At 38.9% G+C, this 72,089-nt stretch overlaps 1 protein-coding gene across 1 annotated transcript; it reads right to left on the minus strand.

The window, feature by feature from the left end:
* Nucleotides 1-5,141: 5,141 nt before the first annotated feature.
* Nucleotides 5,142-16,277, minus strand: LOC107817574 (V-type proton ATPase subunit a2). The gene is made up of 18 exons (XM_075221709.1): nucleotides 15,934-16,277; nucleotides 14,935-14,979; nucleotides 12,455-12,577; nucleotides 12,216-12,323; nucleotides 11,982-12,092; nucleotides 11,725-11,898; nucleotides 11,287-11,424; nucleotides 10,435-10,542; nucleotides 10,185-10,292; nucleotides 9,931-10,079; nucleotides 8,590-8,743; nucleotides 7,949-8,109; nucleotides 7,663-7,869; nucleotides 7,213-7,396; nucleotides 7,044-7,127; nucleotides 6,739-6,932; nucleotides 5,664-5,723; nucleotides 5,142-5,528 (listed from the first exon to the last, which is right to left on the minus strand). The coding sequence occupies exons 1-18, from the start codon at nucleotides 16,078-16,080 to the stop codon at nucleotides 5,324-5,326; spliced, it is 2,460 nt and encodes an 819-aa protein (XP_075077810.1). The 5' UTR covers nucleotides 16,081-16,277; the 3' UTR covers nucleotides 5,142-5,323.
* Nucleotides 16,278-72,089: the final 55,812 nt, after the last annotated feature.

Consider the following 72,089-nt stretch of genomic DNA (forward strand, 5'->3'; position numbering starts at 1 on the left):
CAAATAGCATACAAAGATATACACTTTTAGTCAAACATCACACATCTGAATATCAAGATATGTACCAAGATCTGAATAGTAGATTATAACTATCCGACTGGTCGTTTTGAGCTTATGCATTTCCGTTCGGTAGTTGAGGTCGTAAATGGCTTCATATGATGTGTTATGGCTTGCGTGTATGGTCGGTTTTGATTTTCGAGTGGTTCGGGATTGATTTGGAAGAATGGTTCTCAACTAGGAAGCTTTAAGTTGAAAGAGTTGATCGAGTTTGAATTTTGTGTATTTGACCCCGGATCGGAGTTTTGATGGTTCCATTAGTTTCGAATGGTGATTTTGGACTTGGGCGTATACCCGGATTTCCATTTGGATGTTTCTAGATGGTTTTGGCTCTAACTGGCGAAAGTTGGAAATTTAAAGGTTTGGATAATTTATAGGTTTGACCGGGGGTTGACTTTGATGTACTGGGTTCGTATTGTTGTTTCGGCAGTTGGAATACGTTCTTTATATCATTTGGAACTTGTGTGCAAAATTTGAAGCGATTCCAAGTTGTTTAGACGTGTTCGGCGTAAGTTTGGAATTTGAAAATTTGAAATATTTTATTAAGCTTGAATTGAGGTATGATTCTTGATTTTGATGTTATTTTTTGAGGCCTCGAGTAGCTCCGTATTATGTTTTGGAATTAGTTGGTATGTTTGGATGGGGTCCCAAGGGGCTTGGATGGGTTTCGGACCACCCGGAAGATGTTTGAGTTTGGCTGAAGGTTGGCAGGCCTGGTGCAATCGCACCTACGAAGGGTGGTGCGTAGATGCGATGGTGCATCTGCAGTAATTGGTGCACATAAGTACTAGAGGTGGCCTGGGAGCAGAGTCCACAAATGCGGAGTATGCTCTAGGTGTCCGCATATGCGATGTTAGCTGAGGCTCGGTGTATGCGCAAATTTGAAGGTTTCTCCGCATCTGCGGTCGTGTGTCTGTAGATGCGGTTGGTCGCGGCTTCATGGGAACTCGCAAAAATGAGGCTTTATCGCAGAAGCGACTGAGTGATCGCATATGCGAAAGTGCTGGGCAGAACATGTTATATTCGAGGTTGAGTGGTTTTTATCACATTTTGAATTTGGGAGCTCGGATTCAGGCAATTTTGGAGGGGATTTTCACGACTTGGATTGGATAAATAATTTTGACTCGGATTTGATTATTTTACATGATTCCATCATTGATTTTGGCATTTGATTGATGAATCTAAAAGAAAGAATTGGGGATTTTTGTCTATAATTGGGTTTTGAACATCGATTCAGAGTTGGATTTGAGTGAAATTAGTATGGTTGGACTCGTATTCGAATGGGTTATCAGATTTTATGAGTTTTGTTGGGTTCCAAGGTACGGGCCCATGTTGACATTTTGGTTGACTTTGAGTATTTGATTAAATATTCGACCTTTATCATTTGGGTTTGTTTCCTATGGCATTATCTGATGTTTTGTGTTGCTTTTGGCTAGTTCAAGCCATTCGAAAGTCGATTCACGCAGGATGACATTCCATAGTATTGTTTTTCCTTGCTTGAGGTAAGTATCTTACCTAAATTTGGTTGAGGCACTAGTTTCCTGAATTATTTGTGATAGCTATGAGCTATGGGTGGCGCATATGTGTGAGATTAAGCCCATGTGCGGGCACCAGGTTGTTATTCATGCTCAGGGTAGTGCCTAGGCTATGATGTGCCTTGAGTTGATTGCTAAACTTCATGTTGTTATGTTTCTCCTATTTATATCTATTTTGTGAGCTATTTGTACTATGTTTGAGGTTACGTAGAGGTTAACTCCTGATTGAACCTGATATTACTGTTTTCTTGATGCAATTACCTGGATTGAATTGTGATAGAACACTTTGTACATGCATACACTTTAGCATGTTACTTATACCAGTCCAGGAGTGTAAAATTTGATGTTCATTGATTATGTACATGTATTTTTGTATATCTGCTATCTGTGTGATATGGTTTGCACATGTAGCCTGTGATCACGCTGGGCAGATTGTGATATTGAGCCTGTGATCACGCCAGAAGGATTGTGATATTGAGCTCGTGACCACGCCCAACGGATTGCGATATTGAGCCTGTTACCACACCAGGCGGATTATGATATTGAGCATGTGACCACGCCAGGCGGATTGTAATATTGAGCCTGTGGCCATACCGGGCGGATTGTGATATTGAGCCTTTGACCACGCCGATCAGATTATGATAGCACATGAGTTGTCCGTGCAGCGTGTGGATATGGATCTATCCCCCTAGGGTCACCCTCTCATGTGTCTTCTTGATGGTGTACATGCGGATTGTGAGAAACCGATGAGTTTTTGGTTGATGCGGGACTTGGGAAGGCTAATCAGTGGCTTGGTTCGGTTATTGAGATTCGGATGTGGGCCTTAAGGTCGTATTATGATTTTTAGTTAGATGGGGTTGTGCGCCGCAACGGATCGATATTTGGTTATTACATTTCATCTTTACTTGTAATTTCTTTGGTTGTTTACGTGATTTATTTGCATATCTTCCTTATATGCTGGATTGTTGACTGAGCAGAGTACGTTAAGAAAATTGTGTGCACCAGGGTGGTTTTATCTGTGATTTCATGATTTGATCATATTAGACTTCTATTCTTGATGGAATTTATGAACTGTATAGGTGATTAGCGAGTATCATTTATAATTCTTGTTTCTATTACCTCGTAGAGGTTAGTTAGGATACTTGCTGAGTACATGGGGTCGGTTGTACTCATACTACACTTTTGCACCTTGTGTGCAGATCTTGGAGCTGAGATGCTATGGATGACGGGAGCTGGCACTGAAGATATACATGCTTTCCGGTTATAGCTACCACTTGTCCTTGGTAGTTTTAGATTCGAATTCTGTTTATATACATTTCAAACAGATATTGTATTTATTTCCTACCAGCTTTGTAAATCTATGTCTTAGTGGCTCATGACTTGTACTACCAATCCTTGGGATATTATATGTGAATTTCAGTTATATCATTTATTGATTTCTTATTATTTCATTAGAGTTGTGTTAACTGTTAGTTGGCTTACCTAGTGGAGTGGGTTAGGTGCCATCATGACTAGATGAATTTTGGGTCATGAAATACATAATTAAGGTTGTTTATTTTTTCAACATCTTAATATATAAACTTGTCATATTTAAATATTTATAAATATAAAATTTAAATAAAATACTAATTAATCTAATATTATATCAACAATATATATTTTTTAAAATAATATAATATTTGGTGTGGTGGTAATAGTTGACGGTAATAGTTTTGAGTGCCGACTAGGGGTGGTAGTTGGTGGTAATTTTGATTGATAGTGGCAGTTGATGATGGTGGTTGTGGGTAGTAGCTAGTGATGATGGTGGTTGGCAATAGTGGTTAATGATGGTGGTTGATGGTGGTAGTTGGTGGTGGAGGCTACTATTTGTGGTGGATGACAATGATTGCTAATGGTGATGGTGCCTAGTAGTAGTGATTGGTAATATATAGTGGTGGCTTATAGTGGTGATTGTGTGGCAATAGTGGTTGATTATGATGATTGCAATGATAGCTAGTGATGGTGGTGGTTAGGGATGGGGATAGTGGAGGATGGTGGTGGGTGGTGGGTCGTGGGTAGGGGTGGTGGATGGTGGGCGGTGGCGGTGATCAATAATTAAAAGTAGATGATAGCATCTTAATAATATTAGGACTTTGTCATAGATATCAATCATTCAGATATATTCAGACCCATTAAGCGGTTGTGAAATAAGAAAAACAACGCACTTAATGATTAAAATATAAATGATTAAGATACAAACCTAAAAAATAAATGCACTTAATGATTGAAATCTGAATAACTAAGATTCAATCTTTTATTAAGTACAAACAAATGAGGCCCACTTAAACTACACTAATTGGATAAATATCAATATTAGCTGGTATAACTTGAATTCTTTCAGATTCTGTTGTTCTCAATGACTCAAACTATAGTTTAAGTGGCATTTTTGGTCCAAAGATTTTCTAATCATTCTCACTTCATCACCTGGCGATACGACTAAGACCAATTAACAGAGTGAATACCACAATTTACAAACAAAAAATGTTAGCTAAAAGCCTAAAACCTCGTGGCACTTACAAATTAGACGAGAAAAATTGCCTCCTCTGTCTAACTTTAGTGTTGTTTCTCTTGATGATCCAATTGCCTCAAATATGGTAAAACATGATTCTCTTGCAGGCAGGTAGCCGCCTTAAGCTAAAACCTCATGAGGAATCATATTACTACAAGCCAAGGTGCGAGTTTCCAATGCTTGCCATTTCCCGTTATCTGCTTCTGCCCCTCTATTGCCAAGAGTTCTTTCTTAAAAAATATTCTTTACACTTATAGGTCCATATAGGAATAGGTTGAAATTTATAGAACATCTGATTTTAGAGGGTTCTTGACTTACCCTTACAAATAAATTATTCAATATCGAGATGAAATTAACCTAATAGACCGCAATGGATAACAAATGATCCATATATCCAACCTCAACTAGTTTGGGATTTAGGCACAGTTGATTGATACAACTGTGAATGAATTGTCCACCAAACTATCTTTTGTGTAATGCAGTGGATATCAAAGCAGGTTTCATGCAAATACATAGAAGCAGTTTCATGACCATATATTTGCTTTAAGCATCAGGTTCATGCAGTGTTGGCTACGCCACTATTCTGTTAAAGGAAAAGCCTTAGTGGATGGATCATATTACTACATTTGCAGAGTCCCAATATCTGTCGGTTGATGCCATGATCTCTACATTGTCTCCAGTCCATACCACTAGTCAATGATGGCAAAGACTGCATATTATCCCAGTGGTGTATAGGCTAAAGATTTTACTACCATATAATTCTCCCTGGAAATAGGTCATTCAGTCATGGTGGACACAAATCTCCAAAGTATTCTGATTACTGTCCCTGCATCAACTTTTTTGTGAATCCTAAATTCCTAAGAACGTGACAGTAGAAAAAATTGAAACAATTTTGAAGTGTATTAATCAGTAGAAGAGATATTCTGTCAGAATAGTCATCAATCTTGTCACCACAACAAGAAACAGAAACAACTGACTCATTATATAAGCAATTAGAGGCCTTCTAATAACGGACTGCTCTTTTATTTGAGAACGAACAAATTGCACAACTGCATGAGATACAAAAGGCATTTCCTAACACTCACCTTTTACTGGTAAGTAACCAAGAATGTTCTACAAAGCATGAAAAATATTGAAGCATGTTCTGCCAATGAATCAGTGTTTACACAACCTCCTATGTCATTTAGTCCTCATCCTCACTAATCAAACCAAACGAGAATGGGCTAAACTTGTACCCATCTCCCTCATAGAACTTGTTCTGGAATTCCACCCAATGAAGACGCAAGGCATGTAGGAATGCACTTAGAGTTTCCATCACCAGTAGCACACCAACAGTAGCAAATATAAATACAACTATGCCAATGACAAGGATGATGATATTATTAAACCTGTAACAAAACACAAGATATACTAAATGTGAATCTCACAGGTCAATGAGATGGTGTCTTATTTTCACCCACACAAAAAAGAAAAGGATAATCTCTTCAGTTCAAACTTTATGGGAAAATACTAGAAAAATTTACCCCATTGCAAGAAGCAGAACTTTGTCATAGAACACGCTAGACAATTCTGAATGTGCCAAACTGCACAGAAATAGAAACAGACAAAATTATAAACATTGATAATATGGACAAAATCTCCAATTATGAGCAAGGGACTAAATACAGGTAATATCAGAATCCTCAGATGATCGCCATTTGGGTTAAATATATTCTGCTTCGAATAGGATGATCTCCTATTGACTCATACGCTTTACAGCTAAGCTAAAAATTGAAAGCAAACTGAGAAAAATGTCAAATTCAGTCAAAACATCCAAACTGCTATAAGATCAATCATGACGTACAAGGCACATCGAACTATCATCAATCAATCAACTACTCCTCAATCCCAAACTAATTGGATCAACTATATGAATCCGCCATACTCATTCTGCTCTATTCGTGTCTATTTAATTTGTCTTTACAGGCAAATTAAATGTTCCCTAAAACTCACGCTTACCCTACATTAAGATTGGTGACTAAACATACTCCTGTCAAGCACCTAACCAATGCAACTGTAACAACAAAGAGCCTTAAACCCAACTAGTTTGTACGGCTTAATCCTTGTTTTCCTTGCAATGTGTATCCTGAGCAGCTTGTCATATAGAATCATCTATTACAAACTTATTTGCTTTACTTTAAAAAAATGATAGCAGACCGAGCTTCTGTCATATAAAATGATTTCTTAAAGGCTGATTTGTTTACAACTAAAACCTGATAGCTAACTGAGATAAATGTCAAACTCATCGAGATCAAGCCTGCTAGATCAATCCAACCTTCATAAATCAGAGTTTTTACAAAGCTGATTTCATAGCTCTTTAAGACATATTGAAACATAAGCATGGTTCAAAATGGAGAGTAAAGCACTTCGCCAAACACGTCCAGAGGATTAAAGATGCCAAGTGTTTTCAGCTTCTCAATGCATCATAACAAAAGTTGAAGATATTTCATGTAACCATTCTGGTTTAGCACCTTTAAAGCATGAACAAATGTTCCTAACACAAATAGGAGCAGACCACTCGGATATCTGTGTTCGTGGTTCAAGCAGATAGATACGCACCTGAGGGCCCACAGACGCAGGTATGAAGCTGTATTAGAGACAGCTCCAAGTACAAATTCTATGGTATGTATGAGTTGATGTACAAAAACTTCACTGAACTCAAATTCTTCATGTCCATGTGAATGATCGTGTGTCTCCAACTCAAAAGAGTCATCAGTGTTGTCAAGCATTGCATATAATTGACCTCGATGCCTCTGGAAATTCATGATGTGACAATGAATAAAAGTTAATGCAAGAAGAAGAATAACACTAGAGCAAACAAGTACCACTAAAAAATTGGCTGCATTTATTGAGTTTAGACATACTTCCTCATGTTGCTTCTTTAGAAAAAATGGCTTAGGAAATAGCATCCATGGAACGGCAACAAGTGCAAGTGATACTAGCAAAAGCTGGATCAGAAGAGAGGATAACAGATGTTAGAGATGGCCTCTTCTGTAGCATGTTAGATGTTAATCTAAAGAAGAAAAATGAAACCTGGAGGTATTTTTGCCCAATAAAAAGCTGGTTCTCGCCCAAATCATCAGTAGGGCTTAGAAACATGTATATCATTACATGGTACAGATCAGCTTGAGAACCAGTGCACCATTTGACAATAATAAGAAGTGAAAGATAGCCAAAGAGGCTGTTCAGGAATATCATCTGGGGGACAAACTGATGCCTGAAAAGAACATGTTAATAAATATGGTAGCAGAGTGGCATGCTAAATTCTAATAGCACATGAATACTCTACACAAATTCAAGGTTAGATATTAACAAGAAATGAAAATGTTGATGCAAGAGAAGGAAAATGCTGTTTATAAGTGTTAAATGAATTAAGTCCGGACAAACAACAAAGGAAAGAGGCTAGTAATCTTGGTGGGTTATACTTTACCTTATCTCAAAAAAAGAAAAATAAAAAAAAAAGAGGCAAGTAATCTGGCTTACCAGACATTCACGTCATTTTTAAAGAACTTCCCATTGAAATAGCTTAGAATGATTCCTAGATTCATCTGAGCAACACCTAGTAGAATTGACATCTTCATCTTCAAAGAATTCAGAAATGGTAATTCGCTGCGGGTACCATGCCACTTAGGATCCACACCAAATGGATAGGCATCGCGGACCTTAATCAAACCTATTGTAGTGGCATCCCTTCAACAAAATTAACTAGTTCAAGGACTGGAGCAACTAAGAAAACAGAGAGAACCTGAACTACTACTTCAGCACCTACCTGCAGGAAGGGTCGCGACAACCGTAAGCTGAACGTCCAAATATTTCAAAGGGAACAGAGAAAAATTCATTATATATGAATCCTGTATATATTGAAAACAGAGCCATCATTATAATAACGTAGCGACCGCCAAAAGTCATCTCCATGATGTCCCCAAGCTTCTGTTATGACAAATCAAATTGAATGAGCATATAATTCTCATAAAATTTATGAACTGATTAAAAAATTTATAGAACATGATTATTCCCTTACTTAGTTTCACTTACATAGTTGCTCTGGTGGTGAGCACCCTCCACTTCCAACCAAGAGGTTGTGAGTTCGAGTCACCCCAAGAGCAAGGTGGGGAGTTCTTGGAGGGAGGGAGCCGAGGGTCTATCGGAAACAGCCTCTCTACCCCAGGTAGGGGTAAGGTCTGCGTACACACTACCCTCCCCAGACCCCACTAGTGGGATTATACTGGGTGGTTGTTGTTGTTGTTGTTGCCAAATTAACCATGCACAACTAGCTCTTAATTTTCTCTGCGAAACATGATTTAGCAATATTTTCTATAAATCAAACAGGGTACACATAAGGACTGAGAACAGTAAAGAAATATGCAGAGAACAGTTGGATACTTTTCAGAAAAGAGGTTCAGCACTGACCTGACTAGACAGCTTCTTCTCCCAAAAGATGAAGTATAATGTTGCAAGAAGCAAGCATATACCATGGCCCCAGTCTCCAAACATGACAGCAAAGAGGAACGGGAAAGTTACTATTGTGAAAACACCAGGGTTTACTTCCTGATATTTTGCGACCCTATAATGAACAACAGATCAGAGGATCTCTACGGAAGTGAAGATATCACAAGTACTCCAGTCAAATAAATAGTAAGAAGGCAAATTATTGATCTACAGGAGATCAAGAACGACCTTCTCTCATGGTCATGGTCATAAAGATTAAAAATCAAGTTGCTAGAGCAATTAATGTTGAAAATTGGAAGTCATAACCTATGATGGTCTGTCATATGGATAAGCAATTAGAGGAAACCAGCTAACTATTCATTTTTTAGAAACATAAATCTGAGTGTTTATATCTCAATATTGTTAAATCAGAAAAGACCAGGAGAAAAAGAAGTTTGATCTATAGACAGAAGGAAAGAAGTTAGTGGGATGAGGGGGAATGTCAAACTAAGCAGTAAGTTCTTTTCGTCAACAGATGGGGAGAGGAGAAAGCTGGAAATGAAATGGAGAAGCAAAATTCTTTTGAAGGTGAATGGTTACTATCAGAGCTCACATATTGTTTTTTGACCCATTATTCCTTCATATTTACCCTTACATGGGCACATTGAATATTAGGCTTCGTTGTTCTGTAATGAGCAGATTATATATGAGCAGATTTAAATGTCGGAAAATCAACCTATATTGAATTATATCTGCTTCAAGATTCATTTACAATCATTGTATTCAGACCTTGATTAGCTTGTTGTGTTGAATTCTTGAGGGACTCCAGTGCTTTGAGGTTGATTCAGATTTTGTATAATACAAGAGTCAATTCATTTACAATCATTGTATTCAGACCTTGATTAGCTTGTTGTGTTGAATTCTTGAGGGACTCCAGTGCTTTGAGGTTGATTCAGATTTGTATAATACAAGAGTCATCCCAATGATATAAAGTAGGCAGTTTAGGTTTCTCAAAATTATCTTCTCAAACTAATAACTCCCTATGCACTTTCTGACCTCATACTGAGAACATCAAGCACCATTTGGAGGAAATGAAGTTTGCAGAATCTCAGTCAGCACAAGCAACAAGAAAGATCAACTGTTTTGAGACGGAACATCACAACTCAAAGTTCGAGTAAGAAAATGTACTTTGATGACTGGATGTTCCTACTTTATTTCTTCATTTTGGTTGTTTTTCCCCTAAGGATGAGTATTCATTTTGATGTTAATCATGTATGTGGTCTGTCAATCAGGATAAATATCAAACAAATTACTATTACTCACCCATACGCATCAACAATTTCCTGGAAGGCAGATGTAAATTTGTTTGTACGGAAATATGTAGGTGGCAATTCTGTGGTATGCAACACCTGGAATATGGCCCCAACTTGTGAGTTGCTATCCAAAGTTGCTCGATGCAATTGATTCTGTATCTGCAGACGTCCAAAGAAAGTATGTTAACATTAATAATTACATAATGGAGGACCAAACACGAAAGTAAACCATATCGGGGGGGGGGGGGGGATTTGCATCTATACCTGGCTGGTTGCATAAACTGGACACCAACCCTCACCCACAAGGCACTTCTTTGTCACATCAATACTGAGCATATTTAGTGTATGGTAAATAAACTTCTCCTTTTTCACCTTCACAAGTAGAAAGGGATGCAATTCAGAGACAATGTAACTCTTGTACAGGTGTCCAACCAACAAATTTTGACCACTTGAATAATAAAAATTGTGGTTCCATTAAACTACCAGATGGCTAAGATGAAACATAAAAACTAACCAGAAGGTTCCATTGGTCAAACTCATAGCCAATGGTCTGTAAGAGATTTGCCCAGTGTAGCTGTCCGACGTCTACAGTGGTCTTCAGCTCTGAAAGTTTTCCAGATACCTATGAGTCAAAATAGGGAAACAACTTGGTAAATTTCTACAGAAATACCAAGATAAATACCTTTGACAAAGAGTCGCTGCACACCTGGAGTAATATGTTATGGTAGTACCCCAAAGAAGTTTTTCAAATGAATATTATTAAGAAAAAAAGTTAACTGGGTAGAAATAGAGAATACATGGGTCATTGCCTCAACTTGCATCGACAGTAGCTGAAATGATTTTCTGTTAGGTTACAGGCCTTAAAGCAGACTGACAGGTTGGCAAGGGAGAGGAATAGTCTTTTTCTAGATTAAGGATAACTGGATACGTAAAGGAATAACTTTTTGAATTGTGAAACAAAAGATCAAATATTGATAGGGTGGGAATACTTTTTTAACAGATATCAGAAATCCAAATGGATTTTAATCCAGTTGAGTTTAAAGTCATGATATCTTCCATCAAAGGCATATAAAAATCCAATGAGCTAAATCTGATGGAAATAACCTCCTAATATTCAGGGAGATTAAGGCATAAAAACTGAAATTAAAATGATATTGGTACTTTTAGATATTGTAGAAAGGAGATAATCATAGAAGCGGAGTGACACTTATATAAGGAGGAACCCCTTTTTGGGGGGGATAAATATAACCAAGAACTGTTTTAAAAGTTTGATAATTGGCAAACTGCAACAATCATATGGTTATATTGAAGTCCATTCACTGCAAGCATACATAACTAAACCCAAAAAGTGATATTTGTGGCATACCTCTGTTATCATCTCATACTGTTTGCCAATGTCATCAGTGAATGGATACCGATTTGCTCCAAATGCATCGCAAATTTTTAATATCTTGTTCTTCGCCCTTTCTCCAGAGTAAAAGATAACAAACACGTTTTTTTCGACCTAAAAATAAAAAATTAATAAGCTCAGAGCACTTCAGGCATATGATTATCATGGATTTCAATGAAGTACATCCAACAAGGAAGATGGGCATCAGATAAACAATAAGGGTGTCTTTATATCCTTTCTCCTCCAAGGAGGATTTGGGAGTTCACTTTATACTTCAAACTTTATAACACTTTTATCTTCTAAAACAAAATAGTTGTAAATGAAAACTATGAAACGCCAAATCTAAGCATCCAATTCCGAAAGCACAATAACTTTAAGCATCGTATGAACAATAAGTGAAGTACTGGAGTCAACCTCCGTGCCTGAAACCGGATCTGTTACAGTATTTTCCACAACCACTTGCTTTAAAAATACATTTCCTCTGGTTGCACGAAATAGAAACCTTTCAAAAGCCATAGATTTTTCTCTAGCAACAAGCCCACTGACAAATCCCAGCTTAACTTGTTTTGAAGGATCTGCAAAGGGTTCCTGTACAAAAGCAAACAAAGCATATCAATTTACAACTACTATAGCTCTACCAGAAAAATACAACCGGGCCAATAAAACAGTACCTGCTCTAACAATAGAGGACTATCAATCGATCTCTCGCCATGTGCATGCTCCTCCACTTCTTTCTGTTGATCAGTAGCACTGTTTTGAGCTGAATGGAAAAACTCGCCAGCCTGAAGTAACAATAACAGCTTGTATTTAAACATCGTCATTATCAAAGAGCATAACGCTAGCCAAGCAGATAATATGTGCCTGATAGTTCCACACCGGAGGTACTTAGCATCAACATGCCTCACCTTCTGCAGAACAAGCTTATACTCAAGAAGCTCATTATAAGAATGTTGAAGCTTTTCAGTGTTAGTATTCATCTCTGCTAGTTCAGCTTCGAGTTCTCCAAGTTTGACCTTCCAATCCCCAAAATTTGTTAAACATGCCAACAATCAGAATTATGTTGACAGAGTAGTAAAAATGAAATAATGAAGAATAGCCTTCCATGGTAAGACTAAGGCTTAAATCCAAGAAGAAATAAGCAGACCTCCAATTCATCCAGATTAATATTTGAGCCCATTGTTGTCCTTGTTGAAGGAGTAAACCCTGCCTTTGTCATTTGTTCCTTCAAAAAGCGAAGTTTACGTGCCATTTCTCCACATCTTTTAGTCTATAAAAGTAAATACATAAGTTAAATGTGAATATGTAAATAGAAAGTGACTAAGTGAGTAGTATTGGTGCAAAGTTTATCTGAACCGTGATGCTAGTGGTACTCAGACTTATAAGAACTGAGTAGAGCATGTTTAGGAAATTGAATGTTTCATATTGATAAAGTAGAAAGGCAGTGCTGATGAAAAGTCTGGTCAGTTTCTACTTCATTTAGACATTCAGATATTACACAGTGAATATCAGAAAGAGGAAGAACACATTTGAACAATTTATCTTAAACTCCTATATGATACAGAAGAGAAAGGCCATCTTTGTCACGCTGTTGCTTCAATGTATTCTGCTAACAGACCAACCAAAAGAACTTGTTCTGTTTTTACCATGTTAATGTACTTAGGGTTCATTTGGTTTGTGGACACAATTATACTCGGAGTATAACGCATGCATTTTATTACTGGGATAAATAATCTCTGGATAATTTAGTACTAGTGTTTTGTTGTTTCTTTTTTACAAGGTAGTGTTTTTTTTTTTTTAGTATTAGTGTTTTGTTTGATTCATTGAATTAAAAACAAAATATATGGTGTATAATCTGAAACATGTGTTTGATTTGAAATTGGATAAATTGGATAAACTTTCACACTAATTTTACCCTTGGCCTTCTTAAAGGACTTTGGAAGAACAACCTTGGGGAAAGTCGGAAAGAGCATCTTTTTCGTTTGCTTGTTTTATCCGGGGATTAGCTAATCCTGGTATTATTGCTAATAGGCCTCAGTAGAAGATGTTTCTTTATATAAGGAAAACGTTATTATGCAAATTCGAGCCAAAATATCCTCACTTCAGATCATTTGGAGATTTGGTTCAACACCAACGTGCCATAGTGATATTATGTATGCATATACATATGTATATATATGCATATGTATATGCATATATATATATATATATATATATATATATATATATATATATATATATATATATAGTGTGTGCATGCATCAATTCAGTAGAGATGAATAAATGTAAGATAAGAAACCAAATGGCTCAACTAGTCTTGTTTGCCTATGTAAACTCAAGTGCCAACATAGCAAGTGTTGCCATAGGAGAAGTGGCCTTAAGCGTGAAGCAAAGTTAAAGAACGGTTAAGTGAAAAAGGCACAAAATGAAGAAAGAAAATTATATTTTACAAGAAAAAATAACAGCATAATTTAAAAGAATTGGGCTTGAGTAGATATATGAAGTAAAAGCTATGTCTATCTAGTTCAAAATCCATCCATCTCTTATTCTAGTATAAAGATGTAGTTAAGCTTGGACAGCCTGGTGCACAAAGAATCCCGCATTCATGCAAGGTGTGGGGATGGGCAGCACCCCAAGGGGTGTCACGCACACAGCCTACCTTAGTGCAAGCATTAGTGGCTGCTTCCACGGCTCAACCCTGTGACCTATAGGTCACACAGAGACAAACAAGCTGGTGAATCTTCACTGAGCACGTTACGTCATTTCAACTCATCTCATGCCAATATTATGCAAATACAAATAAAAAGTTTAATGTATAATTTTCTAAGCTAAAAAATCTCTAAAAGGCTAAACCACTTATAGGGAGATGTAAGGACCTACAGTAAAAGTGCTAACATCTAAAGCATATTCTCAACTAATATGTATTGTCTATATACATCTTCCATTGTGCCATATCTTTTGCTAAATCTGCATGGATCCCTAGAAATTATAGGTCCTTCGAGACAACTTCTTTCCATGTGATGTATTTAGATTTATTATAGCAGTAAACTTTTAAGTTCTTATTCGTATCTCTTACAATTAATATAAAGTTTTGACAATTTTTTCTGTACACATCGCCCTCTGCAAGTTTACTTTAGTCCATTGTTTTCTAAGATTTTTTCAATCATGCCAAAGATTTATATGCTAGTAAAAAATGTAGAAAATTTCTAACAGCGTTTACTTTTTTTTTCTTTTTTTTTTTGTATACTATTGGACTTAGATAAGCTTTAATTGAGCAACATGACCAGTGATGATTCGTATAACCAGCCCCAAATTGCTTGGGATTGAGGAGTAATTACTTTCATTATTCTGTCGCTTTCTACAAGATAAAACTCAGCCACATAAGTTCTTTACAATACGGTTGGTCTGGCTAGTTTTTTTAAAATATTATGCCTTAGCACCTTCACTGAAGTGCAGCCGAAGCGAAGCGAATTGCTTAACATACATCAACAGTAGTACAAGTTGGTAAAGACACACTGAAATGGAAGTATCAGAACACGTCTATAGACAACCAAAATCTAATTAAACTTATTCAATTTCAAGACATAACAGAATTTAAAAGAAGATAACAAGAATGATAAAACAAACCTGGGTTGCGTATGTCCTCTGGAATGGGCTCTTTTCCACATTAAGCTGTAAAAAAGCATTACAAGGGGGAACAAATCATTCTTTAGTTCTAAGATTTTTAAGCAACAGACAGACCCAGAGAGAGAGACTAGTGCATAATTAAGAAACATAAAATTCCATGAGAATCGATCATCATAAATCCAAGATCGTCTTATAAAGAAAGAAGAAAGAAAGTAAAACCCATTGCAAAACGGAACTTATGCAGTCATAAATTGTTCCTCCAGGATAAGCAGATAGGAAAAGACAGGCTTAGAATATAAAGAGCATAGTCACACTGTATTGCAGTAAGGAATTGAAGCAGACAATAGGCTGATACCTTTAAGAAAACTTGAAGGTATGCAAAGATGGAAATGTTTTCTCAGGTGAAAGTATATGCTAGTTTTTTCCCACCAAAATTTCGAAATTACACTAAGGAAGAAAAAAGGAATCTTTCCGCAACCAACACTACAGAAATTGCATTCAGAAAGAAACCAATTCGCCTACTAAGAATCCTTAAAGAGTAACTCCTATTTCAAAAGTCACTTTTTGGGGAATCACACATTCTTTCCTAGACTATAAATTATCATACATCTTTTTCAATACTTTCAATAACAAAAGAAAATGAACTTGAACTACTGATATGTAATTTTTGAAAACCTAAATTTTGTTCTAATAATTAAGCAACTGATGTCTAAATTAAGACTGAAAATGAGATGATTTGACGTATCAGTATGAAAAATCCCGTATCGAGCTCAGCCTTTCAGCTATGAAAAATGTTGTAATATCTAAGAAAAAAGGAATGATCAAAATCAAAGTTACTGTATAATGCATGAAATACGTAAAATCAAACGCGTATCCAGCTCATCATTCAGCTACAAAACATACAGAAAATCGAATAACCCAAACAAATAATCAAATATGTAGGGATATAGGTACATTACATATTCATATATGAATCAAATGTGTTTGCTTAATGCTTACGTCTTTGAATTGGAAGAGACCGAGATCTCCGAGGTAAGAAATTGTACGATGAGCGGATTCCATCGGGATGATCAATTGCACCAATTGCATTGGTTCCGATCGTAGCAGATCCATAGTCGGACAACATCCTTCTCCTCCGACTACCATTGTTTGATTTTCTTATAATTGTTAAGTATTATATGCAAATGTAAATTTATCAAACATACAATGTCGTTTGTCTTCTCAATCCCTCCGACGAAATTACTGTCGGCGGGAATACCGCCGGACGATCTATTTCCGATTTTAGCTTTCACCGGTAGTCTTTGGTATGTTATAAAGTCGTACTCGTCAACGAAAATTGTCTGAGATCTTGCATCTTCCAAAACCGTATAAATAAGAACTTCTAAACGACGCCGTCTTAATACCGCGTTCAAATTTCCGTTGTTTTTTCCTTTACTTCATATTTATTTCAGGCATAGGTGTGCCAGTTTTACGTCATTCTTTAAACTCTGTCTTCTTTTTTTAAAATTTTGCAAATATAATCGTATCATATCATACTATATTACAAATATAAAAATTTTTAGGTAAAATTATCTTACTAAAATATTCATAAAAAAGTGAATGACCATTTTACCCCTTATTTAAATACAATTTCTTTAATGTTTTTGTACCAAAAACCTACCTTCCAATAAATGATAAATTAAGTTATAAAATAATGAATCGGGTAAATGAGTATAGAAACGGGTGGAATAATTTTCTTACAACAGCCACTTAGCAGCATATTCAATGCCTTAGAATTGCTTTTCATCTTCCTATACATATTCAATGTTTGGAAGTTCTTTTCAACTTCCACGAGTATATTTTTAATAACTTACAAATTGTCAAAATATTGAACTATTGGCGTTCTCTTCGGGAAGTTTTAATATCCAGTTTTTCTTCTTCTTCTTCTTCTTCTTCTTTTATTCAATGTGATGCTCAGTTATGCGTCTATGTCATGAATTTTATTGATATTACACATGCATCAACTCTCTTAACCATCTAAGTAAGCAATTATTTTTGCCATAGTTTAAGTTTCGCAATTCTTGCAACGCATAGGCCTGCTCCAAAATGATGTGCTAACAAATATTTTTTCTTGACAGTAAAGATCTGGGAAATAAAAATTGAAAGGATGTATATTTATTGTTTTTTAAGGTTTTGTTGGAAAAAGTACTACACTACTACCTCTTTTTCTATGTGTATACATTTATTTTTATTTCTCTAGTGATTTTATTTCTAGCTTGAAGATTTTTTAAAAATTAAATTTGAAGAGGTGGCTATTTCTGCTTCGTATTTATTAAATTATCTTTAGATATTCTAAAATAACAGAAGCATCAATATATAATTATTTATAAATTTTGTGAAAATTGTGTTCGAATCTATGTTGGAATTATACTCTTTTATATATGTTAAAGAAAAATATAAATTATTGTTGTGATTTGGTAATGATAACATGTGCAAATGCTTAATGTGTTTAATATTTGAATAATTTTAATTTGTATTTAATTTTATCTTTCTATATTATATAAATTTAGGTGGGTTAGTCAATACCATCTGACAACCGTAATATAGTAGTACTACTAGGTGGCTGAAGAACTAAGAGCTAGAGCTCTTCAATTAGGGTTGTCATACTTGGTCGTTTTAATTGAAAAAAATAAGGTTGAAAGAATTCTAAGAACTGACCTCAATAGTTAGCTTTTTAATGACCTTGAGGTAAATGCAAGTGATTCTTGAAAGAATAATATTAGATTTTATTTGATTCTATTATAATTTTGTTGTCTTGATTTGCATAAGCTTTTTAATAATTCTCAGAGGATAATAAGACGCGTATGTACAAACTGTGGATTAGAAATTATATAAATATCAAGAGTTTTGGTCAGTTGAAACGTGAGAATGAAACATATATCAAGAACATCGTTTCGAAATAAAATATTAGGTGTGAGATACGATTGTATCATATGTTTGGACCTAATAACATCAAAATTAATTTCATTACACATTGTCACACTATACTTACCAGCCTCAACTTCACATGTTTAGAAGATGTCAAATAATGTTGCATTAAAATTTCGTATTCACACTCATGTACAGTTTAATACAATAAAATTATTTTTAAAAAGTTTGTATTGATTGACATGGAATACACGTGCAACAAACGTGTCCAGAACTAGTTTACTCAATAAGTGACTACCGCTTAAACCTGTTAAACGGGCCGGGCCAGTCCACTGACAACCCAGTTCGATCCGGTTCAGCTTGAGTCAGTCCGGTCCGCTAAGGGGGTGGGACAGATTGATGAGGGTTAGGGGTTTAGCCGGACGGGGGGCGGGCCTTTTTTGGTAATCGATACCCCGGAACCCGGTAAGCCCGGTAACATACTAATGGGTTTTTACTGGACTACGGTCCGGTCCAGCCCGATTACCGTTATGCAATTTATTTTTGACCATTGCCAACGGTCAAATTCAAAAATGACCATTGGGCAACGACCTACCCCTTAAGAAAATAGCTCCCCCACCCCTAATAATTGATAAATTATATTTTTAACCTTTTAAAAACTATAAATAGCCCCCAATCTTTTTCATTTTTCCTCACAATTTTCTCTCTTACTACTCTATGCTCTCTTACTACTCTAATTCTCTCTCAATTCTTTATTGATAATATTGCTTATTGCTCTCAAGCTCTCAATTACTTATTATTTCAAGTTTAATCAAATATTTACTTTAGCCACTACAAAATTATAATTATCAAGTGAAGTGTGGTATTAATATCATCAAATATCAATTGAAGTGTGATATCAAATTTAGTGCGGCATCCGGACTCCTGGTACACTCATTCCATCTCTTTCTCTTCTTTGGTATTTATTTTTATTTTATTATTTAGAATTATTAAGTTAGTTTTTAAATTTAATTTACATAATAGATATATTTAGAGCAGCCAAAAAAGCGTGTACTAGTAGGGGTGGTACTAGTAAGAGTAAAAATCCTAAAAGATCAAGAGGTGGTATTGGTTTTTCTAGTAGCTTTACACATATTTCTGAAAGTTCACCTGAAAATTTAAATGTAGATTATGAGCAACTTCAAGAAGATTATGGTATATATGATAATTTATATGATATTCAATCACCTAATAATCTTGAAACACCACCACTTACACCTCGTACTGCTAGTCAAAATACTAGAGGTGGTGGTCGTGGTAATACTGTTACGACCCGATCGGTCATTTTGATCTCTACCGCATCGTTCAACGGTTTGATATCTTGAGTAGCTTCACTTCAGGTATTATGACTTGTACGTGTGGTCGGAATTGAATTTCGGGAAGTTCGGAGTTGTTTCGGAAAGAAACTTTTAGTGTCGGAAGCTTTAAGTTGGGAGAATTTACTAAGGTTTGACTTTTGAGCAAACGACCTCGGAATTAGAATTTGAAGGTTCCAGTAGGTTCGTATGATGATTGTGGTCTTAGGAGTGTGTCCGGATGTTGAATTGGAGGTCCGTAGGTCATTTTAGCGTCAATTGGCGAAAGTTGAAAAATTGGATGATTTTTGGAATGTTTGACTGGGAGTGGACTTTTTGATATCGGGGTTAGATTTTGATTCCGGGAGTTCGAGTAGGTCCGTAATATCAATTATGACTTGTATGCAAAATTTGAGGTCAATCATACTTGATTTGATAGGTTTTGGCGTCGGATGTAGAAGTCAAAGTTTTAAAGTTCATTAGGCTTAAATCGATACGTGATTCGTGTGTTAGAATTGTTTGATGTGATTTAAAGGCTCGACTAAGTTCATATGATGTTTTAGGACTGGTTGGTATATTTAGTTGAGGTCCCGGGAGCCTCGAGTGGATTATGGGTGGTTAATGGACTAAATTTGGACTCGTGAGAATGGGTGAAGTGCACCAGTTCTAGTGCAATCACACCTACGCAAGAATGACCGTAGGTGCGAGCTCGCAGAAGAGAGCAGGAGATCGCAGATGTGGGGATGATTAGGACGGCTAGTGGTAAGGTCGCCACATAAGCGGAGCCGCTTCTGCGGAAGGGTGATCGCATAAGCGGAGTGAGTGAGGGAGCTGAGGTGGCCAAGGCTTCCGCAGAAGCAGATGAGGGGCCGCAGAAGCGCTTCCGCAGATGCGGATGATTACACATACGTGCGGAGTCTGAGAGTTTAAGTGAACTCCGCAGATGTAGAGATTTCATCGCAAAAGCGGTACCGCAGAAGCGGATTTTTGACCACAAAAGCGGAAATGCTGGGTAGTGTTTAAAATCCGAAGGGTTTCGTGATTTCTCTCATTTTAGGCTTAGCAAACTCGGTCTAAGGCGATTTTTGAGAGGCTTTTCAAGGGATTAGCCTTCGCGATCGCGAAGGCGCTCCCGCAATCGCGAAGAAGGGCGAACCTGGGCTGGGCAGAATGTTTTAAAAGCGGGATTTGAGTTCATTTCACCCATTTTCACACGGCTTGGGTGATATTTTGGAGCTTTTGAAGAGGGAATTTCATCATCAAGCATGAGGTAAGTGATTTCTACTAGTTGTGAGTTACATACAAGGTTTATACATGGATTTAGGCATAGAAATTTATAGAAATTGTGGGGTTTTGGTAGGAAACCTAGTAATTGGTATTCTTGGATTTGGATCATGAATTTGGGCATGAAATGGAGAATAAATTATATATTTGAGTTCGTGGGGTTATGGGTAAAGTTTATCTTCGAAAACTTTCGGAATCCGGGCATGTGGGCCCGGGGTGATTTTATCAACTTTTTGAACGGAGTTGAAAATTATTATAAAATAATTAATTATGAGTATTAGAGTATATTTTGATTCGGTTGGGTCATATTTGACTAGTTTTGGAGCGACAGGCATCAGTTTGAATTGTCGGAGCGGCCTTGGAGCCGGTTATGGAATTTCGGAGCAAGGTAAGTTTCCTTTCTAACCTTGTAAGAGGGAATTTACACCATAGGTGAAATAAATCAATGTGTGCTCCTATATGTGGGGGCTACGTACACACGAGGTGACGAGAGTCCGTGCGTAGCTACTATTATGCTTAAGTGCGGGTAGTCTAGGACCCAAAAGCATACTCTACTTGTAATATTCGCAACCTTGTTGTCAATTTAATTTCCTAAATCATATCTAACTTGGTAAATAAACTTTCTAAAAAGCTAAACATCATTTCTTGACTGTTAAAAGAGCAATTGCCATTTCCTTGGATAATTCCCCCTTGATGAAGTCTTGATTGACTGTTTGAATGTGTTTATCTTTATGGAACGGGCCGAACGCCTCAGCAGATTAAATAGATGCATCTATGATTCGCGTCATTCGACCCTCTGGTGATCATTTTTATTCAATAATATTATTTCCCCATTGAATTTCCCACCTAGTTTGGGTGTATTTAAGGTGAAATTTGTGAGTTTGAGGCTAGGGATTTAGAGAGTTTAATTTGGGGATTTGAGTGGTGATTTGGTGTCGGATTTTGGTAAATTTGATATGGTTGGACACGTGGTCGAATAGGTGTTTGTATTTTGCGACTTTTACCCGATTTCGAGACATGAGCCTGTGTCGATATTTTGGGGCGATCTTTCAATTCTTTGCTAAAGTCGTAGTTTCATTATTTAAATTAGTTTCTTATAGTTGTATTTATAGTATGTAATTGCTTTTGGCTAGATTTGGGCCGTTCGGATTCGAAAAATTGAGGGAAAGGCATTCTTATTGACTGATTGAGCTTGGTTTGAGGTAAGTGACTTGTCTAACCTTGTGTGGGGGAACCTCTCCTTAGGTTTTGGTACTCTTATGATATTTGTAATGCATGAAGGAAGAGTACACGAGGTGACGAGTGCATACTCGGGTTAAATGTTGAAAAATCTGGTTTTTGCTGAGTAGTTTTTTTTAATTCCTTAACTGAGTTGCTCTAGCCTGTGTAGTCATCATGTTTAGCCTAATATCGCATGCCTACGTGTCTTACTCTTACTTGCAACTTGTGCAACATGCTTAGTTGAATTACATGCTTCCTTGATCTTGTATTCAGTCTTTAACTGTATGATTTCTTGCTGTAAATTCATTGTTTCATAGGTTATGAGTTCTGTATTTACTTTTGGGACTACGAGGTGATACCTCGGGAGCTCCCACTATTTTGTGTTTACTTTTGGGACTACGAGGCGGTACCTCGGGAGCGCCCCTATTGCATATTTACTTTTGGGACTACGAGGAGGTACCTCGGGAGCTCCCCCTGTCGTGTATTTATATTTGGGATTACGAGGCGGTACCTCGGGAGTGCCCTCGGTTGTTTACCTTCATTCGTTATCTGTTACCTTTCTATAACTTCTCATTATTTAAATTCTCCGTCATTTCATTATATTATTATATCTTCTGCCTTGCTTCCTTCTTATTCCAGTAGGGCCCTGACCTGACCTCGTCACTACTCTACCGAGGTTAGGCTTGGAACTTACTGGGTACCGTTGTGGTGTACTCATACTACACTTCTGCACATCATTTTGTGCAAATTCATGTACTGCTTACCAGACCAGGTACCAGTGAGTTAGACCATACGTGGAAACTTCAAGGTATATCTGCCAGCGTCTGCAGACCTCGAAGTCCCCCTCTATCTCTATGATGTTGCTTTCTTTATTTTACTAGACTCTGATGTATAGAGATACTTAATATTTTCTCTTTAGAGTTTGTGACTTATTTCTACCGGGTTTTGGGAGTTGTAATTATTTGAATCGCAGTTCTTATTTATATTCATGTGTTGAGGTTTGAGTTTAGTTTATATTCAATTATTCCGCAACTATTAGTCTTACCTAGTCTTAGAGACTAGGTGCCATCACGACATCCTACGGAGAGAAATTGGGGCCGTGACAAATTGGTATCAGAGCACTGGGTTCATAGGTGTTATGAGTCACAAGCAGGTTTAGTAAAGTCTCGCGGATCGGTACGGAGACATCTGTATTTATCTTCGGGAGCATATGGAACTGTTAGGAAAAGCTTCACTTCCTTGATTTCCTCATCGTACGATTTGATTCCTTTGGGGCTTATGTCTTTTTTACCTTCCTACTCAATCTCATGCGACGTGAAGAGCTTGTTATCAATTAGGCATTGAAGAGTGTAGCAGTGTTGTAAATATGGTGCAAGATATTTTCCTTACGTGTTCGAGTGGCTATTATTGTCGCCTTGCGGAAGGATGTTCTATCGTTTCAGTTCATTATTCATACTTCCTATGGTTTTAAGGCTATGCACGGATTGCTATGATGTTCATATGTTATTATCGCACAGTGTTGGTGAAATGGTAGGGTGCTTGTCTATGTGTCGAGGCAGTGAATGACTTGAAAGGAGGATTTCTCGGTGCATGATTTAGAAGTTCGGCATTTAATTCCAGCAGAGGAAAGGCAATCGGACTATGGATGTTCAGGCCTTAGTTGATGAAGTGACGAGACTTGATATTTTTAGGCGTGGTGCAATTCTAATTTGTGATGTGGTGGCATCGCCCTTGTTGGAACGCATTAAGGTTCGCCGGTGTTATGGTCTTCTTAGATTTGCTTTCGGGGCAGGACATTGGGAAGTGGCGTGTAAGAAGAGGTTGTCAGAGATAGTGGAGTGTAGCGGTTTCAGAATCGAATTAGTGTTTCCAGTGTTGATGGCTCGAGAACGAAGATCTTCTAGGAGGTTGGGAGTTGGTAGCGATTTATCAGTTCAGGTGCTACAGGTATGGATTTGATTTGAGGCAACGTTTGGGTAGCAAAATATGAGGGAGGACATGGCGGGAGGTGTCTCGCGGTGGTTGAATTACTAGCAGGCCAAGTATGAAAAGCAGAGGTTGAGCAGTTACTTAAAGAAGATGGTTTAACCGAATTGAGTGTGGTGGAGTGGCATGTAGATTATGTGGTGGGGTAGCCACATGCCTTGAGAAAGTTTAGAGCGATTTGGGAGTCACGGTGGAGAGTGTCTAGGTCTACAGACCTTATTTGAAATAGTGGCTACTGTACTGAGGAACATTGAATAGGGCAGAAAGGAGTTTGCTTGAAATGAATAGGGGTGTGAAAACTTGATTGTCGTGGGATGCAACATGACTTCGAGTTTTGAATGTATTGTCGGACTTTAGTTGATGTCAATGGGGAAGGAACGGACTTGTACAGCTGGTGGATGAGCACGGGCTCAGGAAGATTTACTGATTTTGTGGTAGTTGTACTAGTGTAGCGTCATTGGGAGATATCAGTATGGAATTCCACGAGTGGGCTATCTCCTATGGACAAGTCAGCGGTTGTGTGATTTTGATGAAGTTTCTACAGAGAGTTCTACTTACTACAAAGTAGAAGGTCAAATATGCGATTATGATTGATAATTCAGAATGTTCATGAAAAGTTTAATAAGAAACTACAAGAAATTTGGCGGGTTGACGGTGCGAGATCATGGTAATTGAGAAGGGGAAATCCTTATGGGTTCTAGGTTTATAAATTGTAGCTTAAAGCTAAGTGGGGGAGCCCCACCGTCTGCGATGGGGTCGCATGGTTGTCTACTGGTGCGGGTTCTGGTTATCGGTGCATTGGTGGGTTATTATGACTAAGAAAATAAATAAAAAAAAAACATTAGGAGTAATCCGAGCAAAAACCTTGATGTATGTGTGCTCCATTTTGCCTTATTGATTCATGTTTAGGTTTTTGGGAAGACTCATAGTTTATGTTTCTTGTGGATGTGATGTACAAGGAAAAGAATTCAGCCGATTGCTTCTCTGAGAGGGTGTTCATGTGCTAGCAGCGCATTGGAGTTTGATTATATTCGGGACCAGGTCAGAGTGGGTGACTCCCAATAACGGTCCTAGTGGTTTCAAGAATCTAAGTGCAGTGCCTAAGGATTCGGGGTCCGTTGTGTGGTTAAGGATCGAGTTTGCGCAGTGGATTATGAATGGGACTCGAAATGTTCTATGTTATCATCGGGTATGCGGTGCAGTATTGGAGGAAAGGAAGAAATAGCTTCGGATTCGCGGAAGGTCTTGCAGAATGGGTGTACCAGTTGGAGATGCTATTGTGCACATAAGTAGAGTATGAGATGGTTCATGAGTATTGAAACGAATGTGGTCTCGTGATGCGGGTCACTCGGGATGAGTGCGGATTCGGTTTGTTACGTTTGGGAATGGAGCTACTATTATTTCTAAGGCAAGTCGAGAGTAAATTGGAAGAAGTTGGGTTGGATTATAATGATTGAATCGGCATGATTGTGGCAATGATCAGTTCCTTCGGCGTGTGAAGTTATACATGTGGTTTGTAATTGTACGCATGGGCTTGACAACCACCGTAACTTGATTTATTTGGGGAGGTATTTGATTCTAATGGCCTTGTTATGTGTAAATAGATCCCGGAGGAATCATGACGGTTTAGACCACGACTTGGGATTTGTATTTTTTGGGGTTGGGGAATTCAGTTGCGTATTGCAATGGTCCTTCCGAAGTAAGTTAAGTGAAAGGAATCTAACCAATGAAGTGTTTATTCTACTAGTAGTTCAGGGGTTATGATGAATTCTTGCCCCCTCGCATAGCGGCATGATAGGTGTAGTGAGCAGCATGAAAATTTGAAGTTGAGGATCAAGATTGCGGTTCGGTGTTGACAAGAATGTCACGAGCTCGAATGAGCAGGAAAGAGTTCAGACGTTCAGAGCAAGCTGGTATTTTCTTTAGTGTCACCTGTGAACGGTGTCATGTGTAAGAGGATTTGGGTATTGAATTGCGGACTCTTGGTTGGCTTTGCAGAATTCGTGCGGTTGGTGGCGTGGAGGTGCAAACTTTGCTACCTGGTGCGAAAGGTCATGGGAAAGTATCCCCCAGGGAAATCTGTATAAGTGTGACATGTTAGTCACTTGATTGTTAAAGATTGAAACCAAGCATGGAGATTATGGTACCATTTTTAATGTGAGAGTTTATACCTGGAAGGCGCTCTGTTCCTTTGGTTGTGAACTATGGGAGTTATTCCGGATTGAGACGGCTTGATTATTTGCTTATGTGTTGAGGTCCCGTGTAGCTTGTGGTGTTATATGAGCATGATGGCTCTCGAGAGGCAGGTCATTTATCTCATCTTAGTTGTGCTTGGGTTTTGCGGCGAGTTGCACTATCCGTCTCCCAGAGTTGTATTTTTTCACTTGGCGTGCTTGTGGCCGATATTCGGTATTCCGTAGGTAGAAGCATTATGGCTTGATGGGTATGTCCTTACTTATTGTTATGAGTGGATCGGGTGGCACGCCGCCACGGGTACGTTGTTTGGATCGGGTTGCATGTCGCAACGGTATCATGTGTGGATCGGGTTGCACGCCGCAACATTGAGATGTTGAGCACAGTTTCCTATAGCTATTCCTATGTATTTGATTTCTCATTCTCTGAGAAGGGTTCATAGCATCTGTTCGGACATTTTATTCGTTATGCGGGCCGGGTAGTTCTTTTCCAGAGTTCGTTTTTCCTTATGTATCACATTCGAGTTTGTAACGTGTTGGCACATTATTGGCGTCATATGAGATTTTGGTAGTGTTTGAGATGGCTTATTGCCTGAGCAGCCTGTACTGGGTGAGACGAGGTTATTGGACATGGGATTAGTGTGATCGAAGTTATGTAGGGTACATTAAAAATCATATATCGTTATTCAATTCAGAATAAGGTAATGGTCCTTGTCGAGAGGGGAGACTCCATGATTTGTTATTTCGGCATGTGGTTGTTAGTTCTACACATCTTTTCCGTCGTGGCAGTATTGTGAGAGTTGGAGTAGGACTTATATGCGCCAGGAGATGTATTGCAGGCACCAGATTCGTGAAATTTCAGCGATTGTAGCCGAAGGATGTTATTATGGTCAAACGGCTTATGTGGTGAAGGGTGTGAGTTCAGCGGAGGAGCATGGTCATTTTGCGTGCAGTGTCTAGTGATTGATGCGGTGTTCGTAGGTTAGAATCAGATCTCGTGAAAAAAATTCGGATGTTGGAATCTGGTTCTAAAGCTTGTTAGCTAAGGTTATAGGGAGTATCCTCAGTCTGGCTCGAGCTAATGTGCTCAACTGGTTTGTGGTGGCACGGGTAGGTGCACGAGGTGTTAAACAGTGATTTTGGACAACCCAGAGCACTCCTCAGCACTTTCGAGGACGAACGTATGTTTAAGTGGGGGAGAATGTAACGACCCGATCGGTTGTTTTGAGATCTAACGCGTCGTTCAGCGGTTTGAGAACTTGAGTAGCTCCACTTCAGGTATTATGACTTGTACGTATGGTCGGAATTGACTTTCGGGAAGTTCGGAGTTGATTCGGAAAGAAAATTTTAATGTCAGAAGCTTTAAGTTGGGAGAATTTACTAAGGTTTGACTTTTGAGCAAACGACCTCAGAATCAGGATTTGAAGGTTCCAGTAGGTTTGTATGATGATTTTGGTCTTAGGAGCATGTCCAGATGTTCAATTGGAGGTCCGTAGGTCATTTTAGCGTCAATTGGCGAAAGTTGAAAAATTGGATGATTTTTGGATAGTTTGACTGAGAGTGGACTTTTTGATATCGGGGTCGGATTTCGATTCTAGAAGTTGGAGTAGGTCCGTAATGTCAATTATGACTTGTGTGCAAAATTTAAGGTCAATCGGACTTGATTTGATAGGTTTCAGCATCGGATATAGAAGTTGAAGTTTTAAAGTTCATTAGGCTTGAACCGATGCGCGATTCATGTGTTAGCATTGTTTGATGTGATTTAAACGCTCGATTAAGTTCGTATGATGTTTTAGGACTGATTGGTATATTTGTTTGAGGTCCCGGGAGCCTCGAGTGGATTACGGGTGGTTAACAAACTAAATTTGGACTTGTGAGAATGGGTGAAGTGCACCAGTTATAGTTCAATCGCACTTGCGCAAGATTGACCGCAGGTGCGAGCTCGCAGAAGCGAGCGGGCAATCGTAGATGCTGGGATGAAAAGGATGGCCAGTGGTCACAGGTGTGACGTGAAGGCCGCAGAAGCGGAGTGAGTGAGGGAGCTGAGGTGGCCAAGGATTCCGCAGAAGCGAACAAGGGGCCGCAGAAGCGCTTCCGCAGATACGGATGATTGCGCGCAGGTGCGGAGTCTGGTGGTTTAAGTGAACTCCACAGATACGGATATTTCATCGCAAAAGCGAATTTTTGACTGCAAAAGCAGAAATGCTGGGCAGTGTTTAAAATCCGAAGGGTTTTGTGATTTCTCTCATTTTGGGCTTTGCAAACTCAGTCTAAGGCGATTTTTGAGAGGATTTTCGAGGGATTTCTTGAGATAATTGTGATCATTTTTATTCAATAATATTGTTTCCCCATTGAATTTTCCACCTAGTTTGGGTGTATTTAAGGTAGAATTTGAGAGTTTGAGGCTAGGGATTTGGAGAGTTTAATTTGGGGATTTGAGTGGCGATTTGGTGTCGGATTTTGGTAAATTTGATATAGTTGGACTCGCGGTCAAATGAGTGTTTGTATTTTTTTTGGCTTTTATCCGATTTCGAAATGTGGGCTCGGTCGATATTTTTGGACGATCTTTTAATTCTTTGCTAAAGTCGTAGTTTCATTATTTAAATTAGTTTGTTATAGTTGTATTTATAGTATGTAATTTTGTTTGGCAAGATTTGGGCCGTTCGGAGTCAGAAAATCGAGGGAAAGACATTCTTATTGACTGATTGAGCTTGCTTTGAAGTAAGTGACTTGTCTAACCTTGTGTGGAGGAACTTCCCCTTAGGTTTTGGTACAATTATGATATTTGCAATAATTGAAGGCCGAGTACGCGAGGTGATGAGTGCGTACTCGGGGTTAAATGTTGAAAAATCTTGTTCTTGCTGAGTAGTTTTCTTTTAATTCCTTAACCGAGTTTCTCTAGCATGTGTAATCATCATGTTTAGGCTAATGTTGCATGCCTATGTGTTTTACTTTTACGTGCAATTTGTGCAACATGCTTAGTTAAATTACCTGCTTCCTTGATCTTGTATTCAGTCTTTAACTGTATGATTCCTTGCTGTAAATTCGTTGTTCCATAGGTTATGAGTTGTGTATTTACTTTTGGGACTATGAGGCAGTACCTCGGGAACTCCCCCTATTGTGTATTTACTTTTTGGACTAAGATGCGGTACCTCGGGAGCTCCCCCTGTTGTGTATTTAGTTTTGGGACTACGAGGCGGTTCCTCGGGAGCGCCCCTATTACATATTTACTTTTGGGACTACGAGGCGGTACCTCGGGAGCTCCCCCTGTTGTGTATTTACATTTGGGACTACGAGGCGGTACCTTGTGAGCGCCCCCTGTTGTGTACATTTTTGTTGTGTTTCACTTTTCTGTAACTTCTCGTTGTTTAAATTCTCCGTCATTTTATTATATTGTTATATCTTCTGCCTTGCTTCCTTCTTATTCTAGTAGGGCCCTGACCTGACCTCGTCACTACTCTACCGAGGTTAGGCTTGGCACTTACTGGGTACCATTGTGGTATACTCATACTATACTTCTGCACATCTTTTTGTGTAAATTCAAGTACTGCTTACCAGACCAGGTACCAGTGAGTTAGACTGTACATGGAGACTTCAAGGTATATCTGCCGGCGTCCGCAGACCTCGGAGTCCCCCTCTATCTCTATGATGTTGCTTTCTTTATTTTACTAGACTTTGATGTATAGAGACACTTAACATTTTCTCTTTAGAGCTTGTGACTTATTTCTATCGGGTTTTGGGAGTTATAATTATTTAAATCGCAGTTTTTATTTATATTCATGTGTTGGGGTTTGAGTTCAGTTTATATTCAGTTATTCTGCAAATTATTAGGCTTACCTAGTCTTAGAGATTAGGTGCCATCATGATATCCCACTGAGGGAAATTGGGGTCGTGACAAATACAAGTAGGCCTCCCCTTCCTATTAAGAAGAATCGAAGATTAAGAAGTAAGTGTTGGCAATTTTTTGAAAGACTAGAAGAAGAAAAAAATTATGTAAGATGTACTATTTGTAAGGAAGTTTATAAATATGAGACCGAAGGTAAGCAAGGGGGAACGAGTCAACTTCGTAAGCACATGGTAGATAATCACCCTATTGCATAGGGTGTTGATGAAGAATCTGGCCAACAAAAACTTAACCCGGCTACTGGTGGTTTAATGGGTAAATATGATATAGTGAAAGATCGGGAAGAATTAACTAAAATGATTGTTTTAGGTTGTTTACCTTTTAGTTTTGCTGCTTCACCATATCTTGTTACTTATATTCAAAGAATTTATAACCCTTTGTTTAAAGGTATTTACTAGAATTACATATAGAGCTGATATCTATAGGCTTTTTGGACAATAGCAGACATATATCCGTTATTTATTCACTAGTCTTTCTTGTAGAGTTTCTCTTACTTCTGATATTGGTCGTGCTGTTAATGGAAATGATTATTTGACTGTTACATGCCATTGGATAGATGATAATTTTTATATGCAAAAACGTATTATTGCTTTTAAATATGATGAAGATCAAAGTCATACTGGTGCATTTATAAGTAATACTATCCATGAAGTTGCTATATTTTACAATCTTTCAGAAAAAGTTTTGTGTATGTCATTTGATAATGCTTCTAACAACAATTCTGCTATTACACTATTAAAATTGCATTTACACCCACCACTTCCTGAAATATTTCATGTGAGGTGTGCATGTCATTTTTATAATTTAATTTTTAAGATTGACCTTGAATTATTTAGAAATATGATCACTTTAGTTAGAAGAGCTGTTGGTGTAATTCAAGAAAATAATAAAAGTGCTAGATTAAATGCATTTAAGGATAAATGTATACAATATGGACTAAAACCAAGACTCATGCCTGAAGAAATAGTTACTAGGTGGAATTATGCTTATTTATTCTTAAGATGTTGTTATAAATATAAAATGTCTATAACTGAAGTTGCTAATTCTCATTGTACCGATTCTAACTGTTTGTTAACATCTAGAACTTTGGATGTCATTGAAGATGTTGTAAAAATTTTACAAAATATTTATGTAGCTAAACTTGAGTTTTCTGGAGATTATTATCCTACTATTGCTTATTATCCTGGTACATATAGCTGAAATTTCTCTTTTACTCCATAATTTCAAGAAGAAAGAAGGATATAGTTCTGTTGTTGAATCTATGCTAGATAAATTTAAGAAATATTTCTATCATATTCCCCCTATTTACCTAATTGGTACTATTTTAAACCTTTCTATCAAATGGCCACTTGTCGCCAATTAATCACCGCTTTATATGTTTATATGGATATTGGACCAACTGAAACCCCTGATGTTGAAACTTGTATTTCTAATCTACACAAACATTTACAAACTTCATATAATTATTATGCTAACATTGTTGATGCTTCTGCTGCTGTAGATGCAAATATTCCTTCAAGTTCAGTTTCAACATCTGCATCTGGTGCTTTGGAGGATAATAATGGTATTGAAGATTATTTAATTTGGTCTACACTAGGAGAGCATCAACAAACTAGTAGCAGGAATATTGATGAACTCCAATTCTACTTGCAAAAATCACCAGAGCCGCGCACAAAGGAATTTCTATCGCTGGGTTAGTGGAGGAGCAACTCAAATCAATTTCCTATTCTTTCGGCCATGGCTCAAGATGTGCTAAATGTGCCGATTTTAACAGTTGTATCAGAGAACACATTTAGCCAAGCAAGGCAGCAACTAGGAGATACCCGTCATTCATTGGATAGCAACTCTTTGGAAGTTCTAGTGTGCTTCAAAAATTAGATAAGATCAGAACGGCGAAATCAAGGGCGTGAAGAGGTAGATGAAATGGAGGACCAAGAAATTAGAGATATAATGGTTTATGGTTCCGATTCAAGCAATGCCGGAAATCAAGAACCTCATGTTGACATGGATGAATTTACAAAAATGATGCAAAGCATGTGATGTACTCTTTCTTATTTTTTATAATTTTTGTAAACTTTTAATTTGCAAGTTCAAAAATAAAAAAATCAAAATAGAACTTGCAAATTAATTTAAAGTATTTTATTATTCAATGAAAATATGAAACGAAAGTCTTCGGAGTTTGATCCTTACATATTGGTCTTATTAAATAATTCTTTGTAGCTATTTACTTTCAATTTTAAAATTTTAAATTTTAAATTTTAAATTTAAAACTTTAAACTTTAAAGTTTAAAAGTTTAATTTAATGCCTTAAAATTCTATTTTTCTTAATTAAAAGTTTGCAAACACTTAAGTATAAATTACATTGAATAAGAAAAACATAATACAATAAAGAAAATAACTCGGCCCGGTCCGGACCCGATAAGACCGAACCCGGACTGGCCCAAATTTAACTCGTAAATTCCCAGCCCCACAATCAGCCCGGTGAGCCAGCCCACTACCCAGCCCGCCCCACTAACCGGACGAGATATTTTTTTATGTATAGCCCGGACCAGCCCATCTGGTTAACACCTTTACTACTGCTCCATCTCTACTCTTCTTCTTCTCCTCCTTCCTTGCTACTCCTCACCCCCTACTCTTTTTTCTTTTTTGTATTCTCGTCTGAAGTTTTCTCCTCCTTATGTTCTTCCTCCTAATATTTATGTGTGTTCATGGCCTTGAGAGAATGAAAAAAGTGAGTTTTATGGCTGATAGAGAAAACAAAATAAATGGAAAGAAAAGAGATGGCAACGAGAGATGGTGAAAAAATGAATAGTCTGATGAAACTTGCACTATATGGAAGGAATGTGTAAATCTTAGTTTAGTTAGACCTTCTGACTAAACTTGTAGAAAAAATTACAAAAATAGCAAGATTAGTTTATCGGGCTAAATTTCTGAATAATTTAACAAGATAGGTAGAATGAAGATAACATCAAGTTTATCCTGTTACGACTAAACTTGTTAATAATTAAACAACATAGACAAGATTAGCGTATTAAATTAAACTCGTGAACAATTTAATAAGATAGGTGGAATTAAGATGGTACCAAGTTTAGATCATTGCAGCTAAACTTATGAACAATTGAACATTACAAACAACAACAACAACAACAACAACCCCCTAGTAGAATCCCACTAGTGTGACCTGGGGAGGGTAGAGTGTACGCTGACCTTACCCCTATCCCGAAGGGGTAGTGAGGCTGTTTCCAGGACACTCTTGGCTCAGAGACAATAGATCCGTAATAATAATAGAAACCAAAAAAATAATATCAGCACCATAAGAGATAACAAATAAATGGAGGGGCAATAATAATGATTAAAAAAAGTGTGAAACACAACAAAAACTATTACGACCCAAAACCCACTATAGGTCATGATGGCGCCCAACGTCGCCGTTAGGCAAGCCAACGGTGAACTAACAACTCTGTTATTTATTTTATTATTTTTAAAATCATAATTGTAATTAAGTAAGGAGGTTTACACCTCTAAAATCACGAGTTACGTACATAACTAGTAGTCTGAAAGAGGGAATGAAAGGTGATAATAATATACAAATCCATAGTCATCAACTAGAATGTCCCAAAATCTGGTGTCACAAGTGTATGAGCATTTACTAAGGAGTACAATAATAATACAATATCTTCCTGGAATGTAAATAAGACAGGATAAAGTAAGTAATACGATGGAGACTTTGTAGGCTACAATACGTAGTCTGGAATTTGCAGCTCACCATAAAGTCCTCTCAGCAGCTGCGCCTATGCGCCAAGGTGACCACCAAATAAACCTGTCAGATCCTGCGCATTTAGTGCAGAAGTATAACATGAGTACGTAAATCAATGCATACCCACTAAGTATCTAGCCTAACCCCGAAGAACTAGTAATGAGGGGTCGACATAGACACTTACTAGAGCTCCAATAAAGAAATATAATAAATCATAAGTAGATATGAAGCACACATTAATAATGGGGTAAATCTGTAAGTTACATAATCTTCCAAAAATTTCTTTTAAAGGTATGAATTTCTCAGTCTTGTATTCTATCTCAACAGTTGTGATGATTTGATAGGTTATCTAGAGTTTTAAACCTTAATTCTGTATTTCGAAACCTCAAATAGCTCCTTTTTACCTTTCTCGATTTGCGTGCATGGTCCGTATTTTTTTTCGGAAAGCTCTTGTGCAAAAAATTGATTAAAATGTGAATTCGTACCTTAAAAATTTATTTGAATTGACCTCGGTCAACATTTTAAGCAAACAGACCCGGATTCATGTTTTGACAGTCCCGGTGTGTCCGTATCGTGATTTGGGACTTAGGCGTATGCTTGAAATCGAACTCGGAGGTCCCTAGCTCGAGTTATCGTATTTTGTCAGAAACTTGAAGTTTAAAGGTTTAAAGAATTTAAAGACTTGACCAAAGTTTGACTTTATTGCTACCGGATCTGTATTTTGGTTCCGGAGCTTGGCATAGGTTCATTACTATATTTATGACTTGTCTTCAAGACTTAGTGTAAAACGGAGTTGGTTTGACGTGGTAAGGATGTCCGGTTGTTAAAATGGAAATTCTTAAGTTTCATTAAAAAATTCATTTGATTTGGTATTTGATTCGTAGTTCTAGGTGTTATTTTGGTATTTTGATTGCGTAAGCAAGTTCGTATGAGGTTTTTGGGCTTGTGTGCATGTTTGGTTTGGATCCCCAAGGGCTCGGGTGAGTTCCGGATAAGCTACGGAGTAAATTTGGACTTAGAAAATAGCTGGTGCAAAACCTGTCTCTGGTGTAGGCCTCGCGAGGTCTGGCTTCGCATTTGCGATATGGCAGTGTCCCTGTCAAGTTCGTATTTGCGAGCTACTTCCTCGCATTTGCGAAGAATAGCTGGGTACCAATGGTTCGCAATTGCGAACAATTACTTCGCAATTGCGAAGTGGGGCTGGGGGAGCAGAGTTCGCATTTGCGATCAAAATGATCGCAATTGCGAGGAGTCCAAGTTCGCATTTGCATACAAACCATCGCAATTGCGATGGAAGCAGAAGTGTGAGACCTTCCCATTTGCAAAGTGTTTTTCACATTTGCGGGGATCGCATTTGTAGGGTTCACATTTGCGAACCCCAGGTTGCAATTGCGACATCTGCTGCTGGACTTAAGTTGAGTTAGACGAGATTTTTCTCATTCTTCCCAATTCTCAACCCTAAAAACCTTAGAGGCAATTTTTCCAAGAGCTTTTCCTCCCCAATTCATTGGCAAGTGATTCTAACCTACTTTCTTTCAATTACCCAATTACCCTTAAATCTAGGATTTTCATGGTAGAAATTAAAAAAAATTTGGAAAGACTTCTTAAGCTAAAATTCGGGGATTTGAAAGGCGATTTAAGGTCAGATTTGGGTAAGTATTGTATTGTTGAACTCGATATTGAATGGGTGTTCGAATTTTATAATTTTGGTCGAGTTACGAGACGTGGGCCTGGGTCGACCTTTTAGAGCGCTTTTTTAATTCTTTGTTAAAGTCGTAGTTTCATTCTTTAAATTAGTTTTTTATAATTATATTTATAGTATGTAATTATTTTGGCTAGATTCGAGCCGATCGGAGTTGGAAAATCGAGGGAAAGGCCTTCTTATTGATTGATTGAGTAAGGTTGGAGGTAAGTGACTTGTCTAACCTTGTGTGGGGGAAATTAGTCTTAGGACTTGGTACTGTTATGGTATTTGAAATACGTGAAGGGCATGTACGCGAGGTGACGAGTGTGTACCCGGACTAAATATTGAAAAAATTCGATTTTTGCTAAATAGTTCCCTTTTATTCCCTTAATTGAGTTACTCTAGCACATGTAGTTATCATGTTTAGCTTAATATTATATGTCTACGTGTCTTATCTCTTACTTGCAATTTGTGCAACATACTTAGTTGAATTACCTGCTTCCTTGATTTTGTACTCAATCTTTAACTGTAGGATTCCTTGCTGTAATTTCATTGTCCCATTGGTTATGTGTTGTTTTCGTGAGTTTGTTGAGATATCTGATTGGTTGTGGCATGAGGTTTCTACCGTGCGGAGTGTTATTGTGGCACAAGATTTCTGCCATGCAGTTATCATTGTTTGCACGAGGTTTCTATCGTGCCTCTGTTGCATATTTACTTTTGGGACTACGAGGCAGTACCTCGGGAGCACCCCTGTTGTATATTTACTTTTGGGACTACGAGGTGGTACCTCGAGAGAGCCTCTGTTGTATATTTACTTTTGGGACTATGAGACGGTACCTCGGGAGCGCCCCTGTTGTTGTTGTTGTTGTTGTTGTTGTTGTTGTTGTTGTTGTTGTTGTTGTTGTTGTTGTTGTTGTTGTTGTTGTTGTTGTTGTTGTCTTCTGTGAATTTATATTGTTACACTTCTCTGTCATCTAATTACATTATTATATCTCCTGCCTTATTTTTCCTATTATTCCCAATAGGGCCCTGACCTGACCTCGTCACTACTCTACCGAGGTTAGGCTTGGCACTTACTGAGTACCGTTGTGGTGTACTTATACTATTGTTCTGCACATCTTTTTGTACAGATCCAAATTTTTCCTACCAGACTAGATATCCGTGAGCTATCCCGTGTGTGGAGACTTCAAGGTATATCTACCAGCGTCCGCAGACCTCGGAGTCCCCCTCTACCCTTATTATGTTGTCTTCCTTATTCTCTTTAGACTCTGATATATAGAGATATTTAGCATTTCTCTTTAGAGCTTGTGACTTATTTTTACTAGGTTTTGGGAGTTGTAACTATTTTGAATCGCAGTTTTTATTTATTTCAGATGATGAGATTTGAGTTTCAGCTTTATATTCAGTTATTCCGCATAGTTGTTAGGCTTACCTAGTCTTAGAGACTAGGTGCTGTCACAACATCCTACGGAGGAAAATTGGGGTTGTGACAATAACTCATATGTATCAAGTAACAGTATCAAACGGATAAGAAATACCATATAAATGCCAGGCATTACTGGAAGGAAAATCTTGTGAATATTCGGACTGCGAGCGAAATAACGCACGATTATGCCGAGGTCATTTGGCCCGATCTAGAATAATGTGTACACTGCCGAGGGTCGAGAGGCACAAACCATAGATGCATCTATTATACTGCCGAGGCATTCGACCTGCTCCACAATAAATGAAGAAAATTACCGAATTACGTGACACGTGCTTACAATACAATACATGAGCACAAAGTGAATATAACCTTTACCGTTTCTCAAATAACTTGCCAAAAACTCAAGGTGACAAGACTCGGTCTAATATATACATATATTTCTAAATCAATTAATTAAGCCAGCATAATGAGTTCAAATAATTCAATTATTACATGATAAAGTCCTAAGTCTCCCCGGACATAAACATGCTTTAGCTACGTACGGACTCTCGTCACCTCGTGCGTACGTAACACCCATAACTAGTGGCACATAACAATTACATCGCCTAGGGGGGAGGGTAGTTTCCCCCTCACAAGGTTATAAAGGAGACTTACCTCGCTCCGAAGTTCCATAACTGGCTCCAATGCCTCTCTAACTCTTCAATTCAAGGCCAAACGATCTGAAACTAGTCAAACAATGTGCAAATCAATCAAAATATACTCCAATGCTTATAATTAATCAATTTATAACAATTTTCAACTCTGCTCGAAAAGTCAATAAAGTCAACCCTCGGGCCCACGCTTCCGGATTCTAAAAATTCTTGAAGATAAACTTTACCCATAACGCTACGAACTCAAATATATAATTTATCCTAAATTTCATGTCCAAATTTCGTGGTAAAACTCCAAAAATACCAAATTCTAGGTTTTCTTCAAAGTCTCACAATTTCCACCAATTTTCATGTTAAAATTCCATATGTGATCATGAAATATAATCAAAAGTTGTTTAGAAACACTTACCCCTAAGAAATGGATGAAATAGCTCTCCAAAATCGCCCCAAAGTCGGCTCCAAGAGAGAAAGATGAGATGATATGAGAAAATCCTATTTTTGCTAACTTATATTCTGCCCAGGCCTCCCTTCTACGTGATCGCGGAAAAGACCTCGCGATCGCGGAGGCCAAACAAACCTTGCCCAGAAATTCCCTTATGCGAACGCGATAAAGCTTTCGCGATCGAGAAGCTTAACCAGACAAGCCTACGTGAACGCGAAGGCAAAAATCCTCAGCCTCAGAAAATACCCTACGCAATCACGTGAGTCCTTCCGCGATTGCGTAACACAACTCCCCCAAATAGGCCTGCCTCCTCAACTCTCTGCGTTCGCGACTCTTATCAAGCGAACGCAAAGAAACACCTACTCCAGCTACGTGATCGCTTTTCCTCTTACGCTATCGCATTGAAAAAAATCTCCACCAGCCCAACTAACCTTTCGTGATCGCATCCTTACTTTCGTGATCACGATTCATACTAATCATACCATAAACCAATAGTGGCAAAACAAGAAAAATTGATCTGAAACCATCCCGAAACTCACCCGAGGCCTCCGGGACCCCATCCGATCACACAAACAAGTCCCAATACCTTACCCAAACTTATCCAAAGGATCGAAATACCACGAATAACATCAAAATCATGAATCGATGATCAAAATTCTTCTTTTAGCTTTCAAACTTCGATGGACACGTCCGAATCATTTCAAAACATTCCGGAATGACGCCAAACTTTGCGTACAAGTCATAAAGCACGATAAGGACCTACTCCAAGGCTCAGAATACCAAAGGAACATCGATAATATCAAAGTCCACTTCAAACCAAACATAAGAAATTCTTAAACTTTCAAAATGTCAACTTTCTACAATAAGCGCCGAAATGCTTCTGGACCACCCAATACTCAATCTGAACATACGCCCAAGTCCAAAATCATCATACGAACCTATTGGAATCTTCAAATCCTGATTCCGAGGTCGTTTACTCAAAAGTCAAACATTGGTCAACTCTTCCAACTTAAAGCTTCCGAATTGAGAATTTTCCATCCGAAACAACTCTGAACTTCCTGAAATTCAATTCCGGCCACACGCACAAGTCATGATACATGAAGTGAAGATACTCAAGGCCTCAAACCTCCGAACGATGCACTAGAACTCAAAATGACCGGTCAGATCATTACAAAAATCATTGGCAGTCCTAGACAAAACACTATCAGACTAGCTTATACAGCGAGAAAAAATGCCCGACTACCCCTTAACCTACAACCCTAATGTTCGACCTCCACACCTTCCTATCAAGGGTCATGTCCTCAGAAATCTGAAGTTGCGCCATGTTCTGCCTGATCACCTCGCCCCAATGCTTCTTAGGCCTCTCTCTACCTCTTCTTATACCTGCCAAAGCCAACCGCTCACACCTCCTAACTGGGGCATTTAGGCTCCTCCTCCGCACGTGCCCGAACCATCTAAGCCTCGCCTCCCACATCTTATCGTCCATGGGAGCCACACCTACCTCTCCCGAATATATTCATTCCTAATCTTATCCAGCCTAGTGTGCCCGCACATCTATCTCAACATCCTCATTTCTACTACTTTAATCTTCTGCATATGTGAATTCTTGACTGGCAACACTCAGTCCCATACAACATGGCCGGTCTAACCACCGGTCTATAGAACTTACCTTTAAGTTTCGGTGGTATATTCTTGTCATACAGGACTCCAGATGCTAACCTATATTTCATCCATCCTCACCTCGATATGGTGCATGACATCTCTGTCGTTCTCCCCATCTTCCTGGATAATTGACCACAGGTACTTGAAACTCTCTCTCTTAGGGATGACTTATGAGTCACGCCTCACTTCTACGTCCGCTTTCCTCGACACGTCGCTGAACCTGCACTCCAAATATTCCATCTTGGTCCTACTCAACTTGAAACCTTTAGACTCCAGGGCTGCCTCCATACCTCTCGTCTCTCATTAACGCCGCCTGGCGTCTCATCAATCAGAACTATATCATCAGCGAATAACATACACCATGGCACCTTCCCTTGAACAATATAAACAAGAGTGTCATATCAAGCTAGACTTGTGAACAACTTAACAAGATATGTAGAATAAAAATAATACCAAGTTTAGCACTTCTCTAACGTTCATCAACAGTTGGTAGCATAGTTTTTCAATGTTATTTTTGTAAAACTTTCTTAAACGCGGACAAAATATAAAACTTACCTCAAATGAGCTATTTGCGTGAATCTCCCTTTTATTTGGTTATTGGTTTGTTATCTAGTGTGTGATGCCATCTATGTAAAGGCTTCTTAAGAGTAGTCTTTTTTGGCTAAATTATTCATGTTATATTCCTTTCATGTTATAAAAAATGAATAACCACTCAAAATTGAATATTATGCTCGACTGCCCTACTGACAAACTTACAAGCAAAAATCAAAATATAATTTCAATTGGTTGCCAAAAATAATTAAACATAGTAAAATCCCCTCCCCATCCCATAAGGGAAAAAATCCAATGAAACCCCCATCAAATTCAGTAGAACTTTCTCTACCCCTTAAACCAGTCGCCAAAAAGTCATATTTTTAAATTTTACTCAGCCATAAATGCTCCACAACTCTAGGACCACCAACCCCACCCTCACCTCAAAACTCAAGCCACCTACCTAACAAGTTCAAATCTAAAATAAAAAAAAGAAAAAGAGATAAATAGAAATAGAGATTATGCGAAATAGAATGTGAGATAGAGAGATACAAAGTGAGAATATATTATGTATATTATTGTATGCACTTCATAATATATAATATACACTGTATATATGCCACATATGCATAATATACCGTGTATATACACTACCTCATGGCCAAACTCCATAAATATGGTGAAACCATCCTTTTTCACCATCAAATCACCAATGAACACCGCTCTAATGGTGAAATCATCCTTTTTCACCATCTCAGACCACTTGTGACTACCTCATTGTGCACACATAAAATTCCATCTCCCAAGATCTGAAAAATAGATTTAGAAAGAAAAAATCCATCAGCGGTTGTCCATTACCGACAAACACTCATCATTCTTATCAATTCCAAAAATTCCTGTTTCCTTAAATAAGACTTTCCATATATGCTTTTACTATTTTATGGCTTGCGGGGATGATTAGTTTGGGTTTGGAAGGGTTCGGGTTGAAATTGGAATATTTATTTCCTTAATAGTGGCAAAGGTCGCCAAGTTTGACTTGAGTCAACATTTTAAGTAAACAACCTCGGAACCGGGATTTGAAGGTTCCAATAGTTTTGTATACCTGGGTGTGTGTTCGGCTCGGGTTTCGAGTAACCCGAAAGCGTTTCGGCGCTCAATGTGGGAAGTTGGTTCATTGAATATTTTTCTAGTTCTTTAAATTTGGTTTAGAGTAGACTTTGGTGTTATCGAGGTCCGTTTGGGATTTCAAGCCTAGGAATAGTTCTGTGTGGTGATTTATAACTTGCACGTAAAATTTGACATCATTTCGAGTTGATTTGATAAGAATCAGACGCGCGAAAGTGTTTTTGAATGTTTTTGAGTTTCACGTTGAATTAATGCGTTTTGGCATCTGATTCGTAATTCTAGATGTCATTTTGGTGTTTCGATCTCGCGATCAATTTCGTATTATGTTGTTTATCTGTGTTAGTGTAATTAGATGGGGTCTCGGGGAGGAGGGGAGGGGGGGGAGGGTGCGAATCGGATCATTTCAGACTTTGGTTGAGCTTCTGAACCTGCTGTTGTGTTAGTGTCATCGCACCTACGGAGGGTTTGGCTGTAGGTGCAGACACGCAGGTGCAAGAGGAGTGACCGTAGAAGCGGCCTGGAGTGGGCTGAGCAGTGATCGCAGATGCGAGGTTTTTCTGCATCTGCGAGCTCGCAGATGCGAGAAAAGTGGTCGCAGATGCGGACAAGGCCAGAAAGGCCTGGGGTCGCAGGAGCGGAGCTCCATCCGCTGGTGCGAGTGTGCAGATGCGGGCAAATTATGCAGAAGCGGATGCGTAGGTGCGCATGATTCTCGGCAGATGCGGACTTGCCCAACCTTAACGAGAACCATACATGCGAAGGATTTTTCACTGGTGCAGCATCGTAGGTGCGACCCTAGGTCCGCAAAAGCGGAAATTGCTGGTTAGTGAGGGCTTTTAATCCGAGACTTAGGCCTTTTTCCTCACACTTTCATTTGGTCTTGGGCAATTTTTGAGAGAACTTTTGAGGGGGAATCTCATTTACAATACAAGGTAAGTAAACTCCACCTATTTTAAAGTTAAATACGCGGATTTTAGGTAGATTAAGCATGGAAAGTTTGTAAAACTAGTGGAATTTTGTGAAGAACCTAGGGTTTTGGAAAATTTGGAATTTGATCACGAAATTGGTGGTGAAAATTGGAACAAATTATATATTTGAGTTTGGGAGGTCATGGGTAACTTTTATATTGTAAAATTTTCAGAATCCGGGCACGTGGGCCCGGGGGTGAATTTCATGAATCTTCAAAATTGGGTTGGGTAACTAATATAAAAGCTAAATTATGAACTTTCGAGTATATATATACTAGTTTATATGACTTTTGATTAGTTTCGGAGCCTCGACATCATTTGAGGAGTTCTAGTGAGGTTGGAGAGCCGGATTGAGGGTTTGGAATCGAGGTAAGTCTCTTGCCTAACCTTATAAGAGAGAACTCATACCCTTAAGTGTATCTTGTTGTGTACTACTTGTGTGGGGAGTGACATACGCACTAGGTGACGAGAGTTCGTGCATAGCTATATTCCATGATATGTCCGGGTAGTCTTAGATCCACATCATGCCATAATTGTACCATTGTGTTTATTATGCATATTAATAGTTTTGAGTAAAGTTGAGGCTAGGAATTTTAATGTTGCAAATTTTATATTTAGATTTCTTATTTTTGGGAAGAATTGAGGAAATACATAATAACTCTGAGAAATCTATGTCCTCTCGCGTCACAAGTACTTCCGCGAGCAAGGTATACTTCTCTACTCTCATGGGAGCGGGCCATTCGGCTCGGCAGTATAATAGATACATCTATGATTCTTGCCGTTCGACCCTCGGCAGTGCACAAAGTATTTTGGATCGGGCCATACGACCTCGGCATAAATCGTGCGTGATAATACTCGGAGCCCGATTACATTTGATATTATTTTATGGCTTGAGAAGTTATAATCTATTTAATGACCGAAATTGCTTTGGAACTAGTAAGTATTAGTTGGAGACTCTGAAATTTACTATCAGTTAAAGAATCATTTATTCACTGCTTGCTATTGTATTATTATTATTATTATTGCCATATTCCATGCCTATTTTGAATTTCTGTATTTTATTTGCTGGCCTATAGTAAGTGTCGATGTCGACCCCTCGTCACTACTTCTTCGAGTTAAAGACTAGATACTTGCTGGGTACATGTTGTTTATGTACTCAGGCTACACTTCTGTACTAATCATGCAGGATCTGAGGTAGGTATGTCTGGTATCCATTTAGGTGTGCACCCCCGTTATCCGGAGGTTTAGTGGTGAGCTGCTCTCTGAGTCCGTTCTGCATCACTCGCAGTCTCTCTCTTTTGTATTTATTTTTAGTCTATCTTACTTTCAGACAGTAGCTTAGGTGTTTTATATATTCTACTAGTTGCTCATACACTTATGACACCGGGTCTTGGAAAAATGCTAGTAGACACTTTATAACTTTTGAGTATTTATTTCATCATACTTGCTCTTTTATTATTTTACACTTTACTTTATTAAATTTTCCATTTTTTTTATTTACTTAATAAATCAAAATCAACTACATTAAACTTATTAAAAGGAATAAATATATGGCTAGTTCACCGTTGGCTTTCCTAGCGATGACGTTGGGCGCCATCATGGCCTATATGAGGAATTGGGTCGTGACAACATGGTATCAGAGCACTAGGTTCATGTAGGTCTCACAAGTCATGAGCAGGCCTCATTGAGTCTTGCGGATCGGTGCGGAGACGTCCGTACTTATCTTCGAGAGGCTATAGGGTGTTAGTAAACTACTATTCTTTCATCTCCTATCGTGCAGTTGATGTTGTGCTAAGTATCTTTCTCTTATTCTCTCATAGATAGTGAGAATGCGCCCGACAGATGTACCCGACCGTGGAGGAGCTGCTCCCCTTGTTGCTATAGGCCGAGGGAGGGCTCCAGCTCATGATAGAGGATGAGGGCGTCCTAGAGTTGCTCTAGTTGTTCCACCAGTGGATCCATTGGAGGATCCTATTATTGAGGAACAGGGCGAGCTGCCTCCAGCGGAGCCGGCCCTAGTAGATTTCATGTCTGCGCCAGGATTCTAGGAGGTCATGGGCCATATGCTGTGGTTCATGGATTCTATGACTCAGGCTGGTTTATTTCCAGCAGACCCAACCACATCTCAGGCGGGAGGGGGAGTACAGACCCCTACCGCTCAGGCTCCAGGCCATACAACTGCCGTGTATCAGACCCCGGCTGCACTACCCGTGGGTGGAGCTCAGCTAGTTGCATCAGCTATACCTGAGCCCAGAAAAGCTGTGGCCGGCGAGCAGCATAAGCTATTAGATAGATGGACTAGGCTACATCCTCCTATCTTTTGAGGTGAGCAACATGAGGACCCCCAGGACTTCATTAATCGTTGCAGAAACAGACTGCACAACATGAGGATATTTGAGTCCCACAGGGTAGACTTTTACCACCTTTCAGCTGGAGGACAGGTCCCGTAGATGGTGGCAGTCCTATCTTCTCGGCAGGCTAGCAGGTTATCCTCCCTTGACTTGGGACCAGTTCACACGCCTCTTTCTGGATAGATATATTCCACCCTCTCATAGGGAAGAGCTGCGATTTTTGTTCGAGCAGCCTCAGCAAGGTGAGATGTCGGTGACCTACTATGAGGCGAGATTCTCTGAGTTGTCTCGCCATGTACTTATGATACTTCCCACCGATACAGAGAGAGTTCGGAGGTTTGTTGCGGGTTTGCACTCTGGTATCCAAGCTACTATGGCTCGAAAAGTTGAGATAAGGACTTCTTACGAGCTGGTTGTGGAGATAGCTCGGAGGATCGAGGGTGTTTGTCAGCGGAGCTGAGAGCAGACGACGAGGGACAAGCGGTTTCGATATTCTGGAGGGTTCAGTAGTCTCTGTCTGGGGGTAGAGGTCAGTTTGTGAGGAGTCAGTCTAGCAGGCCCACATATCCAGCACTGCCGCCTCCTCAGGGAGCTCCAGTGCATCCCTATTTCAGCGCTATTCTTGAGAGCTCTTACCACCCGCCAGCTATTCATGGTTCCTCCAGTGGGTATTCAGGCCATCAATGTTAGAGTTCAGGTCAACAGTCTACCGTTCCGAGGGGTTGTTTCGAGTGCGGGGATCCTGGCCATATGAAGAGATTCTGCCCCAGACTTCGGGGCAAGGTAGTACAACAGGGTCATCAGCCTATGATTATAGCACCAGATGGCGCACTATCCGTCCCGCCGCCCAGAGGCGGAGGGCAGGTGGGTAGGGGCCGTCCTAGAGGTGGAGGCCAATCAGGTGGCGCTTCAGCTAGGTTCTATGCCTTTCCAGCAAGAGTAGATGTAGTAGCCTCAGATGTCGTGATCATGAGTATTATTTTTGTTTGCGGTAGGGATGCTTCTGTACTATTTGATCCAGGGTCAACATATTCATATGTTTTATCTCTATTTGCTCATTTTCTGGGTGTTCCTCGCGAGTCCTTGTGCTACTGTATATGTGTCCACGCCAGTGGACGATTCTGTTATTGTGGATCAGATCTATCGGTCTTGTATCGTGACTTTCTATGGTTATGAGACTAGAGCGGATCTTCTGTTGCTTCATATGATCGACTTTGAGGTCATCCTGGGCATGGACTGGTTGTCTCCATATTATGCCGTCCTTGATTGCCATGCCGAGACTGTTACCTTGGCGATGCCAAAGTTGCCTAGATTGGAGTGGAAAGGTTCATCTGTCAGTGCATCTAGTCAGGTTATCTCTTTTCTGAAGGCACGAAACATGGTCAAGAAGGGTTATTTGGCTTATCTAGCTTATATTTGGGATACTGCTACAGAGACTCCGGCGAGTGATTCAATGCCCGTGGTCCGGGAGTTCTCCGATGTGTTCCCTTCTGATCGTCTAGGCCTGCCACTAGATCGTGATATCGATTTATGTATTGATTTGGTTCCAGGTACCCAACCTATCTCTATTCCAACTTACCGCATGGCTCCGAAAGGGTTGAAGGAGTTGAAAGAAAAACTTGAGGAGTTGCTAGCAAAGGGGTTCGTCAGACCGAGTGTGTCACCTTGGGGTGCACCAGTGTTATTCGTGAAGAAGAAAGATGGGACTATGCGGATGTGCATCGATTACCACCAGTTGAAGGAAGTTACAATTAAGAACAAGTACTCGTTGCTACGTATTGATGATTTGTTTGACCAGTTGCAGGGTGCCAGGGTGTTCTCTAAGATTGACTTGAGATCGGGGTATCATCATCTGAAGATTTGTGATTCAGATGTTCTGAAGACGGCTTTCCGGACTAGATATGGCCATTATGAGTTTCTAGTGTTGTCCTTAGGCTTGACTAACTCCCCAGCGGCGTTTATGGATTTGATGAACCGGGTGTTCAGGCCATTTAGTGACTCGTTTGTCATTGTCTTCATTGAGGACATATTGATCTACTCGCGTAGCATGGAGGAACACGAGCAACATTTGAGAGTGGTGCTTCAGACCTTACGGGAACAGAAGCTATATGCTAAGTTCTCCAAGTGTGAGTTATGGTTGGATTCTGTGGCATTCTTAGGGCATGTTGTATCAGGTGAGGGTATTAAGGTAGATCCCAAGAAGATCGAGGCAGTTCAAAGTTGGCCTCGTCCTAGCACAACGACCGAGATCAGGAGCTTTTTGGGGTTAGCAGATTATTATTGCTGGTTTGTAGAGGGCTTCTCATCTATTGCAGCACCTTTGACTATATTGACCCAAAAGGGTGCTCCGTTCCGATGGTCCGATGATTGCGAGGCGAGCTTTTAGAAGCTCAAGACTGCATTGACTACAACACCGGTGTTAGTGTTGGCTTCCGGATCAGGGATGTATACTATGTATTACGATGCTTAACACGTTGTCCTAGGTTGTGTATTAATGCTGGAGGGGCGAGTTATTGCATCTGTTTCACGTCAGTTGAAGCCCCACGAGAAGAATTACCCTGTGCATGATTTGGAGTTAGCCACGATAGTTCATGCTCTCAAGATCTGGAGGCATTATCTTTATGGGGTGTCCTATGAGGTTTACACCGATCATCGCAGCTTGCAGTATTTGTTCAAGCAGAGGGATCTCAATTTGAGGCAGCACAGGTGGCTTGAGTTACTAAAAGATTATGATATTACCATCTTTTATCATTCGGGCAAGGCGAATGTGGTTGCGGATGCATTGAGTAGAAAGACGGAGAGTATGGGTAGTTTGGAATTCGTTTCAGCAGAGGGGAGGCCATTAGATTTGGACATTCAGTCCTTAGCTAACAAACTTGTGAGGTTGGATATTTCAGAGCCCAGCCGAGTTCTTGCATGCGTCGTCGCTCAACCTTCATTATTCGAGCAGATCAAGGCTCGTCAGTTCGAGGATCCACACTCGTTGGTTCTTAGAGAGACGGTACTACAGAGTGGTGCCAAGGAGGTTGCTATTGGCGAGGATGGCGTTCTGTGACTCTAGGGTCATTTATGTGTCCCTAATGTTGATGGATCGAGGGAGAAGATTCTAGAGGAGGCCCATAGTTCTCGATATTCTATTCATCCAGGTGCTATGAAGATGTATCGCGACATGAGGAAATATTATTGGTGGCGGCGGATAAAGAAGGACATAGTTGAGTATGTAGCGAGGTTCCTAAATGACCATCAGGTTAAGTATGAGCATTAGATGCTAGGTGGCCTACTCCAGTAGATGGTTATACCTGAGTAGAAATGGGAGCGCATCACTATGGACATCGTAGTTGGGTTTCCACAGACCTTGAGGAAGTTTGATGCAGTTTGGGTCATTGTCGACAGATTGTCCAAGTCGGCATACTTCATTCCGGTTGTGACCATATATTCTTCAGAGAGATTGGCCCAGATTTACATTCAGGAGATTGTTCGGTTACATGGTGTGCCTGTTTCGATCATATCAGATAGATGCCCTCAGTTTACTTCGCATTTCTGGAGGGCAGTACATAGTGAGTTGGGGACCCAGGTAGAGCTCAGCACAACCTTTCCTTCACAGACCGACAGGCAGTCAGAACAGATGGTTCAAATCTTGAAGAATATGCTCAGAGCATGTGTGATTGACTTCGAAGGGCAGTGGGATCGATTCTTGTCTTTGGTCGAGTTTTCTTATAACAACAATTATCAGCCCACCATTGAGATGGCTCCATTTAAGGCTTTGTATAGTCGGCGATGTCGTTCACCCATCGAATGATTCGAGCCCGGTGAGGCTAGGTTATATGGTACTGATTTGTTGAAGGATGCCTTGGAGAATCGAGGGAAAAGACTTCTTATTGATTGATAGAGCGTGGTTTGAGGTAAGTGACTTGTCTAGCCTTATGTGGGGGAAATTCCCCTTAGGATTTGGTACTGTTATGATAATTTGCAATAGTGAAGGCCGTGTACGTGAGGTGACGAGTGCGTACTCGGGCTAAATGTTGAAAATCCGATTTTTGCTAAGTAGTTTCCTTTTATTTCCTTAATTGAGTTACTCTAGCATGTGTAGTTATCATATTTAGCCTAATTTCATATGTCTACTTGTCTTATCTATTATTTGCAATTTATACAACATGCTTAGTCGAATTACCTGCTTCCTTGATTCCGTATTCATTATTTAACTATGGGATTCTGTGCTTGGACTATCATTGTTTCATTTGTTATGTTTTGGTTTTTCGTGATTATTGTTGAGGTGATTGTTTGGTTATGGCACGAAGTTTCTGCCATGCGGGTTGTTATTGTGGCACGGGGTTTCTACCGTGCGGGTTGTTATTGAGGCACAAGGTTTCTACCGTACGGGTTGTTATTGTGGCATGAGGTTTCTCCTGTGCGGATTGTTATTGCGGCACGAGGTTTCTGCCGTGCGGTTATTATTATAAGGAAAGATTGTGAGATATTTACTTTTGGGACTACGAGGCGGTACCTCGGGAGTGCTCCTGTTGATTTCCTCTATTTGCTGTATTGTTGTTGTTGTTCCTTAACTTGTAATATTTTTGCTTCCTTACGTGTTGTATTTGTCTTCTTGATTCAGTGTTGTTACCTTCCGTAAATTTCTATTGTTACACTTCCCAGTCACTTTATTATATCATTATATCTTCTGCCTTGTTTCTTTTCACTCCTAGTAGGACCCTGACCTGACCTCGTTCCTACTCTACGGAAGTTAGGCTTGGAACTTACTAGGTACCGTTGTGGTATACTCATACTACGCTTCTGCACATATTTTTGTATAGATCCAGGTACATCCTATCAGCCTCGATATTAGAGTGTTGTGCTGCTGCCTGGAGACTTCAAGGGACACCTGCCCGCATCCGCAGGCCTCGGAGTCCTCTTCTATTCTGTATTTTCCTTGTTTCTTTATGTTTTGATAGAGAGTGATGTTTACGATATTTGCAATATTGTATCTAGAGCTTGTGACTTATATCTACCGGGTTTTGGGAGATGTATATACACTTGAGTTGCAGTTTTTACTTTATGCAGTTGCTGACATTTTGAACTTTTAGATTATTATTTCAATTATTCCGCATGCTTGTTAGGCTTACCTAGTTTTAGAGAGTAGGTCCCGTCACGACATCCTACGGAGGGGAATTGGGGTCGTGACAAGTTGGTATCAGAGCTCTTGGTTCATAGGTGTTATGAGTCACAAGCAGGTTTAGAAGAGTCTCATAGATCTGTACTGAGACGTCTGTACTTATCTTTGGGAGGCTATGGAACTGTTAGGAAAAACTTCACTTCTTTGAATCCTTATCGTGCAAAATTTTTGATTTCGGATTCTAAATTTTTGTCTTTCTATTCTCTCACAGATGGTGAGGACACGTACAGCTGGATCAGATGACCAGACACCCGCGCCCCTGCTAGAGCCATGAGAGGCCGAGACCAGGGTAGAGGCCGAGGACGTCCACGTGGTGCAACCAGAGCACCCGCACGAGCTGCTACAGAGAAGCCACCAGTAGCTCCAGTTGGAGGGCAAGCACCTGAGGTGCCTGTTACTGCACTAGCCCTCCAGGAGACTCTTGCCCAGTTTCTAATCCTGTTCAGCACTTTGGCTCAAGCAGGGTTGATACCACTTTCTCCTGCCACATCTCAGACCGGGGGAGGAGCATATACTCCCACCACCCGTACCCTAGAGCAGCGGGTCCAGGTCGACCAGGATCAAGAGGTTATACCAGTTCAGGCGGTAGCCCCAGTTCAGCCCGAGGCTAGGGCAGTAGTCTCTCAGGAGGAACAACTCAGGCTCGAGAGGTATAAGAAGTACCACCCTCCTACTTTTAGTGGCTTGGCATCAGAGGATGCCTAGGGTTTTCTTGAGGAGTGCCACTGTATCCTCCGTACAATGGGTGTTACGGAGTCTAGTGGGGTTGCTTTCACTACGTTCCAACTTAGAGGAGCGGCCTATCAGTGGTGGCGCACATATGAGTTGGTAAGTCTGGTCGAGGCAGCTTCACTCACTTGGACTTAGTTCTCAGATATGTTTTTGAGGGAGTATGTTCCTTAGAGTCTCAGAGATGCATGGCGCGCAGAGTTTGAGTAGTTATGCCAGGGTTCTATGACCGTGTCGAAGTATGCGGTCCGGTTCAGTAATTTGGCTAGACATGCACCAGCCTTGGTTACCACTATTAGAGAGCGGGTCCGTCGATTTATCGAGGGGCTCAACCCCAGTATCATATTTAGCATTGCTCAAGAGTTGGAGATGGACATTATGTCACGCCCCAAAACCGAGGAGCGCGACCGGCGCTCAACCGAGTGAACCTGACCGAGCAAGCCTGTTAGATTTTATTCTACCCAAACTCAACCACGTATAGAGATAATACATATTTTCATTAATTAGACAAAAATGTGTTCATGTCTACAATACCAATTCATTTCCAATAGTTTCATCATTTTTAAAGTCTCAAATGGACAAGTAATACAACCACAACACAACATAGTTTGTCTTTCCCTAGCACCAATACACAACCCACACTATGTCTACGAGCCTCTATAGATAAAGAAGAGTGCAATGATAATGCCGGCAACAAGGCCCCGACTATACCTCAAACATAATACACAAGTACAAAAGATTCATGACCCCGGAATGAAGTGGGGCTCACCAAGTCAGTTGGGAAGAAGGTGCACTGCTATCACTGATCAATATCTCATGCTGTGGAACCACCTGCATCCATTGAAAGATGCAGCGCCCCCGGCAAAAGGGATGTTAGTACCATCGAATAGTACTAGTATGTATAACTAAACACTCTCTCAATAGAATGAAAATTAATACAAACAAGATTATCATAATATCAATGAAAGCCATAATCAACATCAAACCTCAATTTAGGATCAAGACAGTGTTCAAATTAATTTCCATATCTCACATTGGGAGATTTTTAGTATCGATATACCATTTTTCACAATACCAATGTTCATAATACCAATGCCATCGTACTTTTAGCACAGAGTCTGATCACGACCCGATCGGCTAGGCTATCTCATTAGAGAATCAACCACAATTACTATCAATGCCAATAGCACCGTAAATTTAGTACGGATTCCGATCATGACCCGATCGGCTAGGCTATATCATTAGAGAATCAACCACAATTACTGTCAATATCAATACCACCGTAAATTTAGTACGGAGTCCGATCACGACCCGATCGGCTAGGCCATCTCATTAGAGATATCAACCACAATTACTATCATTACCATTTCCAGCACAATCACCACCATATGTGCGGACTAGGCTGTCTTATTTGAGACATCAATCTTTTTATATCAATCATTGCATTTCATAATACTTTTACATCTTTTCATTTCATTGGCACTAGTGGCCATAATTGTAAATCATTCTTGGCACGTTGGCCATGTTCAGTATTTCATGCTCACCTTATCAATTTTAAACATCATTATCATCATCAACAACAAATACAATTCAAATCAAGGTGTGTAGTACACATGTGAGCAATTTAGAGTCTAAGGCACATAGAGATATTTCACAAAATTTGGCATAATAGCCTTCATTTAAACTTGACTTAAAGTCGAAACATTATTAATGCACAACCCATATTTTAACACATCCTCAATTGGTAACATAACATGAATAAAGCATTTGGGATGCTTGTTGAACATATTTCTTTCAACCCAATCTTACTCGGAATAGCCAGTTTCATAATGAATCACTCGGGACTTACATAATTTACATGAATATCGTGGGATTCAATTCTAAGAGAGAAGAGTTTAGCCAATATACCTCAATTGAGCTTCCTTAAACTCTAAAATATTTCGGAATTCTTAGCAACCTCAATCTATTTTAGAAATATAACAAATCGAATCAAAATTAGGGAGATGATCATGGTTCGAGCTCATTTGAGCATTTTATCAAACACTAAGTGTGCATTAAGGTTCCAAGGTCCTTTTATGGAGAATTCCATCATCCCACAACCTAATCTTTACCATTGTTAGCTCAACAATCTTCCTACATCCTTTGATAACACATGTATGTAAAATAAACAACTCTCATGCCCAAAAATTATCTTGCTTGTTACCCATTTTTAGAAAATTTCGAAATTAGGGTTTAGGGTGTAGAATCTTACCTCTAGGATGAAGAACTAGTGAGCTTCCCTTCTTAATATTCCAAAACTTGAGCATGAATTGAAGAAAAATTATTGAAGAACACCTTCTCACTCTAGGGCACTCTCTCTCACTCTAAAATATCAGATTATGACTCAAAAATGGCCCAAAGAGTGTATTTAACGAAATAGGGGTTGGGTTTTCAAAAACCCAAAAATGGACTTCCGGAACAAGGTATGCGATCGCATAACCGATATGCGGATCGCATATCGGTCGCATAATTGGTTACAAAATAGCCAAAAGCATTGTCTGTGTATGCGGTCACTATGCGGTCCGCATAACTGTTATGCGGTCGCATAATGCACAGCATAACAGTTATGCGGTCGCATAATGCACCGCATAACAGTTATACGGTCGCATAATCGACCGCATAGTTGCTTCCAACTGACCCAATTAACTGCCTCACTCTGCGGCCATTATGCGGTCTGCAGAGTGGTTCTGCGATCGCATAATGGACCGCAGAAATGCACTTTTCCGCTAAATATTTTCCTTTACTTTCCGATGCATTGTTCAACCTAAAAGTTCCGAGCCTACAATCCTTAAACACGTAAGCCTAGTCCGACACCATGAAATATTATTCTCTTTACAAACTTTACCGGGCTTTACACTTAAGTACTACAAAATTTTCTGGTGTGTTACATATTACAAGCCAGCAGTTAGTGGGGATTGCTAGGAGATTAGAGGGAATGCTGACTCGACAGAGAGGAGAGAGAGGCCAAGAGGTCTCGAGTGTCCGACACTTATAGTGGTACTTGTCCCCCAGCTGCAGCTCGTCAGGGTAGGGGCTATGTGAGTTGCCCTGTTCATTCAGCACTTCCAGCTGCCAGCAGGATTTCGGCCACTCCTAGGCCCCAGGCTCCCTATTATGCACCCTCATTGTCTAGGGCACCTCCTACACGGGGTGCTTTCAGCAGTCAGTCCATCTGATCTGGCTCGAACCAGCCATAACAGCCACATCCTATGAGAGCTTGTTTTGAGTATGGTGACACTCGTCATATAGTGAGGGATTGCCCCAGACTCAGGCTGGGTGCACATCCACAGATCACTCAGGCACCGCGTGCTCCACCGGGTCCTCAGGCTATGGTTACAGCACCAGCTACCACTCCACCTGCACAACCAGCTCGAGTTGGAGGTCGAGTAGGTAGAGGTTGCCCTGGAGGGGGAGGCCATGCCATATATTATGCATTTCCTGCTAGGACGGAGGCAGTTGCATCTGATTATGTCATCACAAGTATTTTTCCGATCTGTCATAGAGATGCATCAATCTTATTTGATCCAGATTCCACTTATTCCCATGTGTCATCTTATTTTGCTCTGTATTTGGGTGTATCGAGTAATTGTTTGAGTTCTTCTGTTTATGTGTCTACGCCCGTGGGAGATTCTATTGTTGTTGACCATGTGTATCGGTCATGTTTGGTTGTTCTTAGTAGTTTTGAGACCAGAGCCTATTTTTTGTTGCTCAGTATGGTAGATTTTGATGTTATTTTGGGCATGGACTGGTTGTTGCCCTATCATGCTATTCTTGATTATCACGCCAAGACGGTGACATTGGCTATGCCAGGTCTATCGCAGTTAGAGTGGAGAGGTAGATTAGATTATGTTCCTAGCAGGGTTGTTTCATTTCTAAAGGCCCATCGGATGGTTGAAAAAAGATGTGACGCATATTTGGAATATATGAGGGATGTTAGTATTGATTCTCCTACGGTTGAGTCAGTTCCTGTGGTGAGGGAATATCCAGATGTATTCCCGGCGGATCTTCCGGGCATGCTACTCGACAGGGATATCGACTTTGGTATTAATTTGTTACCGGGCATTTAGCCCCATTTCTATTCCACCCTATCGTATGGCCCCAGCAGAGTTGAAAGAGATAAAGGAGCAATTGAAGGAGTTACTCGATAAGGGGTTTCATTCGGCCTGGTGTGTCGCCTTGGGGTGCTCCTGTCTTTTTTGTAAAGAAGAAGGATGGTTCTATGCAAATGTGTATTGATTATCGCCAGTTGAACAAGGTTACAGTGAAGAACAAGTATCCATTGCCATGTATTGATAACCTATTTGATCAGCTTTAAGGTGCCAGAGTGTTCTCTAAGATCGACTTGCGTTCGGTCTATCATTTGTTGAAGATTCGGGAGCCAGATATCTCGAAGACTGCCTTCAGGACTCGGTATGGTCATTTCGAGTTCCTTGTGATGTCTTTTGGGCTGACTAATGCCCCAGCAACATTCATGCACTTGATGAACAGTGTATTTCAACCCTATCTTGACTCGTTCATCATTGTGTTTATTAATGACACTCTGGTGTACTCCCGGAGCCGGGAGGATCATGAGCAGCACCTGAGGACTGTGCTTCAGACCTTGAGAGAAAAAAAGTTATATACAAAAATTTTGAAGTGTAAATTCTGGCTAGATTCAGTGGCATTTTTGGGTCATGTAGTATCGAGTGAGGGGATCAAGGTAGATCCGAAGAAGATTGAAGCAGTACAGAGTTGGCCCAGACCGTCCTCAGCTACCGAGGTCCAGAGTTTTCTTGGCTTGGTGGGGTATTACCGTCAATTTGTGGAGGGTTTCTCGTCTATTGCAACACCTATGACCAGGCTGACCCAAAAGGGTGCTCTATTCAGGTGGACCAAGGAGTATGAAGAGAGCTTTCAAAAGCTCAAGACTTCTTTGACTACAGCCTCAGTGTTGGTCTTACCTACTGGTTCGGGGTCCTATACGGTGTATTGTGATGCGTTGCGCATTGATCTTGGCGCGGTGTTGATGCATGACGGTAGGGTGTTTGCCTATGCGTCTAGACAACTGAAGGTTCATGAGAAGAACTATCCTATCCACGACCTCGAGTTAGCAACTATTGTTCATGCCTTGAAGATCTGGTGGAACTATTTGTATGGTGTCCCTTGTGAGGTCTACACTGATCACCAGAGTCTACAACATATGTTCAAACAGAAGGATCATAACTTGCGGCAGTGGAGGTGGTTGGAGTTGCTTAAGGACTATGATATCACCATTCTATATCATCCCGGGAAGGCCAATGTAGTGGCCAATGCCTTGAATTGCAAGGCAGAGAATTTGGGCAGCTTAGCATATCTACCGGTAGCAGAGAGGTCATTAGCCTTGGATGTTCAGGCCTTGGCCAACCAATTTGTTAGATTGGATGTTTCCGAGCCGAGCCAAGTTTTGGCTTGTGTGGTTTCTCAGTCTTCTCTTTATGATAGTATCAAAGAGCGTCAATATGATGAACCCCATCTGCTTGTCCTTAAGGACACAGTGCATCACGGTGATGCCAATGAGGTCACTATTGGAGATGACGTTGTATTAAAGAAGTGGGCAGGCTATGTGTGCCCAATGTAGACGGTTTGCATGAGTTGATTCTTCAGGAGGCTCACAGTTCACGGTACTCCATTCATCCAGGTGCCGCGAAGATATATCAGGACCTTAGGCAACATTATTGGTGGAGGAGAATGAAGAAGGACATAATAGAGTATGTAGCTCGGTGCCTAAATTGTCAGCAGGTAAAGTATGAGCATCAGCGGCCAGGTAGATTGCTTCAGAAGCTAGAGATTCCGAAGTTGAAATGGGAGCAGATCACTATGGATTTTGTTGTTGGGCTCCCACGGACTCAGAGGAAGTTCGATGCAATATGGGTGATTGAGCATAGATTGACCAAGTCAGCTTATTTTATTCTAGTGGTGACCACTTACTATTCAAAAAAGCTGGCTCAAGCTTATATTTGTGAGATTGTCAGGCTTCATGGCCTGACGGTATCTATCATCTCTGATAGGGGTACACATTTTACATTGCGGTTTTGGAGAGTCGTACAATATGAGTTGGGCACGTGGGTGGAGTTGAGTACAACATTTCACCCTCAGACGAACGGACAGTCCGAGCACACTATTAAGATATTGGAGGATATGCTCCGTGCGTGTGTGATGGATTTTGGGGGTTCCTGGGATCAGTTCTTGCCGCTTGCGGAGTTTGCCTACAACAACAGTTATCAATCGAGAATTTAGATGGCACCATATGAGGCTTTGTATGGTACGCGATGCCGGTCTCCGATGGGTTGGTTTGAGCCGGGTGAGGCTAGGCTATTGGATATAGACTTGGTTCAGGATGCTTTGGAAAAGGTTAAATTGATTCAGGATCGATTTCGTACAGCCTAATCCAGATAGAATAGTTATGCAGATCGGAAGGCTCACGACGTTGCATTCATGGTTGGGGAGCGGGTCTTGCTCCGGGTTTCACCCATGAATGGTGTTATGAGGTTCGGGAGGAAGGGCAAGTTGAGACCTAGGTATGTCGGGCCTTTTGAGATTCTTGAGAAGGTTGGAGAGGTGGCTTACAGACTTTCACTACCACCTAGTCTCTCTGCAGTTCATCCAGTGTTCCATGTTTCCATGCTCCAAAAGTATTAGGGCGATCCGTCTCATGTTTTAGACTTCAGATCAGTCCAGTTGGACAAGGATCTATCTTATATTGAGGAGCCGGTGGCCATTTTGGACAGGCAGGTTCGAAAGTTGAGGTCCAAGAACATTGCGTCAGTTATGGTCCAGGGGTCAGCCAGTCGAGGAGGAAACTTGGGAGACCGAGCATGATATGCGCAGCCGTTATCCTCATCTTTTCACCACTTCAGGTATGTCTCTATACTCGTTCGAGGATGAACGTTAGTTTTAAGGGGAAGAGGATATAATGACCCGATCATTCATTTTGAGAGTATTATTCGGGATCCCCTATTTATTGCTCCCTCTACTTCATTTTTGTGGTTATGTGACTTGCCGGGGCGCTTGGTGTCAGGTTCGGGTGAGTTTCGTAGTGGAATAGGGCATATAGTCCATAAATTGGAAGTTTAAGTCGTAGGAGTTGACCGTAGGTCGACCTGTGTGAAGACGACTCCGAAGAGGAGTTTTGACAGTTCCATTAGCTCCATATGATGATTTTGGTCTTAGGAGCGTGTCCGGACGTTGATTTGGAGGTCCATAGGTCGTTTCGGCATGAATTGGCAAAAATTGGAAATTGGTGAAATTTCAGGAAGTTTGACCAGGAGTGGACTTTTGATATCGGGATCAGATTCTGATTCCGGAAGTTGAAATAGGTCCGTAATGTTAATTATGACTTGTGTGCAAAATTTGGGGTTAATCAGACGTGATTTGATAGGTTTCAGCATCAGATGTAGAAATTAGAAATTCTAAAATTCATTAAGCTTGAATCGATGCAAAATTCGTGTTTTTAGCATTGTTTGATGTGGTTTCTGGCCTCGAGTAGGTCCGTTATGTGTTTTGGAACTAGTTTGTATACTCGGACGGGGTCCCGGGGGCCCCGGGTGTGATTCGGATCGATATCAGATCAATTGTTGGACTTGTGCAAATGCTGAAGCTCCCAGCTTCTGGTGTAGTCACACCTGCGGAGGTTATGACCGCAGATGCAGACTCGTACACGCACTTGAGGGAATGCAGAAGCGGACAAGGTAGCCTAGGAAAGACCTCGCAGATGCGGATAATGTTTCGTAGAAGCGGCTTCGCTTCTGCGGTGAGGAGATGCGCAGGAGCGGCTAAAGTCGCAGGTATGAAACAATTGTCGCAGGCGCGCACTAGTAGGTGCGACCCTATGCTCGCAGAAGCGGACTCTGTGGATTAAGTGAAATCCGCACCTGCGATGACTTTTCTGCAGGTGTGGAGCCGCAGATGCGGCAGTAAGGTCGCAGGTGTGACATAACTGGGCAGAAAAAGGGAAAAACATTGAGGGTTTGATCTCTTTTTCATTTTGGGACTTTGAGAGCTCGGATTGAGGCGATAATTTGAGGGGTTTTTAGAGGGATTGTTGGGGTATGAGTTCCTAACTCGTCTTTGATTAATTTCCACTAATCTATCTTCGATTTCTTTATTTAATTAAGGATTTGGGTTGAAATATTTGGGAAAAAGGTGTAAAGTTCTTAGACAAAATTCTTAGGTTTTGAAAGGCAAAATGAGTTCGAATTTGGATAATTCTTGTATGGTTGGACTCGATATCGAATGGGTGTTCGGACTTTGTAATTTTTGTCGGGTTCCGAGTTGTGGGCCCGGGTCAACTTTTTGAGGTGATTTTTCCAATTCTTGCTAAAATCATAATTTTATTATTTAGATTAGTTTTCTATAGTTATATTTATAGTATGTAATTATTTTTTGCTAGATTTGAGACATTCGGAGTCGGAAAATTGAAGGAAAGGCCTTGTTATTGATTGATTGAGTGTGGTTTGAGGTAAGTGACTTGTCTAGCCTTGTGTTGGGGAAATTCCCCTTAGGATTTGGTACTGTTATGGTAATTTTCAATATGTGAAGGCCATGTACGCGAGGTGACGAGTGCGTACTCGGGCTAAATGTTGAAAATTCAGTTTTTGCTAAGTAGTTTCCTTTTATTTCCTTAATTGAGATACTCTAGCATGTGTATTCATCATGTTTAGCCTAATTTCATATGTCTACATGTCTTATCTCTTATTTGCAATTTGTACAATGTGCTTAGTCGAATTACCTACTTCCTTGATTCCTCATTCATTATTTAACTGTGGGATTCTTTGCTTGGAATATCATTGTTTCATTTGTTATGTTTTGGTTTTTTGTTAGTATTGTTGAGGTGATTGTTTGGTTGTGGCACGAGGTTTCTACCACGCGGGTTGTTATTGTGGCACGAGGTTTCTGCCGTGCGGGTTGTTATTGTGGCATGAGGTTTCTGACATGCAGGTTGTTATTGAGGCACGAGGTTTCTGCCGTGTGGGTTGTTATTGTGGCACGAGGTTTCTATTGTGCGGATTGTTATTGTGGCATGAGGTTTCTATCGTGCGGTTGTTAAGGAAAGTTTGTGAGATATTTACTTTTGGGACTACGAGTCGGTACCTCAGGCGTGCCCATGTTGATTTCCTCTATTTGCTGTATTGTTGTTGTTCATTAACTTGTAAGATTTTTGCTTCCTTACGTGTTGTATTTGTCTTCTTGATTCTGTGTTGTTACCTTCCGTAAATTTCTATTGTTACACTTCCCTGTCACTTTATTATATCATTATATCTTTTGCCTTGTTTCTTATCATTCCCATTAGGGCCCTGACCTGACCTCGTCCCTACTCTACTGAGGTTAGGCTTGACACTTACTGGGTACCGTTGTGGTATACTCATACTACACTTCTGCACATCTTTTTGTGCAGATCCAGGTACTACCTATCAGACCAGGTATCAGTGAACTAGATGCAGCTTCCTAGAGTCTTCAAGGTACACCTACCCGCGTCCGCAGGCCTCAGAGTCCCCTTCTATTTTGTCTTTTCCTTGTTTCTTTATGTTTTGATAGAGAGTGATTTTTAGTATATTTGCAACATTGTATCTAGAGCTTGTAGCTTATATCTACCGGATTTTGGGAGATGTATATATACTTGAGTTGCAATTTTTACTTTATACAGTTGCTGACGTTTTGAGCTTTTAGATTATTATTTTAATTATTCTGCATGCTTGTTAGGCTTACCTAGTCTTAGAGACTAGGTTCAAAAAGCTCTTTCGGTAACTCACAAGAATCATGAATTGAAACTATAGCATATGATGTAAAGATATTCAATAAACTACGCCTCTTCGATTAAGCAAAATATTGAATAATTTCACAATACACTTCACAAACCTATCGAATAATTCAAGTGAATAATAAGTATCAAATCCCTAAATAGATAATCAATACTCCATATCTATCAAAACTCTAAGGGAAAACTACCCCATAATAGTGGGAAGAATCATTACAGATAAAGTTGAAGAATTAAAAAATATTAATCCAACATTACAATCCAAACTCCCATATTAAATTGATAAAAGGATGATGAATTCTTGTGTTTTGAAGCCTCCAATGCTCTCCCAATCTTGCATAAGTCAAAGTCCTCTCAAAATTATATTTTGGATGCATTTATATCATGTAGAACTAACTTAAGACCGAATTCCCATTAATAAGACAGAGTAGATTCCCTCTTATTGCTCCTACGACTACTTGAAGCAACCATGGAGGCACCAACGTTAGTGCACTTGCTAGCACGACGAGATATTTTTACTTGCACAAGACGAACATAGTCAGCAATGACACCTATAAACAAAAGCAAGCTCAAACGTGGTTGGCACCATCACACACGTATGTCTTTATCATGTTCATGGCAACAATGAAAAGGAATTCAGACTATCTCATATTAAACAAGACTGTATCATTCACCACTCTGTCAAGGAATCCGAACATACTAGAGAATACACCATCCACCATAATTCCACAACTAGTTATACTAAATGAACTATTAAAAATAAACGAAAAAGCTAAGCTACAATTTGACGCAAGTTATGGTATGAAGTGGGATAATGAAATAACACAAGGCACCACAATAGCATAGGATGGAAAATAGGTTAACACTCAGGGCCAACACATCAAAATTATAATTTTTTTAGGCCATGACTGCCAAACCCACTCTTTAAATTTCATCACAAATCTCCTAACTAAACATGCATTAGCAAACTTTGGCTCAACATTATTTCGTTCAAGCATGTATTCAATCACCTAGCATGCTTAATCTTGTAACAACAATTTTGAACACAAAGCAACATGAATCCCGACCAAATTTCAACAAACAATAACAATCCACTAGTAACCTAACTACTACCACAATTAGCTAATGTAATGATCCGAGCGGTTGTTTTGAGCATTTGCATTCTATTCAATGGTTCATATGATGTATTATGACTTGTGTAAATCGTTGGTTTTGATTTTTGAGTGATTCAAAATTGATTCGAAAGAATAATTTTTATTTTAGAAGTTTTAAATTGGAAGAGTTAACTAAGTTTGACTTTTGTGTATTTGACCCCAAATCAGAGTTTTGATGGTGAGTTAGGCCCAGACGGTGATTTTGGACTTGGGACTATGCCTAGATTTGCATTTGGATGTTTCGAAAAGGATTCGACACTTTTTGGAACAAGTTGGCAATTTGAAGGTTTAGGGACCGGGAGTTGATTTCGATGTTATCAGGTTTGGATTATTTTTTCGAAAGTTGGAATATGTTCGTTTTGTCATTTGGGACTTGTGTGCAAAGTATAGTTGGATCCCAGATTGGTTAGGCTTGAATTAGACGTTTGGTTCGAAGTTTAAAGTTTATGAACTTAAGAGATTGTTCTTGATCGACGATTCATGGTTTTGATGTTATTATGTGTGATTTGAGGTCTCAAGTAGATTCGTGTTATGTTTTGGGACTTGTTGAATTGTTAGGACGGGATTCCGAGGGGCTTGAGTGAGTTTCGGGGTGGTTTCAGATCATTTTTAGGCCATTTCAACTACTGGTTTTTGGCTAGAGGGGTATATATCGCGAAGCACTGGGTCGCAATTGCGAAGATTAAAATGGAAAAATTGGACATATGAATCGCGTTCGCAAAGAAGAAATTCCGCTGTCACTGAGCTGACTTTTGAAGATTATATCTTGCAATCTATAAGGAGTTTGGAGGTGATATAAAAATAAATATTGTAGCCCTTTGTTTCTAGTTTTCTGAAAATCAAACTATTTATCATTTAGAGTTCTGTACAAAAGGTTATGGCTGATAAACTACAGGCTTTCTGGGAAACGTTTGGGAATGGTTAATGGAATTTGCTCATCGCGATCGCGAAGGGTAAGAATTGTGCTGTACATTTTTGGAACCGCGATCATGAGGTTGGTGACCGCAATCGCAAAGGATGACTGGCAGTGCATTAAACCATCTAATTTCGGAATTTGGAGTTCATTTTCTTCACTTTTTGAGTTTTTGGAGCACAAGTAAGATGATTTTGGAGGAGATAAACACCCAAATCTTGAGGGTAAGTAATTTTATCTTTGTTTTGATTATATATTTTGTTTTTCATGGATTATTGCACCTAAATCAAGGGTTTGAAGAGAAGAAATTGGGAGCTTTTTGTCTAAATTTTCTAAAGCGAATATTTGAGATTTGAGCATCGATTCAGGGCCGGATTTGAGTGAAATTAGTACGGTTGGACTCGTAATTGAATTTATTGTCGGCATTTGTGAGTTTTGTTGGGTTCTAAAGTACGGGCATAGGTTGACTTTGAATATTTGATTAAAGATTCAACCTTTATCATTTGGGTTAGTTTTCTTTGGCATTATTTGATATTTTGAGTTGATTTTGGCTAGTTTCGAGTTGTTCGGAGGCTGATACGCGCGGGATGGCATCTTTAGAGTATTGTTTGGCTTGCTCGGTATTTGTTTTGGCTTGTTCGAGGTAAGTAATATATCTAAATTTGGATTTAAGGGTATTTAACCCTGGAAAATATGTTATATGAGATGTATTAGAGTGAGGCACATGCCAGGTGACGGGCGTGTGGGCGTGCACCGGCGTAATCATGATTCAAGTTGACTTTTAGACTATTACCGGACTTATTTTCCTGTTATATCTTGTTATATCCGTGTTCTCTCTACTTGTTTGATTATTTGAGTTGTGATTCATGTTAGAAGTCATGTTTAGGCTATGTGATTATTTGGTTAAGATCTATTGAGACTATTTCTGTTATTTTGGGCTATATTATTATTATTATTATTATTATTATTATTATTATTATTATTATTATTATTATTATTATTATTATTATTATTATTATTATTATTATTATTATTATTATTATTATTATTATTATTATTATTATTATTATTATTATTATTATTATTATTATTATTATTATTATTATTATTATTATTATTATTATTATTATTATTATTATTATTATTATTATTATTATTATTATTATTATTATTATTATTATTATTATTATTATTATTATTATTATTATTATTATTATTATTATTATTATTATTATTATTATTATTATTATTATTATTATTATTATTATTATTATTATTATTATTATTATTATTATTATTATTATTATTATTATTATTATTATTATTATTATTATTATTATTATTATTATTATTATTATTATTATTATTATTATTATTATTATTATTATTATTATTATTATTATTATTATTATTATTATTATTATTATTATTATTATTATTATTATTATTATTATTATTATTATTATTATTATTATTATTATTATTATTATTATTATTATTATTATTATTATTATTATTATTATTATTATTATTATTATTATTATTATCATGCCATATTAGCTTTTGCTTAGCGTTTGGGTATGATCCACCCCTCCGGAGTCTGACATACCAGTTGTGAGACAGACACAATGATATATACACGAGCTTTGCTAAGGGGCTTTTAAGCCAGGCACCCGTACAGTGATGAGTGATTTTGTGTGTGATGGAGTTGGGGCATTGAGCCAAGCATCTTGAGTGGATTGAGAGTGAGGGTACTTGATGATATCAATGTGAAACCATTTATTTGACATGAATATTTGACATGTAGGCATAGAGATGTATTTTCCTCATACTAGCTAGTATATGAAATGTCTTATTTGTTGTTGAAAAATTGGAAAATCATAGTTTTCCTCATGCTATTTGGTAAACTAAAAGTCATTTCTAATGTTGTAAATTAGAAAATATAGTATTTTTTGATAAACACATGTTTAAACTATTTCAGTGGTAAGATTTGGTCTTGACTGTTATACTTGAAAAGTATGTCTACTTTCCCATAGATGTGAACAAGCTGAGGATGAGAAATCCTTTGAGCAATTGTTTATTACTGTCATGATTATATCATGTGTTGTTATTGTTATTTACCATTGGTATTGGACTCTGACCTTCTTCCAAGCTCGCCAATGCTTTCAACCTGAGGTTAGGTTTGTTACTTATTGAGTACATGGGGTCAGTTGTACTCATACTATATTTCTGCACCTTGCGTGCATATCTTGGAGCTGACGTTGCTGTATATGGCGGGAGCTAGCATTGAAGATGTACCTGCTTTCCGGATATAACTGTCACTTGTCCTTGGTAGCTTTAGAATTGCAAATCTGTTTATGTATATTTCGAATAGATAATGTATTTATTTTTTACCAAATTTGTAACTTCTAAGTCTTAGAAGCTCATGATTTGTACTATCAAATCCTTGGGTTTTTGTATAGAAGTTCAGTATTTTCCTCATTGGCTCCTATTATTCTCATTTGGGTTGTGTTGTATGTTATTTGGCTTACCTAGCGGGTTGGGTTTGGTACCATCATGACTAGTTAGATTTTGAATCGTGACAGCCAAGCACTAGAGCTTCACAATATTCCACCATAAATTTATAATTTTCGGCCAAAATTAGATTCATCTTCACCAATAACCTTGAAGCCACAACCCATACTAGCAAGCCTTTAACAATGCATAAGGGCTACGCAAAACTCACAATAAAACATATTTTTTCCGACCAAGAAGTACAACAAAACTACTACAAATCTAAAAAAAAAAAATTCTGCCAAGGTTTTAAAATTAACACTACCAACTAAAAGAGAAAGAACAAGAGGAAAAACAACTAAATAAAATGGAGGAGAGACTTACCTTGACAGATGAGGATGATGGAGGAAGAAGAATTTAGTGGGGGAGTTAGGGTTTGAAGAGAGAGTGGTAGAGGAGAAAGAGAAGAGTAAGAGAGAGAGAGGGAGAGAGAGAGAGGGACAAATTTGGGTGAGGGGCGTGTAACGACCTAAATTTTACATAGTCGTGATGGCACCTAACCCAACCCGCTATGTAAGCTAAATAACAGTTAACACAATTCTAGTGAAAATAATAAGAGTCAATAAGTGAAATAACTGAATTTCTATACAATACCCCAAAGATTGGTAATACAAGTCATGAGCCACTAAGACTTAGATTTACAAAGCTGGTATAAAAATGAATACAACATCTGTTTGGGATGTACATAAATGGAATATAAATCTAAAACTACCAAAGACAAGTGGTAGCTATGTTCGGAAAAGCAGGTACATCTTCAATGCTAGCTCCCACCATACACAACAGCAACAACTTCAAAATCTGCACGCAAGGTGCAGAAGTGTAGTATGAGTAGAACTGACTCCATATACTCAATAAGTAACAAACCTAACCTCAATATGAAAGTAATGACGAGCTGGAAGAAGGTTAGTGCTCAACAACAATGATCAATAACAACACATGATATAATGATGACACTAGAATAAAACAATTCAAGAGATATCATGTTCAGCTCGTTCACAAATACGAAAAATTTAGCATGTTTTTCAAGTATTACAATCAAAGCCCAAATCTTTCTCCGAAATCACTAAAACATGAGTTTAACAAAGAAACTATGATTATTTCAAACTTTCAACAACATGTAAGACATTTCATTATCAACTAGCATGAGAAAATATACGTCTCTATGTCTATATGTCAAAATATACATGGAAAGTCAATAACATTGTTGATACTCAATTTTGCCCTCATATTATTTTACAGAATATTCCCTTGCATTACTATCCCCATGATATTTTTTATATATCTTTTGTCAAATTGTTATTACAAAAAGTTCCATACAAATAATTTTATTTCTTTTGTAAAGCTTTTAAATTGATTTTGGTATTTTTAATCGAAAAATATTTATTAATTGCTCTTTTAAAATTATTTCTGGGTGATCAATTGTCCAAACTAATTATTTATACTCACATGCATATTTTATAATATTTTACTTCATTTCATATAATTATATTCGCATTTTTGGTACCATTTGCATATCATTTGCAATAATAGCCATATTTTGCAAATAATTATGTTTATTATGCTAATTAGGCCGAAATGACATTTTTATATTTCACAACTACAACTTACTACTTTTAAAGTGATAATTTTATAAATAACATTTTTTTATCATTTTATTAACCATTTTATAATTTAGTTTTACTTAATTTTCGTGTATTTTTAATTGTAGCCCAGCAGAGGTGTAATTTTCGGACCAAAGCAGCCCAAACCCCAGGCCCAATGACCCCAGACCCAAAACCAAATGGCCCCATTGTCCAAGACCCTGTCGGGACCCATTTTTGACCGCCCTGCCTTCCTTTAATTTTGGCCGTTGATCTCAAATGATCAACGGCTCACAACGAAGCCCCCACTTTCCTTATGTCCATTCGTCCAAACCCTAATCCTATTTCTCTCCGTCAACGACCCTCAAATCCTCTCAACCTTTCCCTCTTTCTTTGTAAAACCCTAGCCGCCTCACCCAAATTCTAGCCTCTACCCGAAACAATATGGAGATCTTCCATATTTCCTTTCCTTTTTCTATATTCATAACGATTCTTTCCATTTTTCTCGACTTTATTAGTTTGGTACTAAGTTCTTTATGAAAGCAATCATTGGATGGTTTGCTTGACTATGATTCTGTATAATCACCGTGTTATCGACTTAATACATTCACAACAAGTTCATATGGGTTTGATTCAGTGAATCTTCCACTATTTTGTGTGATTTAATTGATGGTTTTCCTTTTGATTTGTGTAATTCAAAGACTATATAAACCCCTCCCCCAATTCCCCTAAAACGGACTTGAATTACTGCTCTGTTTAACTCACTTTTTCTGTTACATTCGAGTTTCTCTAAGATTTATTGTGTTCTTGGCCGGCTGAAAATAAAGGCCAATGTTGTTGATTCTTGACTTCCTCCAGTGCAAGCACTGATCGAAGCTCATTCGAAGCCCTCGTGAACTCTGAAATAGTGCATTTGAGAGTTCTCACTTTTCTCTCTCGACTACTGCTAATTAAGTCGCTGCTAAAACTTAGTTTTCTCATTACTTGCTCGTTAATTTGCAACTGGTTAGGGCACTTGACTATTGCAATTCTATTCCCCTTTCTGCTTATGTTCATGTTCTGTATACCAATGTTATTTGAACTTCTATGAGCGAGCATGATTAACTTTAATATTGTTGTACGAAATCTTATTCGTCTTAATGCTATTTTGAAATTCTAATGTTCTCTAGCATCAAATCCATATAAGTCCCAAACTTTAGGATATGCTCACTATGTGTATTCAATTTGATTGATTTTATGACCTTCTTAGGTTTGCCTGGTCTAATATGTTTATGTTATGCCTGAACTCTGCATTTGTTGCTTGTTATGAGTTCATCTTCATGCCCTACTTTGGATTTTTGTATTAAGACCTCTTGTGATGACTGGTGTTTGCCCAAAATCTCAAATATGCTAAGTCTCTCATGTTTGAAACTATGTGAATACAAAAAAAAATATTTTGAACTATGCCCACCAGTTTGCTTGTTATTTTAAGAACTTCTGTTTGTCTATAAAAGCTAGTTGTGCCCATGTCTTCCTTAGACTTTCATATTAAGTCATTCATGTATAACTTGCTAGCCTTCTTAGAATTAGTTCATGTCTGCCTTGAACTTTCATGCTTATTTCTTTTTCAAAAAGACTCTTGTTTGTTAGACTATTTGCGATCAAGTCCTGCTTACTCTAGGAGCCCACCCATGTGATACTATCTTTTAAAACCTGTTTGATAACTTGGAAGTTACTGTATGTCCTTCCTGAGTTACTTTGTATTTGTAATTTTGGCAAGTAATTATTCTATTTGGGTCTGTAATGTAACGACCCAACCGGCCGTTTGAGAATTAGCGTCCCCCGTTTGAGAATTAGCATCCCGTTCACTGGCTTCAGGTATCGAGTAGCTTCGTATTATGTATTATGACTTGTGTGTGTGGTCGGGTTCGGTTTTCGGATGATTTAGAATTGATTTGGAAGGATGATTCTTGTTTTAGAAGCTTAAGCGGTAAGAGCTGACCAGAGTTTGACTTTTGTTTAGATGACTCCGGAATGGTGTTTTGATAATTCCAACAGCTTCGTATGGTATTTTGGACTTAGGCGTATGTTCCGATTTAGATTTGGAGGTCTGTAGGTTGATTTGATGCATTTTGGCAAAAGTTAGAAATTTGAAGGTTTGGAATGTTCATAAGGTTGACCGGGAGTTGACTTCGATGTTATCGGGTTCATATTATTATTCCGAGAATTGGAATAGGTTCGATATGTCATTTGGAACTTGTATGCAAAATTTGGATTCATTCCAGATCGGTTAGGCTTGAATCGGATGCTTGGTTCAAAGTTTGAAGTTTATGAACTTAAGAGAATGATCGTGATCGACGATTCATGATTTTGATGTTATTATGTGTGATTTGAGGCCTCTAGTAGATCCGTAATATATTTTGAGACTTGTTGGTATGTTCGGACGGGGTCCCGAGGGGCTCGGGTGAGTTTCGGGGTGGTTTCAGACTATTTTTAGTTACTGGGTTTTGGCCACACGGGTGTGCATGCGGACTTTGGGTCACGTTCACAAAGAGCAAATCGCTGTTTGGGCATTGTGAACCGCGATCGCAGTAGCCTTTAGCGATCACGTAGAAGAAATTTCTTCTGTCGCAGAATTAATTTTGAAAGCTTATATCTTGCAATCTATAGGGAATCTGAAAATAATCTAAAAGTGAAAGTTGTAGTCCTTTTGCGTCTAGTTTTCAAAAAGTCAAACCATTTGTCATTTGGAATTTTGTATGAAAGGTTATGTCCATTATATTAGAGGCTATCTAGAAGAGTTGGGTAAGCTTGTTGGAATTTGTTCATCACGATCGCGGGAACATGGTCGCGATCGCGATTGCGAAGGGTAAAAACTGAGCAGGAATTTTTTTTGAATCGCGATCGCGAGGTTGGAGACCGCGATCACGAAGAAGGACTCCTGGTAGTGCATTAAAATATTAAATTTCAGGATTTTGAGTTTATTTTCTTCACTTTTTGAGTTCTTGGAGCACAAGTAAGGTAATTTTAGAGGAGATAAACACCCAAATCTTCAGTATAAGTAATTTTATCTTTTTGTTTTATTATATATTCTATTTTTACATGGATTATTACACCTAAATTAAGGATTTGAAGAGAAGAAATTGGGTGGTTTTTGTCTAAACTTTCCTAAATTGAATAATTGAGTTTTGAACACCGATTCAGAGTAGGATTTGAGTAAAATTAGTATGGTTGGGCTTGTAATTGAATGGATTATCGGATTTTGTGAGTTTTATCGGGTTTCAAGGTGCGGTCTCGGGTTTGACTTTTTGGTTGACTTTGAGTAAATATGTAAAGACTCGACCTTTATCATTTGGAATTATTTCTTTAGTCATTATTTGATGTTTTTGAGCTATTTTGGCTAGATTCGAGCCGTCCAGAGGTTATTTCACACGAGAAAGTCATTTTAGAGTATTGGTTTAGCTTCTTTGAGGTAAGTATCTTACCTAACTTTGTATGGGGAAACTACCCCTTAGGATTTGAGTTGTTTGTGCTATTTGTGTTATGTGAAAGTTGTGTACGCGAGGTGAAGAGTGCGTACTTGGGCTTATATGTGAAAATTGACTGATTTAGACTCTTAGATTTCTTTTATGTATTTATTTGAAATTTTTAGCATATGTTATATCTTTTATTTGTCATGTTTACTCTCACATGCTTGATTTGAAGTTATTGTTACATGTCATATCCTTTACTTGTCAAGTTTACTCTTATATGCTTTATTTGGAGTGGTTACCTCTTTTATTGTAATGTGGCCTCATTTATTATTGAGTTACTCTTAATTGAAATTATTGTTACATGATATCCTTTCGTTGTCAGGTTATTCTCATGTATTTAGACGTAGTTGCTAGTTCATGCCATCCATTTCGTTGTTAGCTTATTTCACACACTAGAATTTGAAAGTTTGCCATTTCATGAAAATACTTTCATTATTGAGTTTCTTCTTAAGCAATTAATTGGAGTTGAAGTTATTAGAAGTGATTAATCTATTTTAATTGAAGTTGTGTTTAAAGAGATTGTTGATCATTGTTGATTTACTTTCCCGTTCATTTTGTTGTTATTGAGATTCTATACAGATTGTGTTTGAGCCGTGGGCTATGTGATATGGTGATATTTGTATCGTTGTTTTGTAAAGGTTGTGGCCTATGGGCACTTGTGGTACGAGTTGATATGTCATGTTGTTGTGATGTTAGCACATGTGAATTGTAGTGTGGACTGGTTGTTGTTATGCGGAGCATAAGGGTGGCATCTCACTATTGTGTATTGTGCGAAGTGATACGGGTGACTATTGTGTTATTGTCAGGGCAGAGCGATAAAGGTGGCTATTATGCGGAGTGATACGAGTGGCTAATGATATTGTCAGGGCGGAGTGATATGGGTGGCTATCGGAGTAATACGGGTGGCTAATGATATTGTAAGGGTGGAGTGATACGGGTGGTGTTACGACCCAGAATCCCAACATCAGGGTCATGATGGCGCCTAACATCTACTTTCTAGGCAAGCTGACGTGAGCAGAAAATTAACTGATTTTAATAATTTACGACAAGATATTAACAATGAAAACGGTACAAGTCCGAAGTCTAGTATAATAGTAATAATACAGAACATCAATTCTAAACATAACCCAGAAACTGGTGTCACGAGTGCACAAACATCTAGAGTGCTACAACCATGGTATGAATAAAAATACACTGTTTTGAAACTCAAAAAAGGGGTAAAGATATGAGGGAAGGGGACTTCAAGGCTGCGAACGCTGTGCAGTTGTACCTCAAGTCTTCGTCAATAACTGGATCCGAACAAATCTACTGAACGCCGCTAGGACCCACCCCTAAATCTGCACAAGGAGTGCAGAGTGTAGTATGAGTACAACCGACCCTGTCAAGCCTAACCTCGATGAAGTAGTGACAAGGCTAAGATGGGCCACTTAGAATAACCTGTACGCAGTAATGACAATAATAATAGGGAAAGAAAATGGGAATGAAAGTAAATCAATTAATTTATGAAAATGAACTCAACCTCACAATCAGAGAACCTAAAATAACTGACCTCGTAATTTCATATAAAAATGCTGAAAACTAATACAATAACAGCAACGAGTACAACACACACAATCTGTTGCGGCGCACAACCCGATTCTACCGTACACACACAATCCTCCCTTATTTGACCATAGTATCATTTATCAATATCAAGAATCATGTATCCAATCCGTTGTGGTGCGCAACCCGATTCCACCGTACCATCATAATCAATATCATAATGCTCCCTTATTCCGCCATATCATCATTTATCAATACCAAGTATTACGTACACAAACCATTGCGGCGCGCAACCCGATCCCACCATATCATCATTTATCACTATCATAATCCTCCCTTATTCCACCATATCACAAACCCTGGCGGCGTGCAACCCGATCCACAAATAATTTCATTAAACATAAACAATTCAATAACTCAATTTACAAGAATTTTATACAATCAAAGGATATAAGTGCCAGGCAATAAAGGAACCACATAATAATCAAAGGAATGTAACAAATATTAAAAAAATAACAGGACAAGTAAAGTACTTGAGAACTAAGGTGTTCAAGTGAAACAATTAAGGCAAGTAGCAATTAAGCACGAAGCCTTAGAAGGGACGATCAATTCGATACAAGAATAATTAAATGACAAATAACAAATTACGACATACAAAGCAGTTTAAGTATGTAACAATTAAGGCATGGAATGAGATAATTCAGGAAATAACGAGATAAATGAGAACAAATATCTTAACAGCGTATATACACTCGTCACCTCGCATA

Source organism: Nicotiana tabacum, chromosome 9, assembly GCF_000715075.1.
Source record: "Nicotiana tabacum cultivar K326 chromosome 9, ASM71507v2, whole genome shotgun sequence".
NCBI lineage: Eukaryota > Viridiplantae > Streptophyta > Magnoliopsida > Solanales > Solanaceae > Nicotiana > Nicotiana tabacum.

What these genes read in the sequence shown, in the direction of transcription:
- LOC107817574 (XM_075221709.1), bottom strand. Translation starts at nt 16,080, where the DNA reads ATGGTAGTCGGAGGAGAAGGATGTTGTCCGACTATGGATCTGCTACGA. An exon ending in TTAATCTGGATGAATTGGAG is followed by an intron (nt 12,324 to 12,454) that starts GTCTGCTTATTT and finishes GGGGATTGGAAG; the next exon opens with GTCAAACTTGGAGAACTCGA. An exon ending in TTGGGCAAAAATACCTCCAG is followed by an intron (nt 7,128 to 7,212) that starts GTTTCATTTTTC and finishes CTTCTGATCCAG; the next exon opens with CTTTTGCTAGTATCACTTGC.